The sequence below is a fragment of the Pristiophorus japonicus genome, chromosome 12 (assembly GCF_044704955.1).
Source record: "Pristiophorus japonicus isolate sPriJap1 chromosome 12, sPriJap1.hap1, whole genome shotgun sequence".
Taxonomy (NCBI): domain Eukaryota; kingdom Metazoa; phylum Chordata; class Chondrichthyes; family Pristiophoridae; genus Pristiophorus; species Pristiophorus japonicus.
The window spans coordinates 151,914,425-151,986,513 of NC_091988.1; positions in this window are offsets into that span (position 1 = coordinate 151,914,425).

Consider the following 72,089-nt stretch of genomic DNA (forward strand, 5'->3'; position numbering starts at 1 on the left):
AGATTCTTGGTTATGTGATTAAAAGCTGAAATAAAACACAAAAAGAAATATGTTGCTGTTACTTGAAAAAAAAACATCAAAAGTTGTTGCATTTTATACGATAAACCACAAATGCTGGAAATCTGAAACACTTTGTTGCTTTTTGACAGTAATAATGGCAAAAGGTGTTTTATATAAGCCACACCTTTCTCTGAATCCTGAAGTAGACTGATGTAATTATTTTGATCATCATGGTCTGCTAACCCAATTTTTGAGTGTGCAGTGAGGTTACTGCCCCATTTGTGGCCAGCAGTAAGCAATTGTTGGCTGTTTGCCATTTCTAGCTCTGTATACATAAGGTTTAATGCTTCTGTGGACATTTCTTGTGAATCAGGAGTGGAACGGTGGTAATCAATTCTCCACAACAGCAGCTAGAGTCTTGTTCCCAGCAGGGTACACCTGACCTGCAAAAAGGGAATAAGACTTTGTGGCCCCATTTGACTGTGCTCAGTTAGCTGATCTTATCCAGGGCAACAATTGGCGTGCTACAATTGGCTTCAACCCTCCTATGCTAGGGAGAGGAATCATCGTCCAGGGTTCCCTGCTTGAGAAGTGGCTGTGGCATGAGGGCATTAGCACGCTTGGCTATGATGCCTTTCACAGCTGAATAGCCATCTGATACTCACTGTTGGAAATCATACATGAGGAATGGTCACTGAGGCGAGGTACCAAATTGATGCCCTGGCAGAAGTCAGCACCTTCAGCAATGAGAACTAAACTAGATAAATGAATGGTCAGGCAGGATGTGTGCAACCAACTTATCTCTCAGTGGGAACCATAATTTTAAGCATTTTTGAACCTCAAATCTTAGTTCCCAGCAGCATTGAAAATGCATCTATAATATATTAAATGTTTTGCCTAGTGCATGCTTCCAGTGATTGTCGCTTATACTTCCATTTGCGCTTCAGCATCAAAGTTCAGACATGAAACTTCAGTGTATCCGTTGACTTACCATGAGCAATGCACAGGAAAGCTGCTAATAAAGAAGTTAGTTACTTTTGTCTGTGAAAAATTCTACTACAAATCTTCTCTGCCAATCCTGTGGAGCAGCAGCAGTGACAAACATCCCACGTCACAGATACAGCCATGGAGCTGCAGCGTCCAGAAAGTGGTTGAAGGGATGACGCTTTCCTGGACACCCTGCACACAGGACAGCTGTTCAGACTGCATATGAGAAGCGGTGGAAAGGGTGAATGCTATATCCGACACCAAGAGATTCTTGGATCAAATGAGAAAGCAATAAAATAATGATAAGTTAACAGTATGCATCTCTTGGACTCCTTCCTAATGAACTTCCTTTTTTAACTAAGCGCAGTTTCTCAAAGGTTTATTTTATCTCCAGTGTTCATTCAGTGTTTGGCTGCTCCAGACGGGGGCTCCAGCACCTCCATGTTTCACAGTGCACTCTGTTCATAGGAACATTGAAACAGGAGTAGGCCATTCAGCCCCTCGAGCCTGCTCCGCCCTTCAATTAGATCATGACTGATCTGTATCTCAACTCCATTTACCAAGCTTTGCTCCATATCCATTGATGCCCTGTGCCAACAAAAATCTATTGAATTTATTCTTGGAAATTTCAAATGACCAGGCATCCACGGAATTTGGAGGAGATAGTTACAGAATTCCATTACCCTTTGAGTGCAAAAATGCAGGGCATTCTGGGGGGAGAGGGTGAACAGCCAGAGGTCGTGGTCCATATCGGGACCAATGACATAGGTAGAAAGAGGAATGAGATTCTGCAGGCAGAGTTTAGGGAGCTAGGAGAGTGATTAAAATGTAGAACCTAAAAGGTAGTCATCTCTGGATTACTCCCAGTGCCATGAGCTAGCTAGCGAGTACAGAAATAGCTGGATAGAGCAGATGAATACCTGGCTGGAGAGGTGGTGCAGGCGGGGGGGGCTTTAGTTTCCTGAGGCATTGGGACCACTTCTGGGGGAGGTGGGACTTGCACAACCCGGACGGGTTGCACCTCAACAGAGCTGGGACCAATATTCTCGTGGGGGGGGAGGGGGGGTGTTGCTAGTGCTGTTGGGGACAGTTTAAACAAACTTGGCGGGGGGATGGGAACCTGAAAATAGATTCAGTAGGGAAGGGAGTAAAGCTGGAATTAGAAAGCAAAAATAAAGAAAGTGAGTTTGAAGGAGAGAGGAAACAAGCAGGAAAAAAATGTAAAAAAACAAATTTGTCTAAATGCACGTAGCATTCGTAACAAAATAGATGAGTTGACGGCACAATAGATACAAATGGGTATGATCTGATAGCCATTACAGAGACGTGGTTGCAAGGTGACCAGGACTGGGAATTAAATATTCAGGGGTATTTGACAATCCAGAAGGACAGACAGAAAGGAAAAGGAGGTAGGGTAGCCCTATTGATAAAGGATGGAATCACTGCAATAGTGAGAAACGATATTGGCTCAAATGATCAGGATGTTGAAACAGTTTGGGTGGAGATAAGGAATAATAAGGGCAAAAAGTTACTGGTGGGCGTAGTCTATAGGTCCCCTAACAGTAGCAACTCTGTTGGTCGGAGTATAAACCAGGAAATGTGGGGGCTTGTAAAAAGGCAATAATCATGGGTGATTTTAACATGCTTAGTATTGTTGAATTTCAAATTCAGATGGAGGATTTGTATCTCAAACCAGCATACTAAGCTTAAATAAAGGAGACTGTGAAGGTATGAGGACAGAGTTGGCTAAAGTGGACTGGGAAAAGAGATTAAAGTGTAGGACAGTTGATGAACAGTGGTGTACATTTTAGGAGATATTTCACAAATCTCAAGAAAAATATATTCCAGTGAGGAGAAAAGGGTGTAAAAGAAAAGATAGCCATCCGTGGCTAACTAAAGAAATAAAGGATGGTATCCAATTAAAAACAAGGGCATACAAAGTGGCCAAAACTAGTGGGAGTTCAGAAGATTGGGAAGTTTTTAAAAGCCAGCAAAGAATGACTAAATAAAATGATTAAGAAAGGGATGATAGACTATGAAAGTAAACTAGCACGAAATATAAAAACAGATAGCAAGAGCTTCTCGGTATAAAAAAGGAAAAGAGTGGCTAAAGTAAATGTTGGTCCCTTAGAGAATGAGACTGGGGAATTAGTAATGGAGGACATGGAGATGACAGAAACTCTGAACTAACAATATCCCAACAGTGAATAGTCAAAGGGCTATAGGGGGGGAGGAACTTAACACAATCACAATCACTAAGAAGGTGGTACTCAGTAAGATAATGGGACTAAACCCCTTGGTCCTGATGGCTTGCATTCTAGGGTCTTAAGAGAAGTAACGGCAGGGATAGTGGATGCATTGGTTGTAATTTACCAAAAGTCCCTGGAGCCTGGGGAGGTCCCAGCAGATTGGAAAACTGCAAATTAAAGCCCCTATTTAAAAAAGGAGGCAGACAAAAAGCAGGAAATTATAGACCAGTTAGCCTAACATCTGTGGTTGGGAAAATGTTGGAGTCCATTATTAAAGAAGCAGTAGCAGGACATTTGGAAAAGCATAATTTGATCAGGCAGAGTCAGCATGGATTTATGAAGGGGAAGTCATGTTTGACAAATTTGCTAGAATTCTTTGAGGATGTAATGAACAGGGTGGATAAAGGGGAACCAGTGGATGTGGTGTTTTTGGACTTCCAGAAGGCATTTGACAAGTTGTTGCATAAAAGATAATTATCACATTGCTATTTGTGGGAGCTTGCTGTGCACACAATGGCTGCTGTATTTCCCTACCTTGTAACAGTGACTACACTTCAAAAGTACTTCATTGGCTGTAAAGCGCTTTGGGACATCCTGGGGTTGTGAAAGGCACTGTAGTAATGCAAGTCATCCTTTCAATGATGCCCAGGTGCTAGTCTGCCTGCTATCGATACCAATATAAAGTGAAGGGACAATGGGTGGTTGCTCACTCCACTGAAAGGGTTGCCTTTTATTGGGGATGATGAAATGACGCAGGGCCATCCCTCCTCCGGAATGCAGGAAGGTTGCTCCCCAATGGAGGGCTCTCTATGCGGGTGTCCTCCCTTTATCTATTGGGGACTTGGCCTGGAGTCCCATGCAATAAGTTTTTAAGTCAGTTCACGGACTCCCAGTCCACCTGCGTTTTCTGCAACCTGGAGGTCCATGTTTTATATTTTTATAGAGTTTGTGAGGTTGCAGCCCTTCTTCCATTATTTGAAGGGGCTGCTCCTCGATTTCTGGCTGCACTTCAGTCCTATGCTCCCAATCTTTGGGCATCTGGAGCAGAGGGGAGTGGGCGGGTCAGAAGGCCTCCTCGTGGGAGTACTTCCTGAGCCTGGCCAAGGTGGCCATTAACCGGTCCAGGCAGCGGGCAGTCGTTCTGCCCGATGGTCTGCCTCTTTTCTGCGGCTAAATTGGCGCCCAAGTGTTCCTGGAGATGGAGCAAGCGATGCCCCTGGAGATGGAGCACGCAGTGTGCACCGGTATGCTCGCGGCCTTCCACAACAGGTAGGCAATGGAGGGATTGGTGGGCGTCAACAAGTTTGGCAACCACATGGTGATTTGATTGGTTAGGTTTCCTGAACCATTTTTGGTCGGTTTGCAGTTTCCAGTGATTGTGGCCCTTTGACAAAGGGTCCCTTGGTTGAATTATAGAATTGAAGAGCTGCAGGAAGGTTGCTGAGAAGAGTTGCCTAGGGACCCGGTCACTAGGAGACGGGGGCGGGCAGGGTCACGTGACCGTGCCGAAGCGGGGGGTGGATGGGAAAGAGCGCGTGATGTGGCGGCGCTAACAGCCGAGCCCGGACCACGCGAAGTCTGATTGTCCCGGAGAGAGACAATCTCCTCTGTGCGGAGCCGTCTCCCGGTGGGTCTTTGCCGCTTCGTTACAGCGCGGCCTGGTCCCTGTGTCCCTCCCCAGCAGGCAGCTAGACCCCGGAGCCCTGTGTCCCTCTCTGAGCCCTGCCTCCCTCCCTCCTGCGGGGCCACACTCCCACTGCCATCCCTCTCTTTCCGGGACAATCAGACAGTCCCAGATAATCTGTTTTAGTGATGTTGGTTGAGGAAGAAATATTGACCAGGACACTGCTCTTCTTCAAAACACTGCCAGGGGACCTTTTACATGCACCTGAGAAGGCAAATGAGAACTTGATTTATCATCTCATTTGAAAGATTGTACTTCTGACAGTGCAGCACTTCCTCAGTACTGCACTGGAGTGTAAGCCTGGATTTTATGCTCAATTCTTTGGAGTAGGACTTGAGTTCACAACCTTCTGACTCGGAGGTGAGAGAGAGTTACTGAGCCAGGGCTGAGACCCAGACATTGTGTATTGCGGAACATGTCCGCAGGTCGGGGCTATAAAAATAGCTGAAGCATGCCACTGCAAGGCTTCAAGGTGGGCGACTAGGCGACTAGGTGACGTCATCAGAACCCAGGTCGTCGTTTGGAGCGTGGGCAGGAGCATCGGTGGAGGAGCAGGAAGGTCGTGGCGAACTTGCAACGAGTGATCGGGGCGGAGGAGTGATGAGGGGTCATGGCTGAGATTTGGTGGGTGATTATGATGGAGGTGCGGCAGGAGATCGTGGCGGAGGTGCGGCGAGTGTTTTTGTGGTGGAGGAGCGGTGAGGGATCGTGGCGGAGGTGCGATGAATGAGGGTACGGGGCCCAGAAGAGCCGAGGGCCCGGGGCAGCACGGGCCTGCCCACACTGCGATATGTGTGCACACTAGGTCCGTGCAGCAGAGCAGGTCTCCAGTCATCCTGGTTAATCCTTGCCACTGGATAAAGGCCTAGTTTTGTCCAGCCCATGTGGTAGCTGGTGTGCAACAGTAACCACACGTTAAAAAAATCCACACATAGGCATTTTCCACCCCCTGAATTGGAGTTCAGGACTGGAACATCAGGTCCTTCATTGAAACATCTGTGAACTCATGTTGAAGCAAGTCATCCTCGTTCGAGGGACCGCCTATGATGATGATGACATAAAAGGTTACTGCACAAGATAAAAGTTCACGGGGTTGGGGGTAATATATTAGCATGGATAAAGGATTGGCTAACAAACAGAAAACAGAGAGTCGGGATAAATAGTTCATTCTCGGGTTGGCAATCAGTAACTAGTGGGGTGCCGCAGGGATGAGTGCTGGGACCCCAACTATTTACAATCTATATTAACAACTTGGAAGAAAGGACCGAGTGTAACGTAGCCATGTTTGCTGACGATACAAAGATATGAGGAAAAGCAATGTGTGAGGAGGACACAAAAAAATCTCAAAGGGATATAGACAGGCTAAGTGAGTGGGCAAAAATTTGGCAGATGGAGTATAATGTTGGAAAGTGTGAGGTCATGCACTTTGGTAGAAAAAAAATCAAAGAGCAAGTTATTATTTAAATGGAGAAAAATTGCAAAGTGCTGCAGTACAGCGGGACCTGGGGGTACTTGTGCATGAAACACAAAAGGTACAGCAAGTGATCAGGAAGGCCAATGGAATTTTACCTAGAAACATAGAAATTTGGTGCAGGAGCAGGCCATTCGGCCCTCCGAGTCTGCACCGCCATTCAATAAGATCGTGGTTGATCATTCAACCTCAGTACCCCTTTCCTGCTTTCTCTCCATACCCCTTGATCCCTTTGGCCGTAAGGGCCATATCTAACTCCCTTTTGAATCTATCTAACTAAATGGCCTCAACAACTTTCTGCGGTAGAGAATTCTACAGGTTAATCACTCTCTGAGTGAAGAAGTTTCTCCTCATCTCGGTCCTAAATGGCATACCCCTTATTCTTAGACTGTGATCCCTGGTTCTGGAACTCCCCAGCAATGGGAACATTGTTTTTATGCGAAGTTTGGAGGGAGTCAAGAACACATTAAATATGCATCATGAAGCTTAATTTTTTCAAACTTAAAATGGTGAAAATGGAAGACTAATGCAATTCTTTAATTTTGAATTTTGTTCAAAGTGCCACGCCACCACTGAATGTCTCCTCACCCAGCTCGAAGGTCGTATCGTCAGCCGGCAGATTTGGTCTCTCGCTCAGACACAGGGGCTCTGGGCTTGGCTTCAAAAGAAGCCTGAGGGGGTGGAAGCAGAACTGAAGCCATGAGAACCCTTACACTATGCAGCAGCATCAAAAGAAGCCCGGGGGTTTGCCGAGCCCCTGTGTCCGGGCAAGGGAGTAATTCTGCCGGTCGACTCTCGAGCCCGGTGAGGAGACATTCGGTTGGTGGTGGTGTGGTACTTTGAAAAAAAAATAAACTTAAAGAATTGCATTATAATTCATTGCCCCAAATGTTGTCATTTGAATGCCTAGCTTCCCATTCTAAGCAAACCTATTGCGCATGAGCAGACCTGGGTGTGGTCCATACTAGGACGTCGACCTAGGGGTGAGAGAGAACAAAGAAGCTTTAACTCCTTGTCCTGCTGTTTTGAGCTTTTTGCAAAGGTACAATTTAATTATGGGGCCAATATTGACAATGCCATACCTCATGCAAGCCTTCTGCATGATGGTGATGTGAAGGAGACAATTGATTCGACGTCATCGCATGAGGAACTTCAGAGCACATAGAATGATCGGCAGGAGGTCTTATCCACATAAGGTATATGGAGACAGGCATTCATACCTGCACCTGATTGATGCAGACTGTGTGAGAAGGCTGCGTTTCCGCAAAGAAGTTGTAACCGAGATCTGTGAGTTAATAAAAGCAGACCTACAACCTAGAAGCATCAGGAGGACTGCTTTGTCAGTTGAAGTGAAGGTTACAGCTGCACTTTCATTCTATGCATCTGGATCATTCCAGGCCACAACTGAGGATGTGTGTGTCATTTCTCAACATGCAACACATCTACGAATGACTACATAAAGTTTCCCATGATGGCCCAGGCAATGCGTGAAAGGGCTATGGGCTTTTCCAGGATTGCTGGCTTCCCAAAGGTACAGGGCTGCATTGATTGTGCCCACATCGCCTTGTGAACAGCTTTGGAGGATTCTGAGATGTACAGGAACAGAAAAGGCTTCCATTCCATTAATGTGCAGCTCGTGTATGATGACATGCATCGCATCATGTCCGTTGATGTGAGATACCCTGGGAGCACCCATGATGCGTTCATCCTACGCGAGAGAGCTATATCTGCTATGTTTCAGCAGCAGCCAGAAGGGCAGAGCTGGCTGCTGGGAGACAAAGGTTTCGGCCTGGCCACCTTGCTCATGATGTCCCGATACGTAACCTGGATGAAAGCTGACCAGGAATACAACATGTCGCACATTGCGACACGCAGCATAATAGGGAGGCCCATTGGAATCTTGAAGCAGCGTTTCCAATGCCTAGACCATTCCAGAGGCTACTTGCAATACTCCCTGAGCTTGTCGGTCAGTTCACTGTTGTGTGCTGCATGCTGCATAACTTAGCCATCATGAGGCAGCAGCAACTGATAGTAGACGACCCACTTGAGGTGATAGTGGCTGATGATTAGGAGGAAGATGGGGATGATGAGGAGGAGGAGGAGGAAGCCATGCAACCACCTGAACCCGGAGCACAATGGCGGAGGAGGACGGGCCGTCGTGCCCCTTTAACGATTGCTCGAGCCTTGCACCAGCAGCTCATCCGTGAATGCTTTGCTGCCTGAAGGCTCAGCGGCAACTATTCTACATGGACCACGTTTACTTTTTGAACCTGTTCCATAATGTTGTGTTGTGTTAATGAACAAATAATGGAAATGATTCTTCTTTACTTCAAAAAGTTGTGTTAATAATGGAACAAATAATGGAAATGATTCAGTTATAACTTAAAATATATTTTATTCAAAAGTTTAACAAATACTTGTTTGTACTTAACTTAACTTTAATAAAAAATTGTCTTGTATCAAACTTTGAAGTTTTCAGTTAAGATCACTTACAAACTTTAAGATCACTTACACACTTTACAATCACTTAAAAACTTTAAGATCACTTACAAACTTTTAAATATGTAAATTTACAACACTTACAAAAAACTTTTAATTTGAGAACAGTTACAACAGTAGCAACAACAATAATAACAACAACAACAGCAGCAGCAGCAAAGAAAGGTTGCACCCATCTCTCCTCCACCTTATTCTAAGACCGCCCGCTGCATTTGGTCTTGGTGACTCCACCCCTGCCCGCAGGTCATGATGCAGCATTTCTCTGCATGGTACCAAGCTTATTCTTTTGAACATCTCGGGTAATGCACATTTCTTGATGCGGGGGACAGGGGGGGGGGTGGGGATGTAGGCGGTAATGTGGAAGGCCCGGATCGGGCCTCTTCAGAGGTTGGTCTGGGAAATGGACTGGGAGTGGCAGTTGATTCTGTCAATGGGCACGGGGTCTGGGCGTGTTCCATTATTGCAGCAGCTAACTCCGACATTCCCTCCCTCATGTGCCCTGACAGTGTCTCACCTATCTGCGACATTCCCTCCCTCATTTTCACCAGCAGTGTATCAACTATCTGCAGCATTCCCTCCCTTATGTTCACTGACAGTGTATCAGCTACTTGCGACATTCCCTCCCTCATGTGCCCGGACAGTGTTCCCATTTCTCATGAGAGTGTTGTTACTTCTCCCGACAGTCCCGATATCTCATCACCTGATGGTGTCGAGAAATGATCATGTAAGGCAATGCTCTCCACACTCGTTGCCATTATCTGAACCACATCTGCTAGATCCTGCACCTCAGGAAAGCGCTGTCGAGCTCTACTTTCCCTCCTCACCCTGGGTGTGGCTCGCTGCATCCCACTCGGACCTGCAGCCTCGAATGGTGGGGCACTGGCTGTGCCTCCCTGCATCCCACTGGGACCTGTAGCCTCAGACGGTGGAGCCCTGGGTGTGCTTCGCTGCACCCTACTGGAATCCCCAGCCTCAGACTGTGAGAAACCATGGAATGTCCCAACATTCATACCACTCTGGAAAGGGCTTGGCCCCTCAATGTGCGGTACCTGCACCTCCTCCAAAATGAGTATAACAGATGGCTTCATCCATCACCTCCCACTGCCCCGCCCCCTCATCCCAGATGCTCTTGGTCTGAAAGGTGGGATTGGAAGATATTCTCCTCTTCAGGCTGGTCCACTTCTGAATATTCTTTGCACCGAATTCAGCCTCATCAGGGTTAGCCTCAATTGTGCAAAATACAACAGAACATCGTTAGCATCAGAGGAGGGGGTAGGGTAGGATGGCATGAGTAGGCTCACACAGTGCAGGCAGCAGGCTGATTTGAAGGACCATGATGAATGATAGCACATTGCATCATCCGAAGCGTAGCTGACGGAGACATCCCCATGAACCAAAGCATGGCTAGCCCGCGCAGTACTTAACATTTAGCAAAGCCAGGACTTAATCTCTCCCTCGAGTGTGGGCCTAGCTTGTGCAGTGATCTTTGCTTTTCTCCAGGCAGGACCCATCAAAGCAGCAACCCTCTCTTCCAAGGGTGTCAGTGGGAGCAGATTTGCCAGGTCTCCACCTGTTCGAGTTCTTTCCCTTTTGTTGTTTGCCACCTTCCTCTGCAAAGATGACAATATAACTTTTTAGAGAGGGTGTCTTTCTGCTGGGTGGAACATATACAGATAGAATCTCATTGGGACAATGCTAATTGAATAGTCAGTTCTTTTTTAGCAATCCAGCTGAGTTCACTAAAATCCATTATATTAATTACAATTGCAATTCCATTGAATAAGTGAAAATATTACTTACACTAACTACTTGACCAATGTCCTGCCACTTCTTCTTACACTGGCCTCCAGACCTCGGGGTGGTCAGCATTGCGCAGTAATCTTCTACAAGTTGGTTCCAGCGTTTCTTCATTTTTTTTGGTGAAACTTTTATGTGACCTCTGCTGGGGTCCAGCTCATGCCATCTGGCCTCAATTACAGTAACCATTGCCTCCACTTCATCCTGTAAGAAATTCTTGGTCCTTGAGATGCGTTGTATCTTGTATTGCACTCCGATTTTTTCCATTGAGAATTAAAGTTCTTACACACAACTGGCTCTTTAAAAATAGCCAAATACAGACCGGGAGCTGTACTGGGCATGCGCGCCCATAGCAGTCACGTCAAAAACATCCTTTATTTTCCTGCGCATGCGCAAAAGGGGGAGGCATCGTTTTTTTCAGCGCAGACATTAGGCTGCACCCCCCGAAGTTAAAGGACAGGCTGCGTGGTGCCAATTTCAAAAAATAGAACGGGGAAACTTGTTAATTAGATTTTTGGAGTAGTCGGGGCCAAGAAAAATGGGTTTAACTCTTGCAATATGCCAAAAAACGGCATTGGGGAAAATTGAGCCCAAGAATTGCTGAATTGGGAACTGAATTAGACCTCTTGTATCCTTTGAAGCTGAAATTTCCATGACATAAAGATTGTCTTCCATACTTGAAGTAAGTTTATCAAATTTACACAATTGTTTCCTGAACTGCCCCAAATACAAGACTCCAGCTCATTTGTTCATGTTACCAAACAATTTACCTTAATTTGATAGATTTCAGAACCAAACAAGATGTTTATATATGGTGATGTCTACCTGCTTTGCAAGCAAAACATATTTACATAGGAATAATGCTATCAAAGTGGCATTTTGCAAACCACACAGTAAAGTGTATCCTCTCTAACCTGGGGAATGCAAGCTAACAGTTACCAAGTTTAAAGTAACCAGTCACATCTTGTAGATAGATGCTAATATATATGTAAACTGTTTGATGCTTTGAATTGTGGCAGGTTGCCTATTTGAAACAAATTTTCTCTTCTTCTTTAAAGAATGTCTAATCACGACCCAAATCTTTGTCCTTCTGAAACATCGCTCTTTTGAATCCCTTCAGTTTGTTTTCTGACCTGCATGATCCTGTTTTGCTGCTCACTGACTCACTGCATGGTTATGAGATGGAACCCATTTCATCCATTGCATTCTGTGTAGAGGTTTGGAAGGCCACATGGCTGCCATCAATAATGCTGTGGACTTTGGGGGGTCCAAAAATGTGGACGGATTGCAATGTTTTCTCATTCTGCTGCCACTTTTCGATAGGAAAACTGATAACGTTGTTTGCCTTGGTGACCAATTCATCAGCAGCCTGTTTGATGTATCTGTGCACTGCAGATTGACTGATGGTTGTCTCTGTTCACTCTGGTAACTTGGAAGAGCCATGAGGCACAACCGTTCAGGACTGTGGTCACCTTCAGTGCCACTGTCATTGCTGTCCCTGTGAACAACATTATCTAGATGTCAGGTTTCAGCAGATGTCATGATTCAGTCAGTGTCTCCTTAAGGTGATGGGCAGTGACTAGTGGGGTACCACAGGGATCAGTGCTTGGGTCCCAGCTATTCACAATATATATAAATGATTTGGATGAGGGAACCAAATATAATATTTAAAGTTTGCTGACGACACAAAACTAGGTGGGATTGTGAGTTGTGAGGAGGATGCAAAGATGCTGCAAGGCGATTTAGATAGGTTGAGTGAGTGGGCAAACATATGGCAGATGCAGTATAATTGGATAAATGAGGAAAAACATAAGGACAAAGTATTATTTAAATGGTGATGGCTTGGGAAGTGTCAATTTACAGAGGGACCTGGATGTCCATGTACACCAGACATTGAAAGAAAACATGCAGGTGCAGCAAGCAGTTAGGAAGTCAAATAGTATATTGGCCTTCATTGCAAGAGGATTTGAATTATATAGGACCTTAGTGAGACCGCACCTGGAGTATTGTGTGCAGTTTTGGTCTCCTTACTTAAGAAAGGATATACTTGCCATAAAGGGAGTGCAGCGAAGGTTCACCAGACTGATTCCTGGGTTGGCAGGACTGTCGTATGAGGAGAGATTGAGTCGACTAGGCCTGTATTCACTCGGGTTTAGAAGAATGAGAGGGGATCTCATTGAAACGTATAAAATTCTGACTGGGTTGGATAGAATGGATGTGGGGAAGATGTTTCCCCTGACTGGGAAGTCTAGAACAAGGGGTCACAGTCTCAGGATACAGGATAGGAAATTTAGGACCGAGATGAGGAGAAATTTTTTCACTCAGAGGGTGGTGAACCTGTGGAATTCTCCACCACAGAAGGCTGTGAAGGCCAAGTCAATGAATATATTTAAGAGGGAGATAGATAGATTTCTAGAAACAAAAGACATCAAGGGGAAAAAGCGGGAATATGGTGTTGAGATAGAGGATCAGCCATGATCATATTGAATGACGGTGCAGACTCAAAGGGCTGAATGGCCTACTACTGCTCCTATTTTCTATGTTTCTATGTTAGAGAAACAGATCCTCCAAATTGTCCTCAGACATTCCCAGATTGATATACTTGGGCCTGTAACACTGCTCTCTTGATAAGCCTGGTGGCTGGCATTCTGCCTCTGGTGCCCACCAACTTGCTGCCATTAAAACCCTTATCCCTCTATCAAAAAACTCAATACAATGGCCACTTTTTGAATTTAGGTTGCAGCAATCAAAAAAACAGCGGTTCAACTATGGGTAATCACTTCTTGAAAGACTTTACAGGTTGATGCCATGCAGACCAGGAAATTTCACAAGGAAACATTGCCATATCATTTACAACAATTCAATATTCGACTTCGGCTAGTCTCATAGACTGGCCGAAAAATTGCACACAACATGAGTCGAGCAGGAATTGGGGAAAACGAATCACTGCCCAATTTCCTGGTCCTTGCATGTTCCTGGTAGGAACACTGGCAGTAACGGTACTGCAGACAGTATATTAACTAGGATAACACATGATAGGGTGTGTTTCAAGGACATAACACATTTCACCATTGGCATTATATTGATAGATACTCAAGCTTTGATCTGTGATGTCATCTCAATCTCATTATGATTTACTGCCTTTTACTACATTCCCGTCTCTCGGTCACCCCATACCCTATATAATAAATCTTCTGGAATCAACTGCAAAACGTAAGCTTTTAATATTCTTCCAGCCATCATGTAAAGTAAGCCTTCAGTGTTTACATTATAAAGGGTTGTAATAACTTTTTATCTGACACAAATTTGAACAGCAGTAAGACAACAGTGCAAATGTGTTAGGAAGCCAAAAAAAATTTGTAAGTGAATTTTTATAAATATTACAAATTTGTATCAAATAATTTTTTTTTAAACTTCAGACAGCTGTTGTTATTGGAATGAAGAAAATATTCAGGAGCGTTTTCCATTTTACTCACATAGGTCCGGAATTTCCTGTGTATTTGCCCCAGAGATATATGCAATTTGAACGCAAATCAAATACATGGCCTAAAAGATTATGGAAAATTGGGGGGAGGTGAGCTGCTCCTAAGTACGACTTGAAGCCCTAGTCCACATGGAGCAAAGCTTGAACTGCAGAAATGTAGGTTACCGTGGCCCTCAACTTTTCCAGGTCTGAATGCTTCCAGGCATCCATGAGGGATTAGTCAAAGAGCAATGGGGGCCTGCATTCGGCAACTGATGTCCACTTCTGTAGGTTTGAGGAGTTCAAAGTTTCTCAGCACATGAGGGCGGGAGTTCGGAGGTCGGGAGTTCGAGAGGTCAGGAGTTTGAGAGGTCCGAGAGGTCGGGAATTCGGAGGTCTGAGAGGTCAGGAGTTCGAGAGGTCCGAGAGGTCGGGAGTTCAAGAGGTCGGGAGTTCGGAGGTCCAATAGGTCCGAAAGGTCGGTGAGTTCGGGAGGCCACAGAGGTCGGTGAGTTCGGGAGGCCATAGAGGTCGATGAGTTCGGGAGGCCACAGAGGTCGGCAAGTTGGTAAGTATCTCTCTTTTCTCTATTTCTTTTTAATTAGATTTTGAGCTAGATAAGTCTAACTAGAGGGATGGCAGGGCAGCTCAGTCCCGTGGAGTTGCACAACCTGCGGCATGTGAGAAGTCCTGGACGCTTCGCACGGTCTAGACAACCATGTGTGCAGCTTCTCCAGCTTCAACTGCTCGAGCTGAGCATTTCGAAGCTTGAGCGGCGGCTGGTGTCAATACGGTGCATCCGCGAGGCTGAGAGCTACGTGGATAGCACATTTCAGGAGGTGGTCACCTCACAGCTTAAAAGCAAGCAGGCAGAGGGGAAGTGGGTGAACACCAGACGAAGTAAGAACGCTAGGCAGGTAGTGCAGGAGTCCCCCCATGAGTCCATCTCACTTTCAAACCGATATTCACTTCTGAGTATCGGTAAGGGCGATGGTGTCTCTGGGGAGTGCAGCCAGAGCCAATTTCAAGGTGGCTCAGCTGCACAGGGGGGAGGGATGAAGAATAAAAGAGCTCTAGTGATTGGGGATTCTATAGTTAGGGGAACAGACAGGCGTTTCTGTGGCTGGGTAGACGTGACTCCCGAATGGTATGGTGCCTCCCTGGTGCCACGTTCAAGGATGTCACAGAGTGGACGCAGGGCATTCTGAGGGGAGAAGGTAAACAGCTAGAGATCGTGGTCCATATCAGGACCAATGATATAGGTAAAAAGAGGGATGAGGTCCTACAGGCAGAATTCAGGGAGCTCGGAAGAAAATTAAAGGGTAGGACCTCTAAGAGTAATCTCCGGGTTATTACCGATGCCACGTGCTAATGAGTACAAGAATAGAAAGATAGAGAGGATGAACACATGGCTGGAGAGTTGGTGTAGGAGGAAGGGCTTTAAATTCTTGAGGCATTGGGACCGCTTCGGGGGGAGATGGGACCTGTACAAACTGAATGGGTTGCACCTCAACAGCGCCAGGACCAATATCCTCGCGGGGAGTTTTGTTCGTGCTGTTGGGAGAGTTTAAGCTAGCTTGGCAGGGGGATGGGAACCTGAAAACAAACTCAATAGGGAAGGAAGTAAAGCAGAAATTGGATAGCAAGAATTTAGAAAGTGAATCTGTAAATCAGAGGAAACAAGGCTTAGTAAGTAGTAATCAAGGAGGTCTTCCTGTGCTAAATGGTATATACTTTAATGCAAGGAGTATAGTGAATAAGGCAGATGAGCTAAGAGCACAGGTAGATACTTGGTAGTATGACATTATAGCCAAATACAGAAACATGGCTTAAAGAGGGGCAGGTTTGGAAGATCAATATTCCTGGATACAGGATTTTTAGACAAGACAGAGAGGGGGTTAAAAAAGGGAGCAAGGTACGTCAGGATACTGATTAAAGAAACTATTACAGCTGTGAGGAAGGATGATCTATTAGAGGGATCATCAAATGAACCATATGGGTGGAATTGAAATATAAAAAAGGAGCGATCACACAGCTGGGCGTGTATTATAGACCTCCAAACAGTGGGAGGGAGGTAGAGGAGCAAATATGTAGGCAAATTGCTGTGAAGTCCAAAAACCATAGGCTAGTAATAGTAGGGGATTTTAACTATCCAAATATTGATTGGGACAAATATAGTGTGAAGGGTATAGAGGGTGCGGAATTTTAAAAATGCATTCAAGAGAACTTTTTTAGTCAGTATGTAGCAAGCCCAACAGGAGAGAGGGCGGTCTTGGATTTAGTTTTGGGGAATGAAGCTGGGAAGGTTGAAGGGGTATTAGTGGGAGAGCACTTGGGTGCCAGTGACCATAATTCAGTCAGATTCAAGTTAGTTATGGATAAGGATAGGCCTGGAGTAAAAGTCTCAAATTGGGGAAAAGCTAATTTTGCTAAGTTAAAGAGTGATTTGGCCACAGTGGACTGGAAACAGCTACTTGTGGGTAAATCAATGTCAGAACAGTGGGAGGCATTAAAGGAGGAGATCCAGAAGGCTCAGGCCAAACATGTGCCCTTAAAGAAAAAGGGTGGGAACAATAATTCTAGAGCCCCCTGGATATCTAGGGACTTACAGGGGAGGATAAAGAAAAAAAGGGAAGCTTTTGTCATATACCAACAGCTAAATACTATAGAATCTTTCGAGGAGTATAGAGGCAAAATTAAAAAGGATATCAGGAATGCTAAGAGAGAGCACGAGAAATTCTTGGCCAGTAAAATTAAAGAAAACTGAAAGATGTTCTATAAATATATTAAGAGTAAGAGGGTAACTAAAGAAAGGGTAGGGCCTATTAGAGACCATGAGGGTAATCTTTGTGTGGAGGCGGAAGATGTTGGTAAGGTTCTTAATGAGTACTTTGAACCTGTTTTCACAAAGGAAAGGGGCAATGCAGATACTGCTATCGAGGAGGAGTGTGACATTCTGGATGAAATAAACATAGTGAGAGAGGAAGTATTAAGGGGTTTAGCAGCTTTGAAAGTAGATAAGTCCCCAGGCTCAGATGAAGTGCATCCCAGGCTGTTGAGCGAAGTAAAAGAGGAAATACCAGAAGCCTTGACCATCATTTTCCAGTCCTCTTTGGATTTGGGCATGGTGCCGGAGGATTGGAGGACTGCTCATGTAGTACCCTTGTTTAAGAAGGGACAAAGGGATTGGCCAATAATTACAAGTCTGTCAGCCTAACCACAGTGGTGGGAAAATTATTGGAAAAATTCCTGAAAGACAGGATAAATCTACATTTGGAAAGGCAAGGATTAATTAGAGACAGTCCAGCATGGATTTGTTAAGGGAAGATTGTGTTTGACTAACCTGATTGAATTTTTTGAAAAGGTAACCAAGAGGGTCGATGAGGGTAGTGCATACGATATAGTGTATATGGATTTTAGCAACGTTTTTGAAAAGGTCCCACATGGTAGACTGGTCATGAAGGTTAAAGCCCATGAGATCCAGGGCAAAGTGGCAAGTGGATCCAAAGTTGGCATAGAGGTAGGAAGCAAAGGTAGGAAGTAATGGTTGATGGATGTTTCTGTGATTGGAAGGATGTTTCCAGTGGGGTTCGCAGGGCTCAGTACTGGGTCCCTTGCTTTTTGTGGTATATATCAATGATTTAGATTTGATTAAGAAGTTTGCAGACGACACTAACATTGGCTGTGCAGTTGATAATGAAGAGGAAAGTCATGGGTTGCAGGAGGATATCAATCTACTGGTCAGGTGGGCAGAGCAGTGACAAATGGAATTTAATTCAGAGAAGTGTGAAATGTGAGGTAATGCACTTTGGGAGAGCTAATAAGGAAAGTGTATACACATTAAGCAGTAGGCCACTTAATAGTGTAGATGAACAAAGGGACCTTGGAGTGCTTGTCCCTGAAAGTAGCAGGCCAGGTGGTTAAGAAAGCATACGGAACGCTTGCCTTTATTGGCCGAGGCATAGAATATAAGAGCAGGGAGGTTATGCTTAAATTGTATAATACTTTGGTTAGGCCACAGCTGGTGTACTGCGTGCAGTTCTGGTCGCCGTATTATAGGAAGGACATGATTGCACTAGAGAGGGTGCAGAGGAGATTTACTAAGATGCTGCCTGGAATGGAGACTCTTTGTTATGAGGACAGATTGGATAGGTTGGGTTTTTTCTCATTGGAACAGAGGAGGTTGAGAGGAGACCTCATTGAGGTGTACAAAATATTGAGGGGCCTGGACATAGTAAGGGCCTATTTCCATTGGTGGAGGGGTCTATTACGAGGGGGCATAATTTTAAGGTGGTTAGTGGAAGGTTTAGAGGGGATTTGAGGTGGGGGGGCTTCTTTACGCAGAGGGTTGTGGGGATCTGGAACTTGCTGCCTGGAAGAGCGGTGGATGCAGAAACCCTCACCACTTTTAAGAGATGGTTGGATGGGCACTTAAAGTGCTGTAACCTGCAGGGTTATGGACCTAGAGCTGCTAATTGGGATTAGACTGGATAACTTCTTGTTGGCTGGTGCAGATATGATGGTAAGTACTGCAGGGAATTGAATATAGCCAGGGTGATCTCCTGGACTAGTTTTGATCGCCTGGATGGATCGGAGAGAAATTTCCCGGATTTTTATTCCCTAAATTAGCTTGGGTTTTTATCTGGTTTTTGCCTCTTCCAGGAGATCACATGGCTCTGGTTGGAGTGGAGTGTGAAATGTTTCAGTGTAAGGGGTGTCGCAGTTGTGTGGGGCGGACTGGTTGGGCTGGGTGCTCGTTACCTTTCCGCTATTGTTCTTTGTTCATAGGTTTATATGTAACCTTCAAGGCTGCTGACTGAAGGCTCTTTGTCGGCTGGCGCAGGCACGATGGGCTGAAATGGCCTCCTTCTGCACTGTAAATTTCTATGTTTCATTAATTGTAACATATCTGTGGTGGAGCAAAGGCAGAGAGGATTATGTTTCTAAAGGATTACTGGATTCCCTGGCGTGCAGGTGGCGATCAATGGAACACAAGGCGCACTAAACGTTCCCCTGCATAACCCACAAACCTACATGGATAAAGGGTTATCACTCACTCAGCGCTCAGCTGGCCTGCGACATCTGGCACATGCTGTGTGTGAACATGCAGCACACAGGGACCTGTTATGATGCCTTCATTGTGCGAAATTCGTTCATCGCATGCATGCTCGGGGCTGGAGGTTCAGTGGAACGAGTGATAATCGGTGATAAGGTTTATCCCTTTCTGCCGAGCCTGATGAAGCTTTTTCACATCTCACAGACTGAAGCAGAGCAGCGATACAATCAGGTACATGAGTCCATCAGGCAGGTGGTTGAGGGGACCATTGGAGCACTGAAGAGTTGCTTCAGGAGCTTGGATAAAGAGCTGTGTGCTACTTATCTAGCACTCCCTAGCCTTACACTAAAAGAAAAATATTTTTCTCCCATTTTTATAGTCCCCCTCCCTAATCCCTTGAGGCGCTATTGGTTATGTTCCAGTAATGTTCAAACTGCATTGGTCATTTATGCTAATTCATCATTATTTTATATTCAAGCGTATGATAATGAGATTGCCAGGATTTTTATGTGTAATTTGACATCGGTAGAATGCCTGTAATTTTGGGTCTAACTTTAGAGTTGCAACCATGCAGGAAATTTCAGGCTTATAGCTAGAGGGTTTTCTAAACTCCAGTATTGGGCTAAAGTCAAGGATATATATTTATTATAAGGAGTGAGAGTAATGCAAGAATGTGGTACTATTAATATACAAATTACATTTTTGTTCCTATTTTTGGTGTGCACTCTTATTTTACATTTTAACTTTTAATGTGATAATATAATTGGAGTACAGCTTTGCTTTTTGAAGATTTGTATGGTAGAAGGTCTGAGCTTGTTAAAGGTAGTCAGAGGTGAGGCAGACAACTGTCAGCTTTCTCCAACTTTTGGAAAACCATTGCAGAAGTTGGCCAAAAGCTTCAAGAAACTCACGTTATTCAATTGTTGTGACTCCAGTAACAGGTCACGACACTTTCTTGAGTTATGCCATGTGATCACTGCAACATGCTGCTGTTTTTATTTTCCAAGTTTTGTGAAAGAAGTAAAAAAAAACTAACCTTCATTAAAAAAACAATTAGTTGTTGCTATATTATTTCTAAACAGTTCATAAGCTCCAATAATGGATTCCCATTCTGAAAATGTAGTCCTAGGCTTTAGGCCCATCCTTCCCTATAGTCTCTGCAACATGCTGATAGCATGTCAATCACATCAAACTACCAGCATTGTAACTGAATCATTAGAAGCCACTGCCATAATTCTTCCACAATGACACCCATCAGCTTAAGATAAGGAATAAAAAAAGAAAATGCTAGAAACAGTCAGTAGGTCAGGCAGCATCTGTGGAGTGAGAAACAGAGTTAACATTTCAGGTCGATGACCTTTCATCAGAGCTCACCATCAGCTTAAGATAGGATCTAATTTCTCTAATTTCTCTTTATTTGCAGAATTGTTTATTGTTATATCTTCAGAGAGCACACAACACATAACCTGTAGGAAGGCTGCAGGTTCCGGAAACTTCTGACCTGCTGGTCAGGTGACCTGCTCTTTATTAAACAGCACTAGCTGCAGTAACACAGGCATCCACAGTGTGGAGCTACAGACATTACACTTCTCCCTCCTTAATGAAGAAGTTATTATAAGAAACAATCCTCATACATAACTTGCATGGTTATACATAACAAAGGATATGCCATATTTTGCCATATTTACAAATCAAGCTTAACCACTTGTTTTCTGTTTCAAAGAGGATACCTTCACTCTCTAACAGAACCTTCCAAACATGGTGTCGAATTTAAACTCATTCGAGGCTGATCCTGAGGGAAAGTTTCATCCAAGGGATGCCCTTGATTTCCATTTGAACTCTCTCTAACTTCAGACTGTTTGTTTTCCCGACTCGGACTCGGGCTTAAATTCTAACTTTCTCTTGGATTTGTTTCCAGTACATTGGATGTAGGATTTGCTACTGGTGTATCAAAATTATTACCCACTCTCAACTACTTCCATGTTTGTGGGTAAAATATGATCAATGTGAACAAACCTAACCTGTCCATTATCAAACATCTTGACCAAATATGTATGAGGACCACTTATCTTCACCATTATTCCTGGTAACCACTTTGCCCATTTATGGTCATGGTTCTTCACTCTCACCTTCTGATTTAATTTCACTCTTTTCTCTTTTACTCTACCTCTATCATGATTCTCTTTCTGTCTTAATTGTGTCTCTTCTACGGACTGTGCCAAGATTGGTGTTAACAACGAGAATCTGGTTCGTGGCTGTCGTTTGAGAAAAGCTCTGCTGGTGTTCTATCAGTAGTTGTAGGAGTATTATGATATGTTATTAGAAAATTAGCCAATTTGTGGTCCAATGACAACTGTCGTTTCTTGGGATTTGGATCTAACATTTGTTTGAAGAGGGCACATTTTACAATTTGTACAGTGCGCTCTGCTGCACCATTCAAAGCAGGATGGTACGGTGGAACCTTGGTATGTATCACACCGTTTTTGCTTGTGAACTGTGCAAATTCTTCTGAATGAAATTGTGGTCCATTATTCAAAACAATTTCTTCTGGGAGACCAAATGAAAAAAATAATCTTCGCAAAATGTCTCATGTTTTACTTGTTGTTATTTTCCACATTGGAAACACCACGACCTAATTCGAATCCCTGTCAATCACAATGAACAATTGTTGTCCTTCTAGCTCAGCATAATCAATATGTAGCCTTTGCCACACCCTGGGAGACCATTTCCATGGCTATAATGGTACTGATGGAGGTTGCTTGCTTACCGATTGATATGTCGTACACTGACTTACGATGTACTCTATACCTTTATCAAGACCATGCCACCATAAGTAACTGCGTGCAAAATTCTTGGTCAAACACATGCCCATGCTGGTCATGGAGGTCTGCTAATAATTTGGACATGAATTTATTTGGTATAACCACTATTGCACCCTACATGATACAATCTTTATCGACTGATAATTCATTCCTACGAATGAAGAATGGATGAATATCTTTGTCTGTGACCTGGTTTGGCCATCCGTTTGCAATATAATCATACACCTTTGGCATAACTAGGTCACGTTTGGTTGCTCTACCAATCTCTTCAGCTGTGACTGGCAGTTCATCAATGTATGAAAAATAGAACAGCTCTTCCCTATCAGGTGTAACTTGTGATGGGGAAGGCAATCTATACATAGCATCAGCATTACTGTGAACAGCTGATCATCTCTATTCAATATCATATGTATGTGCTGACAAAATCAAAGCCTATCTGTGCATTTGGGCTGCAGCTAATGTTGGAACTGGGGACTTTGGATGGAGGATTGCTGTCAGGGGCTTATGGTCCATAATGAGAGTAAACTTATGACCACTCAAGTATTTGTGGAACTTCTTAACCCCAAAAATTAATGCTAAAGCTTCCCTTTCGATTTGCGCATAATTACGCTCACTGGCACTGAGAGTGCGTGAAGCAAAAGCAATTGGTCTCTCCTCCCCATTACGTAATACATGAGAGATTACTGCTCCAACTCCATATAGAGAGGCATCACATGCTAGCTTGATCTCCTGAGATACATCATAGTGAACTAGTATAGTATTAGGCAGTCCCTCGTATCGAGGATGACCTGCTTCCACATCAAAAAGGGATGAGTTCACAGGTGTTTCAATGAGGGACATGACATTCTAGGTCCCAAACTACATACTGAAGGGTGGAAGATGCCTGTGCATGGTTTCTTTTAATGTGGGGTGGCCGTTGCACACCAGCCACCACATGGGCTTGACAGAGCTAAGTCTTGATCCAGTAGCAAGGGTTAACAAAGACGACTGGAGATCAAGCTCTGTTGCCCGGACCTAGTGTGCACACATGCTCCTACTATCCACAGATCGCAGTGTGGGCTGGCCCGTGCTGCCCCTGGGCCCTCGGCGCTCCTGGGCCCGAACCCTTGCCGCTCCTCCGCCCCGATCAAATAGTGAACTAACATGGTGCTCTCTACCAATTTGCTTTTACACTCTTTGAATGCTGTATCACATTCTTTTGACCACTTCCAATGGACCTGTTTTTTCAATAGATCATTCAGTGGATGTAATACTGTAGCCAAATTTGGTAGGAACTTCCCATAATAGTTCAAAACACCCAAAAATGATCGAAGTTCAGTGATATTCTTGGGAGTGGGTGCATTTCTGATTGCATCCAGTTTTTCCTTGGTTGGATGTAAACCATCTTTGTCTACTCTGTACCCTAAGTATTCCACTGAGTTTTGAAATAACTCACACTTGTGAGCAGACACTCGTACTCTGTGCTTCTCTAGCCGTTTGAGGACTTCATTCAATATGTTATTATGAATTTGCCGATTTGGTGCCGAAATTAGTATGTCATCTAAACAACATACTACCCTTTCAATACCTTGCAAAATCTGGTTCATTACCCCTTGGAATATGGCAGCGGCGGAAGACACTGCAAATGGTAGCCTATTAAATTGATATAGGCCTAGATGGGTATTTATAGTCAAGCATGACTTGGACTGCTCATCTAGTTCAAGCTGTAGGTAGGCATTCGTAAGATCCAACTTTGAGAAAATCTGACCCCCTGTCAGTGTTGTGAAAACATTTTCTATATTTGGCAATGTATTGGGGACATTACCCTCCAGAACCTCATTTACGGTTACTTTATAATTACCACACAATCTTACCTTACCTTGGACTTAGCCCAATTGCATCGATCTATCTTAGAAATAATGTTCTTTGTCTCTAGTCTTGAGTTCTTGCTCAACTTTCTCCTTGAGTGCATATGGTACGGAATGTGGCTTGCAGTAAACCGATCTAGCATTCTTCTGTACCCTGACACTCGCCTTGATGCCTTGGATCGGACTGCCCGTTTCGCAGAACACATTCAGATAATTCTTGATGACATCATCCTTTGACGCAAATCTCATTTCAACACGAAACATCGCACTCCAATCCAGCTTCAGTGATCCCAACCAATTTCTTCCTAGTAAGGCAGGCTTGTCTCCTGCCACTACTATTAGCGGCAAGCTCTGAACTTGATCCTTGTATTTCACCGGTACGGTGATATGACCTACCACCGGAATGATCTCTCCCGAGTAGCCTCACAGCTCTATCTTGGCTTTCTCCAATGGTAAATCCCGCAATTTGTCGAGATATAGCGACTCCGATACTATACTCACGGATGCACTAGTGTTGATTTCCATGGATATCTTGAATCCTGTAACATCTATGTGGATTATGATACTTTTCGAATCTCTGTCCATTAACCTCGTGCTCCTGATGACGTTTAACTCCAACATCTCCTCGTCCTGTTGTTATTTTTCCATGCTATGTAGTCTCTGGGGATTTCTACTCATAGCTTTGAAAGCTGGTTTACCCTTCAGTTGGCATGCCGTCGCAAGATGCCCAGTTTTCCTGCAGAAGAAACACTCTGCCTTCACATATGGACAACTTTGAGCAATGTGTTGGCCCAGGCGCCGATAGCAGGATGTCAATGCTCTGTTCCCATTTCCAGTTTCTGAGACTTTGGGGCCCCACCGCCTTTTACTTTGAAGCTGCAGGTGATTCACCTCGGTTGTCTGATGGCTGAAATTAGTATGAAATTCTTGGGAATATTGGTCGGCCATACTCATCGACCTAGCTGTGTGACAAGCTAAATCAAAAGTCAGGCTAGGCGTCGTCAATAACTTTCTTCTGATCGCATCTTTTTTTATCCCACAAACAAAGCGGTCTCGTAATGCTCGGTTCTGAAAATCTCTGAAATTTCAGTGAATAGATAGCATTTTTAATGCTACAATATACTCACTGATAATTTCTTCGGCCTTCTAATTTCGTATCCCGAAACGATAACTTTCAGCAATTTCTAATGGAACGGGGCTGTAATGTTGTTCTAACTTAGGTAGAATCTGTTTCAGCATTATATCCTTTGGCTTGTCAGGCACAAGCAAATTTATCAGCGTTTCATACAATTTGGGCCCAGCCTCAGTTAAGAATATAGCTCTTTTTTGTTGCTTTATGTGGAGCTCCTTCGTGGTAAACGAGCCAAAGAAGGACAGCGGAAACATTATAAGGACACCCTCAAAGCCTCCCTGGTAAAGTGCGACATCACCACTGACACCTGGGAGACCCTGACCAAAGGTGGAGAAAGTGCATCCGGGAGAGCATTGAGCTCTTCGAATCTCAATGCAAAGAGCGTGAAGAGGCCAAGCGCAGGCAGCGGAAGGAGCACGCGGGAAACCAGCCCCACTGATCCCCTCCCTCGACGAATGTCTGTCCCACCTGTAACAGGGTCTGTGGCTCTGTTCAGCCATCAAAGAACTCACTTTGGGAGTGGAAGCAAGTCTTCCTCGATTCTGAGGGACTGCCTATGATGATGATGATGATGATTTTTGTTCCAACTCCACCCAGTTATTGTCTTCATTACCGGGGATTTCGATAATATTATTTGCAGTGAAAAACATTTCTAGCCGATCCATATGCGCTCTGAAACTTTCATGGTCACGTTGAAATGCCTCCAGATGCCCTATAACTCCCATAAGAGCAGCTATTTTGACTGGCAGTTTAAGCAAGTGTGCTCGTAATTTACCTCGGATTTGTAGCTGTTTCCAAAAACAGAGAAGCTCTCAAAGTTTCTCTGTCAGCTGGCTGAATCCTTCACCAACAAAAATTTCAGCTTTGTATTATCCAATTACATCCCATTCTCGTTGCCAAATGTCATATCTTCAGAGAGCACATAACACACAACCTGTAAGATGGCTGCAGGTTCCGGAAATTTCTGACCTGTTGGTCAGGTGACCTGCTCTTTATTAAACAGCACTAGCTGCAGTAACACAGGCGACCACAGTGTAGAGCTACAGACGTTACATTTCTAAAAATTAAAATGCACTAAAATTTGTATAATTATAACACTGCAGATATCCGCTGTGATTTCACTTGATTTTGCCGTGAATTCCGCCCTGCCTTGATATGCGGTTTCATTCCAGGATCCAACAAGTATCCTATGTTTACTTATGGCAGAAGGGACTGCATCCTGCTGTATTACAAAGATAGTGAATTAAGTCACGTAATAATGCGTTGCACATCTAAGCTTTTGTAGCATATTAAAAATGAAAATTGTTGATCAAACTCTGCCCTAGCTAATATTTTCCCCCACTTTTGGTCAGCTAAGCAAAATATAATTTCACCATTGACTTAATGCAAATTCAGCTAGGAAGATTTTGGTACAGTTAATAAAAAAATTTTTTTAGACACGTCGGCATCTGGATGGCAGCATAAAATGTAATTTAGATCCCTGTGAACTTTTGACTGCTCCATTGCTGAGCTAACATCATCAGTGGAGTATGTCAGAAGAGAAAATGTGTTGCTGCCCTGCAGGCTACAAAAGAAAATCATCACTCAAAGGAATAATGACACAAGAGATGGATATTAATAATCTGTAAAAGTGCTGCCCATGTACAACATCAGTCAGCAACCACCACCAACTTCTCTCAAATACTGATTCCACGGCATGAGGTAGATCAGGTAACATGTTCTGTCGATTTATCTCTCCCGTTGACCACATGAAAAAGCTTTTTAGCATACAAAAAAGGAGACAGAGGCCATTTTAAATGGTGTGGTGTCTGTGAGCTAACAAATGATAGGTGAACTAGCCACTAATAACTGCCACTTCCCACTGTTCATTCCTCACAGCTGGAATTGCCGTCCGCACTCTCCCTGATGGAGTCAGGCCCAGGAGTTGTATCATTCAGTGGCTCATTAGTTTGATAAACCGTTCTCACAGAGTACCCGCAGCAGCCACTGCCAGCACTGCAGTACTTATGTGACTTCAGGGACTCCTGAAAACTAAACCATCATGAGAGGACAGAACACAGGCAGGATCCATGCAGCTGTTTTAAAGCTGCATTGTCCTATTAACACTGTGTGGCAGCAGAATTAAAGTATGGAACTGACTGAAAAGTCAAGCTTGCTTTTGTGTTTGAGGCATAAAAATGTTATCTTTTCCAACTTGAGTGCGAAATGCATTTTGTGTGGCTGTGTTTGCAAATCTGATTGGTGCCGATCTTGCAGTATCACTCCCCGGCTCTGTGATTTCAAGGGGTCAGCATTGCAAGATTGATGCTATTCAGGTCTGCGCACAAAGGCACCCGAAAAAAATCGCATCCCAGATGAAAGACAAAATTACAACGCAAAACGCATGATAAACACGACTCGGGGCTGGATAAAATAATTGAATTCAAATTTATCATTGGGTATAATTATGCTTAAGTAAAAAATGTAGCTTCAAACAAGATATATATATATGTGCATTTAAACTGGGAACAACCGAAGAATGTGACAGCAGCATCTGAATTTTTATTCACGGAGATTTAATCTTAACATTTGGATGTTGTGCCTTTAAAAAAACAAGGCAGAGAGCTAAAATGTCTCCCTATGCTTATATCATTTTGTTTGTCAACTAAAAGGTTTGCCTCTATTATACTCGATGCTGGTGACTGGGAATCATGTGTTGATTTTTATCTTCCCTGATGGTTTTGTGAGCTTGTGCTGGTTTACTAGGCATGTTTTTTTTTGTTTTATGGATTTATATCTATTAACTGTGTGGTCATGCAGCTTGGGGGCAAATTTCCTCTTATAATGAAAGGTAAGCATTTGCCTGGCTTCCTCTGCAATAACCAACCCACTAATGAAATGGTATTCTCAGAAATCCTGGCCTGGGAACTCGATTGCACTTGAAAACAGGCACGCAGGGGGTGGGACGCACCAGTTTACATGGTGGTGGGAACCACATAAAATTACTGCCGCCAACTGATTATGATGAGGCAGGCATGCAGCCAGCGCTAACCATAGTGTTTATTGGCCACTTTAAGGCAGCCAGTGCCTCTTAAAGGGTGCTCTCTGGGTGCAGACAGCAGGGAAACATTGTGAAAGGGCTAACGTGGCTGGAAGAGGGCACCCAGGTTCTCAGCTGCAGAACTGGTGGCCCTGATCCAGGTGGAGGACAGGAGGAGGGAGATGTTGTTCCCCCAGGTGGTAGAAAGCTCTACAATTGCCACTTCTGTCACCAGTGGAAGAGTCTCAGAGAAAGACAATGTCAGGAGCTTTGCGCCCAGGCACTTGGCTGCAATGCAGAAAAGAGTTTCATAACCTCACCAGAGCTGTCATGGTAAGATAATGGTTGTGGGTATGGTACAAAGCACATTGGGTTCTGTCCAACATGGGGCAAGTGGTCAGCATTGTGAGCATGACAGTGGCAGCCACCACGATGGAGCTTCTGCTGAGGGATCAGTGCTGGAGCCTCAACTATTTACAATCTATATTAATGACTTGGATGAAGGGACTGAGTGTAATGTAGCCAAGTTTGCTGATGATACAAAGATGGGCAGGAAAGCAAATTGTGAGGACACAAGAAATTTACAAAAGGATATAGACAGGCTAAGTGAGTGGGCAAAAATTTGGCAGATGGAGTATAATGTGGGAAAATGTGAGGTTATCCACTTTAGCAAAAAAAATAGAAAAGCAAGTTATAATTTAAATGGCGAAAAATTGCAAAGTGCTGCAATACAGAGGGATCTGGGGGCTCCTTGTGCATGAAACAGAAAAAGTTAGTATGTAGGTACAGCACGTAATCAGGAAGGCAAATGGAATATTGGCCTTTATTGCAAGGAAGATGGAGTATAAAAGAAGAGAAGTCCTGCTACAACTGTATAGGGTATTGGTGAGGCCACACCTAGAGTACGACGTACAGTTTTGGTCTCCGTATTTAAGGAATTATATAATTGCATTGGAGGCTGTTCAGATAAGGTTCACAAGGTTGATTCTGGAGATGAGAGGGATAACTTATGAAGTTAGGTTGAGTAGGTTGGGCCTATACTCATTGTAATTCAAGTGAATGAGGGGTGATCTTATCAAAACATATAAGATAATGAGGGAGCTCGACAAGATGAATGCAGAGATGATATTTCCACTCATAGGGGAAAGTAAAACTAAGGGGCATAGTCTCAGAATAAGGGGACGCCCATTTAAAACTGAGATGAGAAGAATTTCTTCTCTCAGAGGGTTGTAAATCTGTGGAATTCTCTGCCCCAGAGAGCTGTGGATGCTGGGTCATTGAATATATTTAAGGCGGAGATAGACAGATTTTTGAGCAATAAGGGAATGGAGAGCGGGCAGGGAAGCAGAGCTGAGTCCATGATCAGATCAGCTATGATCTTATTAAATGGCGGAGCAGGCTCGAGGGGCCAAATGGCCTACTCCTGCTCCTATTTCTTATGTTCTTAAGTTCTGACAGCTCCCATGGCAGTTCACACAGCTGGCATGAAAGGCAAACAGCTGCTGTTTTGACTTTCAGGGACAGTATTGACAGGGGCTTCAAGAGTGTCACATCACTGCCACACTCTGTTCTCGTGCAGAATGTTGCATTCATACACTATTTATTTGTTACAGTTCACTAGACGGGCATTAGGACCCTGCGGGAGCTATTCAGAGTTGCTGCACTCATGCTGGTTCATACCGGTTTTGGGATTCCTTTTTGGGTTGTATAAAAGCACAGTTAAGTTAAGTTACATTTCTCCTGGCTCAGTTTGTCAGTTATTTACACGTACACAACATAATTTGGCGATGAGGATGACTCAAATTAACCTTCCTACCCCCCGTGCTCCCCCCCCTATCCCCGCCTTTTCTTTCCACACCTGGCCACCATCCAATTCTATGGCCGAGATGGATAAAATGTTTTTCTACATAAATCAAGGCGAGTGAGTTAGACGGCAACAACGTAACACCAGCTCGCCGCCGTGCAATACTTATCCACTGTCTCGGCACCGAAGGCCAATGCATCTTTGACTAAATTGAAGACACAGAGTCCTAAAATGATAAGTGCCTGAGAGAAAAGTATTGTGATGGAGAGATACCAATTTCCTAAAAGGGGACCAGGGAATGATGAATCAATCAAAGAGTACATCATTTCATTAACTGAACTGGCCGCTACATGTAACTTTGGAGCACTTACAGAGGAAATGATCAGGGATCAAATGATTGAGAAAACAACGATCCCCCGCATTCAGGAACGCTTGCTAAAGGAGGATGATAAATTGACATTGGACAAAGCAACTAATTTGGCCATCCAAATCTAATTGGCGCTTTCCGATTCAAAAGTGATCAGATCCCCTGCTCCCCCTATGCAGCAGACTGCAGCTACAGCCCATGTGCAAGGCGTTCGTCCACAGCGGAAATCACAGAAGAGACCCAGGGCTAGTAATAAGCCACCCATTATAGATTACGGGCCTAACTTCCACTGCTTTAACTGTGAGGACAAATCACATTGAGCAGAGAATCCTAACTGTCCTGCACGTGGGACGAAATGCTCTGCATGTGGTAAAATGAATTATTTTGCTCGTGTTTGTCACTCATCGCAGCATATTCGACATGTGGACAACCCCGATAGCGATAAACCCAGTATGGTTTACACCATTAGTGACATTTCGCACATCGGTTCGGGGAAATTGAAGGAGTGTGAGGTAAACATTGACAGCACACCCTGCTGCCTCCTCATTGACCTTGGAGTCAAAGACTCCATATTGAGTGAGGCTGTGAACAAAACCCACTTCACGCACTGCCAACTGCAGCCCACAACTTCCACTCTACGGCCCACCTCAGAGCTGGGCGCCTGTTTCTCGCGCCGAAAACGGCGCCTGAAAAAAAATGCGGTATACAAGGAGCTCGATGTCTGCTTGGCGCGGCGCACAGGGGGCGGAGCCTACCACTTGTGCTGATTTTGTAAGTAGGAGGGGGCGGGTACAATTTAAATGAGGCTTCTTTGTGCCGGCAACCCTGCGCGTGCGCGTTGGAGCGTTCGCGCACGCGCAGTCTGAAGTAAACATTGGCACTCGGCCATTTTTAAAAGTGCTGCAGAAAAAGTGAAGATTTGTTTCTTGGACCCCTGCAAAGGCTTGTATTTTAATTTTCTTGATATTTCTGTGTGTGAGGGAGTGCTTTTAGCAGCTGAATAAATCACCTGCTGAAATCAGTGAGTTCAGCTTTTCACTGCTAAACTTGCAGAACCGGTGCCTGCAAATTAAGGACTGTGTGTTTGGAGAAATAAAAGTGCCAATTCAACTTTGCAATGGATCAACTTTCACCAAGAACAAAGAATTTCTTGCATGAGGAAGCAAACCATTGCATAATATGTGGTGCACCCATTCTGCAAATTTAAATATAAAGATGTCGATGTGGCTGCCTCTCCCTGTCCAAATGGCCTCAGTCAGTCCCCCTCACAGCTCGAAGGCTGCTGCTGCTCCCGACCAGCCACTGACACCGCTGCAATCCCATGGCCGAATGGCCTCAAGTCCGTCCGGGTGCTGCATCTTCGCGGGGAATGAAGGCCTGCCTCAAGCACTGCAGCTCAGCTCGAAGGCTGCTTGCTGCCGCGGCCGTCGAGACACTAACGCCACACCGCTGCCTGAAAGGCCTGCCTGAAGCACTTTCACACAGGTAGGAACATGGTTTATTTAATCTTTTCTTTGCTTATAAATTTTTATTCAGGTTGGATTTATTTGTATAATATTTGTATAAGTATAACTAAGGATTGATTGTAGAATTTAATGACTTCCCTTCCCCCCCCTCCCCCCCACCTCGTTCCCTACGCCTAATTTGTAATCTGCGCCTGATTTTTTAAAGTGTAGACAAGGTTTTTTCAAACGTACAAAAATCTTCACTTGCTCCATTCTAAGTTAGTTTGGAGTACGTTTTCACTGTGGAAACTTTCAAATCAGGCGTCAGTGGCCGGACACGCCCCCTTTTGAAAAAAAAATTCTGTTCCAAAGTGAAACTGTTCTACCTGACTAGAACTGCAGAAAACTAAATGTGGAGAATTCCGATTTCTAAGATACTCCATTCTACACCAGTTGCTCCTAAAAATCAGGAGCAAATCATGTGGAAACTTGGGGCCTACATGTGTACTCTGACTCCAAAATCGAGGTACTTGGGATCATATCTGTCCCAATATACTACAAGGACATAACATTGGAAAACTTTTCCTTTTATGTCACGAAGGGATGAAGCCTCAGGGGTGTTGACCTTTTTGACAAGCTTGAGTTTAAAATTTATGACCCAACGGGCACACCTGTGTACACGGTGGACTTTGACAAGCAGTATCCCTCAATCTTCACAGGGTTTGGAGTGACAACAAAATCTGCCATCGGCCCCCCCATCAAACCGATTATGCAGTGACTTCGTTGTCTTCCATTTGCAATTCGCGACCAAGTATCCACAGAATTAACGCAACTCTAATCTCAGAGAATCATTGATCTTCGCCCTGGATCTTGAACTTAGTCATTACTTGGCGAAAAAAAGGAGAGATCTGTCTATGCATCGACCTGAAAGAGGTCAACAAAGCCATCATCTCTGACAAGTACCCTCTTCTTACCATTGATGAACTGGCTTCAGAATTCCACAGCTCAATAGTTTTTATGAAACTTGACATGCACCACAGTTACCTGCAAATACCCCTAGCGGAGGACAGCAAACCGCTCATAACATTCACAACACATGATGGTCTATATTAGTATCGACACATGCCCTCCAGACTATCTTCTGTAACAAGTGCACTTCAGAAGATTGTCACTACTATGCTAGCAAGCATAGAGGGAGCCCTCAATCTGCTTGATGATATCGTCATCCATGGTAAGAGAATGGAAGAACATGACCAGCGATTTCACGCAGTTATGGCTAGACTTGCTTCACAAAACATTTCACTTAATGCCGGTAAGTGTACAATCGCTGCTGGAGAAATAAACTTTCTGGGCTACGGAGTCACAGCACAAGGTTTCAAGCCGATGCTTGACAACATTGATGCGATCCAGTGAATGCAGGAGGCTACAAACGTCAAAGAACTTTCATCATTCCTTGGCACTTACAACTTCTACCTGAAGTTTGTCCCGCACTACGCGCTCATTGCCGAACCACTTCACAAGTTGATGTGCAAAGAGGTCCCTTGGGAATGGACAGATTCCCAGGCTCAGGCATTCACCATACTTAAGGAGAAAATCACATCCCCTCCTATCCTCACGCACTTTGATCCGAATGCCACTACGTATGTCACCATGGATGCATCAGGCACCGACTTGGGTGCTGTGCTCTTGCAATGGATTGACGGCCTGGAACGCCCAGTCGCCTTCGCCTCTCCACGCTCTCGTCTGTAGAACATAAATACTCTACAGGGAACGTGAAGCACTGGCTTGCATCTACGCATGTAAACGCTGGCACATCTCCCTCAATAGCAAGAAATGTACCCTCCGTACGGATCACCAAGCGCTAACTACGCTACTCGCTTCAACTGGATCTGGGCACAAGCCACTACGAATCAGCCGATGGTCAAATCGTCTTCATCAGTATAACTTTGATGTACAGTACATCGCTGGAAGTCGCAACCACGAAGCTGACATGCTCAGCTGCTCGACATGTTTTGGACTCTGGTGCTGACTTGTTCACAGATGACGACACATATGTCATGTCGATCATCACTCTGTCCTTCAGAAACCTTGTCTCCTGCGACGATCTCAAAACCGAATCACAGAGTGATGCTACGCTCCAGCACATGTACCACTTCCCCCAGGTGGAGTGGCTAAGCAAATTCTGTATGAGCTGAAAACATTCCATAGACTTTGTGATTAATTTTCCATTTAGAACGATGGCTGCCGCGCTCGTGGTGATAGAGCAGTAATTCCCAAGTCGCTTCAGCAGCATGTTCTCTCATTGGAGTGCAGTCTAGTGACGGTATGCATCTGGTTCCTGGTGCACCAGTAGACTCTTTTCAGCTTTAGTGGATTCAGCCATAATATTATACCAGTGCAGACTTTCAGCCAGTTTCTTTACTGGACCACGTTATCTAAATGACTAAATCATTGAAAATAGATTTTAAAAGCCTTATGTTCAAGCTTAAGCAGAGCATAAAACTCAATATAAGAATGAAATTTAAATTACAACTGATAACTTATTTCCTCAGGAAAACCAGAGATGAAAAACGTTATTTTAGCAATAAAATATCCATTTGCAAATAAAATGTAAGACAGTTCGAAGCTGCTAATGGTCTACTTCCCTGGCACTTGCTAGTCCAGGCCCATATTTTACTGGAGTAGATCAATACACTTGATAGCCGTCCTGCATAAATGTAATCAGCTGGTCACAGAGGCCCTTGTACTGGGGCCACTCAGCCCTCTAATTATCTGAGAATACACATTTATCTAATAATAAATACGCAATAATTAGAGAGTTTGGAATAAGTTACAAGGCAACCTACAGCCAGGACATTCCTGCAAAATCATAAACTGCAGCACAACGTGAGGGGTTTTGGAAATGTTACCGAAACCCTAGACACTTTTGTGATATTGGCCTAGAATTTGCCTTCCAATCGCCTAATTACCGCCCAGTTAACATCCAGTTACCACCCGTATCTTGAAGTAGCGTCTTGTACCACCCGTTTCACATCCCAGCGGTAATTTCAGCCTACCATTACCACTGGCGATGCGGCAAAGCGCCCGCCCACATTGGACGCCCAGAAATCGCGGAAAATCCCCTGCCAGCACTAATTTCAACTAAAAAGTTTTTTTTAAGGCCCGCTACCGTCCGTTATCACTGTGATCAGAACCACCCATTTCTGAAGTACTTACCTGACTTGAGTCCAGCGTTATACCTCCCTCCATTTTCTTTTCAGCTTTACAGAAGATCGATGTTAATGAAGAAAACTTTTGTTGGGGTATAATATAACAAGCACAGAATGCCCACTGGTACATCACCCCAATGTCGATTTTTATTTGGTGTTCCTGATGTGTAAATTAGTTGCATTGCAATTTGTGAAAAGGTTTTCCAGTAAACCTTCTCTTTGAGTGCTCAGATGCCAATACATTAGGGCCAGAACTTTAGTCCAGTTAATATAAGCAGGCTTTTCAATTGGAGTGACATCTTGGCCATGCTTGATCCTATCGTTGCTCAACAAAATCATGAGTCAGAACCTTTACTGCTGATTTACTGCACCGCACTCCCCGCCGAGCCCCCCCCGCATCCCCCCACCCCCCCGCACCCCAGCCAAGGAGTGCTAATGTAGTGTTCACACTGGCACCGGAGTCAGGAGTCAGAACCTTGGCTGATTTACTGCACCTTACCCCAGCCCCCCACCCCAACACCACCTCCCCTCCCTCGCCATGTCTTGATAGCTGCCATTAATTCAGAGACACACTGAACTCAGACGCTCCCAATTGAAATATTATTAAAAAAATAAACCCAATTGGATTGTAGATGTTTCACGTCTGTTTGAATGGAGTAAATGACCAGTACCTGTGTAACATGCCAAGGGGCTGATTTTGTGGGCGGTAGGTAATACATTTTGTAAAATATCCAACACCACTCAGGAAGAAGCCATTGGAGTCATGTCCACTGAGCTACTAATTGCTGAACATGAATTATTTCTCGGAAATTTTCATCCCCCCTCCCCTTTACTGATGCTGGCTGTAGCAGAGTTGCGGAGGGGGAGGTGTTGTGTTCACGCAATGGGGCCTCATACAAGTTACTGTGTGTACAGAATGACCTGAGGGGGATGGAGGAGAGGAGGGAGAAGTGAGTCAGTCACTGGATGTACAAGGAGACCTGAGGGTGGGGGTTGGGGGGAAAATAGTCACTCACTAGATGTACATCCAAGTAACAATCCTTCACGTGGCTTGACAGTGTGGTCATGGGGCTATTCAACTGTAGCAGGCATCGCAACTATAATGTTTGCACCTGTGAGAATGCTCACAGGTTGGTAGAGCTGTTGCATTGTGAGTGGATAACCCAGTTACATGATGTTCACAAGACTCAAGTAAACCTCAGTCAGTTGGGTCTAGGTCATTCAAGATAAGGCATGAGTTTACAAGGGACACCGTCAATCACACATTTAAAGTTGTGTTTCCTAAAAGTTGTCAAATGGGATATATTTTCCACTTTCCAGAAGTGTGAGACACAGTAGAAGAATGGTTTAGTTGAATAAAACTTGATATAAAAATTGTAATTTGTATTAAACTTGAACAATGTAATTAAATAACATAAATTTTATGAATACAAATTTTCACAACAAAAAACATTATGAACAAGAAACAGCAACAACAACAACATCAACAAGAGTATAAACAGCACTGAAAAGATGCTGCATCTACGCACAATTCTGCCTGAGGCCACCTTTCCAAACATCTTTCCTCCCCAAACCCCCCCGATCCTTGGCCCTGACCCATCCTCCTCCTCCCACGCACAATACACCTGGCCCTGCCCATGTCGGGACCAGTATGTCATACACTAGCAGAGCACCTCGAGCGTGATGACTGAGGGGGGGTGGCGAGAATTGCTACGAAACGAATTTAAGGAGCTAGTAGCTAAATTAAATAGTAGGACCTCAAAAGTAGTAATCTCGGGATTGCTACCAGTACCACGTGCTAGTCAGAGTAGGAATCGCAGGATAGCGCAGATGAATAAATGGCTTGAGCAGTGGTGCAGCAGGGAGGGATTCAAATTCCTGGGGCATTGGAGCCGGTTCTGAGGGAGGTGGGACCAGTACAAACCGGACGGTCTGCACCTGGACAGGACCGGAACCAATGTCCTTGGGGGAGTGTTTGCTAGTGCTGTTGGGGAGGAGTTAAACTAATATGGCAGGGGAATGGGAACCAATGGAGGGAGACAGAGGGAAACAAAAAGGAGACTAAAGCAAAAAACAGAAAGTAGATGAGAAAAAGTGGAGGGCAGAGAAACCCAAGGCAAAGAACAAAAAGGGCCACTGTACAACAAAATTCTAAAAGGACAAAGGGTGTTAAAAAAACAAGCCTGAAGGCTTTGTGTCTTAATGCAAGGAGTATTCGTAATAAGGTGGATGAATTAACTGTGCAAATAGATGTTAACAAATGTGATGTGATTGGGATTACGGAGACGTGGCTCCAGGATGATCAGGGCTGGGAACTCAACATCCAGGGGTATTCAACATTCAGGAAGGATAGAATAAAAGGAAAAGGAGGTGGGGTAACATTGCTGGTTAAAGAGGAGATTAATACAATAGTTAGGAATGACATTAGCTTGAATGATGTGGAATCTATATGGGTAGAGCTGCAGAACACCAAAGGGCAAAAAACGTTAGTGGGACTTGTGTACAGACCTCCAAACAATAGTAGTGATGTTGGGGAGGGCATCAAACAAGAAATTATGGGTGCATGCAATAAGGGTGCAGCAGTTATAATGGGTGACTTTAACATGCACATAGATTGGGCTAACCAAACTGGAAGCAATACGGTGGAGGAGGATTTCCTGGAGTGCATAAGGGATGGTTTTCTAGACCAATATGTCGAGGAAGCAACTAGGGGAGAGGCCATCTTAGACTGGGTGTTGTGTAATGAGAGAGGATTAATTAGCAATCTCGTTGTGCGAGGCCCCTTGGGGAAGAGTGACCATAATATGGTGGAATTCTGCATTAGGATATAGAATGAAACAGTTAATTCAGAGACCATGGAGTACGAGAAGAAGCTTGCAGGGAACATTAAGACGGATTGCAAACGTTTCTATAGATATGTAAAGAGAAAAAGGTTAGTAAAGACAAATGTAGGTCCCCTGCTGTCAGAATCAGGGGAAGTCATAACGGGGAACAAAGAAATGGCGGACCAATTGAACAAGTACTTTGGTTCGGTATTCACTAAGGAGGACACTAACAACATTCCGGATATAAGAAGGGTCAGAGGGTCTAGTAAGGAGGAGGAACTGAGGGAAATCCTTATTAGTCGGGGAATTGTGTTGGGGAAATTGATGGGATTAAAGGCCGATAAATCTCCAGGGCCTGATGGACTGCATCCCAGAGTACTTAAGGAGGTGGCCTTGGAAATAGCGGATGCATTGACAGTCATTTTACAACATTCCATTGACTCTGGATCAGTTCCTATCGAGTGGAGGGTAGCCAATGTAACCCCACTTTTTAAAAAAGGAGGGAGAGAGAAAGCAGGGAATTATAGACCAGTCAGCCTGACATCGGTAGTGGGTAAGGTAATGGAATCAATTATTAAGGATGTCATAGCAGCGCATTTGGAAAGAGGTGACATGATAGGTCCAAGTCAGCATGGATTTGTGAAAGGGAAATCATGCTTGACAAATCTTCTGGAATTTTTTGAGGATGTTTCCAGTAGAGTGGACAAGAGAGAACCAGTTGATGTGGTATATTTGGACTTTCAGAAGGCTTTCGACAAGGTTCCACACAAGAGATTAATGTGCAAAGTTAAAGCACATAGGATTGGGGGTAGTGTGCTGACATGGATTGAGAAATGGTTGTCAGACAGAAAGCAAAGAGTAGGAGTATATGGGTACTTTTCAGAATGGCAGGCGGTGAGTAGTGAGGTACCGCAAGGTTCTGTGCTGGGGCCCCAGCTGTTTACACTGTATATTAATGATTTAGACGAGGGGATTAAATGTAGTATCTCCAAATTTGCGGATGACACTAAGTTAGGTGGCAGTGTGAGCTGCGAGGAGGATGCTATGAGGCTGCAGAGCGACTTGGATAGGTTAGGTGAGTGGGCAAATGCATGGCAGATGAAGTATAATGTGGATAAATGTGAGGTTGTCCACTTTGGTGGTAAAAACAGAGAGACAGACTATTATCTGAATGGTGACAGATTAGGAAAAGGGGAGGTGCAACGAGACCTGGGTGTCATGGTACATCAGTCATTGAAGGTTGGCATGCAGGTACAGCAGGCGGTTAAGAAAGCAAATGGCATGTTGGCCTTCATAGCGAGGGGATTTGAGTACAGGGGCAGGGAGGTGTTGCTACAGTTGTACAGGGGCTTGGTGAGGCCACACCTGGAGTATTGTGTACAGTTTTGGTCTCCTAACCGGAGGAAGGACATTCTTGTTATTGAGGGAGTGCAGCGAAGGTTCACCAGACTGATTCCCGGGATGGCGGGACTGACCTATCAAGAAAGACTGGATCAACTGGGCTTGTATTCACTGGAGTTCAGAAGAATGAGAGGGGACCTCATAGAAACGTTTAAAATTCTGACGGGGTTAGACAGGTTAGATGCAGGAAGAATGTTCACAATGTTGGGGAAGTCCAGAACCAGGGGTCACAGTCTAAGGATAAGGGGTAAGCCATTTAGGACCGAGATGAGGAGAAACTTCTTCACCCAGAGAGTGGTGAACCTGTGGAAATCTCTAGCACAGAAAGTTGTTGAGGCCAATTCACTAAATATATTCAAAAAGGAGTTAGATGTAGTCCTTACTACTAGGGGGATCAAGGGGTATGGCAAGAAAGCAGGAATGGGGTACTGAAGTTGCATGTTCAGCCATGAACTCATTGAATGGCGGTGCAGGCTAGAAGGGCCGAATGGCCTACTCCTGCACCTATTTTCTATGTTTTTTCTATGTTTTCTATGCTATGTGTGGGGGTTCTGGAGAAGATGGAGGTGCTGAGGACCTATCTTCAAAGTCGGAAGAAACTGGTTCCTCCCAACGATCAGATGCTGTCACCATTGGTGGTACGGCACTTTGGGTTGCAATGCCATATCCCATAACCATCGATTGCTGCATTGCATTGCATTGGGGGTCTGAGTGTTCTCCCTCACCGCGGCAATCAGCTCTGCCATGCCCTGTGATTGGCGGGCTGCTAAAGCTGAGTTGTTGGCGGACAACCCAGCAATGGACTGGAGGAGCTCTCAAATCAAGTCGATGCTCATCCTGGACAGTCCCACCATGTCCAGGCTAGCATCTGCCTGTCGCGCAGCATTCCCACTTTGGCAGATTAGCTGCCGCGGGTTCACCATGGGGGTTGGTGTGTGCTGTTGCAGTCCGTTTGGTCCTGCTTCCTCGGGCTGGAATCCAAGAAAGTTGGATTCTGACAAGAAACTGGTGGCCGCAAGTAGAAACGACATTTGAAGTCGCGCCTTCTCATGCAACACTAGCATTACAATTGCTTTTCGGAGTATTCTCCTGCAGCACCATCTCCTCTGTCTCTGCCACCACTATCTCCTGCAGCTCCTCCAGCACCATCTCCTCTGTCTCTTCCACTATCATCTCTTCATTTCATCTCCCATGCAATGACTCCTCTCTGGGAGTGGCAGGCGACTCCACCTCTGCAACTGCAAAAACATAACATTAATGGTTGGCGACAGGGGAGGTGAGGGAGCAGAGGTAACATCAGAGCAATTCACATTGCGCAGGCTTATGTGGAGAACAAACATTTTTTACTGAGAATCATTACATGAAAGTATCATAAGCAAAGTAAAGAGAAAGAACCTGACATAACAAAACTTCAGTCCCAAACAGTTTGGTTTCCAAGTGGCACAATGTGATTAACCAAAAACTCATGTCACAAATAACAACATATCTTTCTCCCAGCATTAAATTAAATTATACGTTATATTGCCATAAGATTGAATAACATGACCACAATACAGTCCAGGGATTATGCAGACTTACCCTGTAGGACAACTGGTTCGGCACCAACACACGTGGCGGTGTGATCATACGCCTCCGTGAGGGCTGCAGCATGTTCCTCGAGGTCTGTGAGATGAGTAGTGTTGGGCGGACCACTGCCCGTTTTGTGTAGCTCCGCCCTATTGGCGGCTAGATTTTTCTGCAAAGGTGACAAAAAATATCTGTGAACTAATTTGACAGCAACTAATACTGAACACAATCACACAAATACACACACACATATATATATATAGGTACACATCCCCAATTAACTGTCCCCCAGTCTTTTTGTCAATGACTGCACAATTTAAGTTTTGTTAGCAAGCAAATGTTGCATGATGAACACATGCTAATACAGAGGACTAACACAATGAGATCGATGATGGGAAATAAAAATGACACCAAGCTTTACAACATAATAAAAACTGGCACTACTTAAGAGTAAATCGTCAATGCATGATAAAAGTTAGTACTTACTCTCGCAGATCCAACGATATCATTCCACCGTTTGCAGCACTGGTTCGGGCCCCGCATCACGGGTGCGGTGGAGGATACCGCCTCAGCGATCTCTCGCCGTAACCGCCGATACACGAACGGTGACAGTTTCCCTCACCCACCCCGTGTTAACTGATTTGAACGGGCTTCCACTTCGTCCACCAATGACTACTGGGCTTCCTCCGAGAAACAAGTGACCCTTTTCCTCCCACCTAATGCCCTCTCGACTTCCATGGCTTGATTTTCCATTTTGTTGATATTTTTTTAGATATATATTTGAATTCCATTCATTAATTTATTATTATTATTAGTAGTATTATTTTTTTTAAGATTTTAAGATCTATTATTATAATTATTACTAGTTATATTATGATATTATTTTATATTATGTTAATTGTAAATATACTGAATGTAATCAATGTAATCCTGAAAACACCTCACAAATCCTCTCACAAATCCACTCTCACTGACCTCAACCAACCTGTGCAGCTTCAAGATGTCCAGTGTTGTCCTACTCATCTCTGCGCAAGTGCAGGTTCACCCTTGACCCCGAAATTGCGGGAGAATGACCACACACAGACAGAGAAGATTTTCCAGACGTTTTCTGCAGTGGTTCTGCTTCCCTTACTAAAGATAAGGAGATCGCTGACTTTTCTCCCGTTCTCGCCGCCCGCTGCAGTCCGCCATCGCTAGGCTTCGCCACCACCAACATTGAGGACCCAAAAACCGCGGCAACGCGCACCAGCGATATTCCAGTGGTTAAAAAGACGCGACCGCCGGAATACCGCTAAGGATCTGGCGCCAGCAATTGGAGGGGAAATTCTAGCCCATTGTAACTTACTCTGGGTCCTACCTATTTAGTTAAGGATATAATGGCCTAAATTGCTTCCCCGTGGGGCATATATTGCAGCTGTGAGGGTGATGTATTTCCACGCTCCCACCTCTTTTAGGCTAGCTATTAAAAGGTCCATGAGGCCTGTCCCATGTATTTTCTTTCATTAAACGTGCAGGCCCGATATTAATGGGGAGGTGGGCAGGGTACGGCGGAGCACGATAGTGGGCAAAGAATCCGAGAAGAGCATGGCGCAGAGACCCAGTCAATCCTAACGCCAGGGCCGCATTTGAATCCCTTTGGTCCGACTCATGCCCAATAACTGGCAACATCGACTACCTGGCCGAAACACAAAAAGTTAGTATGCCGGTACAGCAAGTAATTAGGAAGGCAAATGGAATGTTGGCATTTATTGTAAGGGGGATGGAGTATAAAATTAGAGAAGTATTGCTACAATTGTACAGGGCGTTGGTGAGACCACACCTGGAGTACTGCATACAGTTTTGGTCTCCATATTTAAGGAGGGATATACTTGCATTGGAGGCAGTTCAGAGAAGGTTCACAGGGTTGATTTCTGAGATAACAGGGTTGTCTTATGAAGAAAGGTTCAGCAGGTTGGGCCTGTACTCATTGGAGTTTAGAAGAATGAGAGGTGATCTTATTGAAGTGGTGTATTTAGATTTCCAAAAGGCATTCGATAAGGTGCCACACAAAAGGTTACTGCAGAAGATAAAGGTACGCGGAGTCAGAGGAAATATATTAGCATGGATAGAGAATTGGCTGGCTAACAGAAAGCAGAGAGTTGGGATAAATGGGTCCTTTTCGGGTTGAAAATCGGTGGTTAGTGGTGTGCCACAGGGATCGGTGCTGGGACCACAACTGTTTACAATATATATAGATGACCTGGAAGAGGGGACGGAGTGTAGTGTAACAAAATTTGCAGATGATGACCTGGAAGAGGGGACGGAGTGTAGTGTAACAAAATTTGCAGATGACACAAAGATTAGTGGGAAAGCGGGTTGTGTAGAGGACACAGAGAGGCTGCAAAGAGATTTAGATAGGTTAAGCGAATGGGCTAAGGTTTGGCAGATGGAATACAATGTTGGAAAGTGTGAGGTCATCCACCTTGGAAAAAAAAACAGTAAGAGGGAATATTGTTTGAATGGGGAGAAATTACAACATGCTGCGGTACAGAGGGACCTGGGGGTCCTTGTGCATGAATCCCAAAAATTTAGTTTGCAGGTGCAGCAGGTAATCAGGAAGGCGAATGGAATGTTGGCCTTCATTGCGAGAGGGATGGAGTACAAAAGCAGGGAGGTCCTGCTGCAACTGTATAGGATATTGGTGAGGCCGCACCTGGAATACTGTGTGCAGTTACTTAAGGAAGGGTATACTAGCTTTGGAGGGGGTACAGAGACGATTCACTAGGCTGATTCTGGAGATGAGGGGGTTACCTTATGATGATAGATTGAGTAGACTGGGTCTTTACTCATTGGAGTTCAGAAGGATGAGGGGTGATCTTATAGAAACATTTAAAATAATGAAAGGGATAGACAAGATAGAGGCAGAGAGGTTGTTTCCACTGGTCGGGGAAACTAGAACTAGGGGGCACAGCCTCAAAATACGGGGGAGCCAATTTAAAACCGAGTTGAGAAGGAATTTCTTCTCTGAGAGGGTTGTGAATCTGTGGAATTCTCTGCCCAAGGAAGCAGTTGAGGCTAGCTCATTGAATGTATTCAAATCACAGATAGATAGATTTTTAACCAATAAGGGAATTAAGGGTTACGGGGAGCGGGCGGGTAAGTGGAGTTGAGTCCACAGCCAGATCAGCCATGATCTTGTTGAATGGTGGAGCAGGCTCGAGGGGCTAGATGGCCTACTCCTGTTCCTAATTCTTATGTTCTTATGTTCTTGTGAAACATATAAGATTCTGAGGGGGCTTGACAGGGAAATGCAGAGAAGATGTTCCCCCTCATAGGGCAATCTAAAACTAGGGGGCATAGTTTCAGAATAAGGGGTCACCCATTTAAAACAGAGTTGAGGAGAAATTAACTCTGTTTTTCTCGCCACAGATGCTGCCCGACCTGCTGAGTATTTCCAGCATTTTCTGTTCTTATTTCAGATTTCCAACATCCGCAGTGTAACAATATTAATATTTTATTTTTAAGGATCTGTGAATTACTAAAGTAGGCCAGAGGAAAACTTTAACAGCCGGGGTTTATTTAGATTGTGCTGTCCAGGGCCGACTTTGGGCAGATCAAAAATGGGGGCTCGGGAGGCTGCTCACCCGATCCAAGGTGTATCATGAAGGGGAGTGGGGTGGAATCTGGGTCACTTCAGGGGTGGGCTGGGGGGGAGCCCTGGGCTGGGGGAAGCCCAGAGTAGCAGAGGCCCAGACATTCGTTGTGGAGCCTGGAAAGGCACTCCTGCTCCTCACGACCCCACTTCTGAACGTTTTAGACTTAACTTTGAAAAGCCTCTTCTTCTTCCTCACCAGGTGTTGCTGAGCAAGGCACCAGCAGCGAGCAACCTGCTCAGTAGGCCGATAAAATGCCAGTGGGGTGCTATGGGCATCATTGGACCCCAATTAACGTTTATTATTAGGATCCTGCCGAAACTTCGGCTGCCTAAAAAAAGGGCCCAGTTAAAATGGCAGCAGGCAGGAATCAAACAGGAACAGGGCAGTAATCTTGGCTCAGCTCCTTCGACTGCATGCCCACCCTAGTTCCATTTTGTGGGGTGGGTTAAAAGTGTCCCAAAAGTCTCTTGAAGTTGCAACCTCATGTTCAACATGTGTTGCCCAACAACTGAGACAGCTTATAAGATTATTCGCTCTTATTCTCTACTTCTAGGCACCACACTTTGATTCTGAGGATGACACTGGTTTTAACTCTCCCTTGGTGGTCATTGTGGGCAAGGGATGACACTCAATCCTGTAGCTCCATTGAGATCACTATTGGCTTACTGTATAGAATAATATCATCCTTAGTGACAGATAGCTCATGGAGAACCAGCTATAACTGCTGGTAGTCTGCTTTCAACTTGTGCTATTGATTTGTGCATAAACATTGTATGACTGCTCGCAGTGAAAGATGCTTCTGCGTATTTGGCTTGATATCAGCCAGAGTGATTTCTTTGGGTGTAGGCTGCTGATCATCAAAATGAATGAACTCCTCAGCTCTCTCCAAATAATGACATGTAGCAACATCTGGATGTCCAGCCATATTGTGAGCAGAATTATCAATTCCACGCTGATAGTTAATGCTCCTGTCGTTCGAATGGACATTCAGAAACCAGCACTGAATCGTAGAAGGCCGTGGCTTAGAGAATATGGGGGATCACATTCCATTAATTATTGACCATATATGTATAGGTGGAATCATTTCACAGCCCAGATACTTGCCAACATTTCACACTCAAAGTGGTTGTGGCATAGCTTTGTAGAATTGAGTGAATAATTTACATAAATGATGGCTCGTGATGTTCCAAGATTACATTTTTACATGAAAAGGGCTCCCAAGCCCACTGGACTGGCATCAACATCTGTTGAGCTATTGGTATAAATATAAGCCATCACTGTGTGACTAGGTAGTAAATGTTTGATCTGAAGCAGGGTGTGATCATGTTTATCTTCCCACTTGAAGATGCTACCTATAACTGTTAGTTCTCACATATGGCTCTTTAATTGTAACCAAATTTGGTTACAATTAAATAGAAACTGTAAATCAGCATAATGAGAAGACAGCGAACTTGTGACGTGTTACTTGGGGCTACAGCACTGTGGATTGGGCTGACCTTGGGATCTGGTGACATTTCCTGATTTATGAAGACTTGGGACTAGGCCCAAGTACTCTTGGTATTCCTTAACTAATTTGCACTTCTTGAATGGAGTGTAAGGCCATTTTCCTGTTGTCTGTGGAGAATGCTGTGAAGGCATGTATCATGTTCTTCTTGGTTGGATGCACGTATCAGAACACCATCACTTACATTCAAAATGCCTGAAATTTCTTCTATAACTTGTCGGATGGTACATTGAAATATCTCTGCTGCTGAAGATATACTGAATGTTAATGTATTGTATTGCTTCAGACCTGTATGTGTTGCAAATGTTGGAATGTAACAGCTCTAGCTAGTGATAACCAGATTTCAAGTCTAGCTTTTGAGAAAACATATGGGCCAAGAGTTGTCACTTTGTGCACAATCAGCGATCTGGGCTGAATGTTATTGTTTTAAGAAGTGTATTTTTTGCTCAAGTTTCCGCTCACACTGATTTGCATACAGCCAAGCTTAAAATCTTCCATGAACCAACGCAATCGGGCAGTGTTGTAGAACGTAATAAAAATATATATATATTTGCATTAATAAATATTCCTAGATATATTTAAGTAGTAACGTGGTGCAGTTTTATTAATACTGCTGAAAATTAGTTTAATAAGCATTTTTAGTCAGGATGTCTAGTCCACCACCTGTGTCCCTCCAGGCAAAATCGCCAATGGAAATGGGAGCAGATAGCCATAGCCCCGAGGATCTGGCTGCAGTGCAGGAAGACGTTTAATGACTTCTCATGAGTGGTCAAAGTCAGTGACTTCATCTACAAATACCATATCCCACAATCCGCAGCACTAGCCTCACATACTGCCCAATGCACCACACCCCCATCACTCACCTACCAATAATCTATACCAAACATGACTCATACCTCACATTCAGTTTCATAAGAGCCACACACACTTGCTACTGCTGCGAGCCTCCAACCCACATCTCACTGTTTGCACACCGTCATGCACGCACTTGTGTTCAGCCCAAGTATAAAAGGCAAGCCAGTTTGTATATTAAGCACTTCGGGCCTTAATAAAGCAGAACCAAGGTTATACCTCTTAGAGTTAAACAGTACTCAGTCTAACAGTTATTGCATACACAATATTTGGCGACAAGGCAACAAGAACCTTTGCATGCAAAAATGAGCACAATTGGATTGTTGGAGTGATTTGTGGAAGGAGAAGATTGGGCGGACTTTGTGAGCCATTTAAGCCAGTTCTTTGTGGCCAACAAAATGGAGGAGGTCGGCGACGCAGATCGGCGCCGCGTGGTGTTCCTCACGGTTTGCGGTACAAAAATTTATGGTTTGACAAAGAGTCTACTCCTGCCTGTGAGTCCAACAGAGAAGACATATGAAAAATTGTGTACACTGGTACAGGATCATCTTAAGCCAGACGAAGGCATCATCATCTCGAGATACAGATTTTATACGCACGTTCGCTCAGAGGGCCAGAATGCGGCAGAATTCGTTGCCGACCTGAGTCATTTAGCGGAACTGGAACGACATCAAGGCGTTGTTGTCGGAGGAAGGTACATGTGCCCAAGTACTGAGCAAGATCCTCTCTCTGTTCGAATCAGGCATCGGTAACTTCACGGGAGCCAAGGTGCAGATCCACGAAGACTCGGATGCAAGACCCGTCCATCATAAAACTCGGCAGTTCCGTATATGATGAGGGAGGTCGAAATCGAACTGGACAGAGTCCAGCGTGAAGGGATCATATCACCGGTTGAATTTAATGAATGGGCCAGCCCCATTGTTCCTGTGCTGAAAAGTGATGGCACAGTCAGAATCTGTGGATACGATCAACAGAGTTTCGAAACAGGATTAGTACCCGTTACCGAAGGCTGATGGCTTGTTTGCAATGCTAGCCAGGGAGAAGTCGTTCACCAAACGGGACGACATCAGCCTACATGACACAGGAGCTGGTCGAGACGTCGAAGAGACTTATATGCATTAACACGCATAAAGGATTGTTTATTTATCACAGGTAACCTTTTGGAATTCGCTCGGCTGTAGCAGTATTTCACAGGAACATGGAGAGTTTACTGAAGTCCGTTCCCAGAACCGTCATGTTCCAAGATGACATCCTGATCACAGGTTGTGACTCTGAGGAACATCTGAACAACCTGGAAGAGGTTCTACATCGTCTGGACAAAGTGGGACTCAGACTGAAACGCTCGAAGTGCATCTTCATGGCACCAGAGGTCGAATTCCTGGGGAGGAAAATTGCTGTTGACGGCATCAGGCCCACAAATGCGAAAACCAAGGCCATAAAGAATGCACCCAAGCCACATAACGTGATGGAGCTGCATTCGTTCCTGGGTCTACTCAACTACTTCGGTAACTTCCTACCTAAATTGAGCACCTTATTAGAACCACTGCACATGCTGCTAAGAAAAGGCGACAACTGGGTGTGGGGTGCGTCTCAAGACAGAGCTTTTGAGAAAGCCACTAATCTGCTTTGCTCTACAAGCTGTTGGTACATTATGACCCATGTAAACGTTTAGTATTGGCCTGTGATGCTTCGTCATATGGAATTGGTTGCATACACCAACAAGCTAATGGGTCGGGTAAACTACAACCAGTCGCGTATGCTTCAAAAAGTTTGTCTAAAGTGGAAAGAGCCTACAGCATGGTAGAGAAAGAAGCACTAGCCTGTGTGTATGAGGTTAAAAAGATGCATCAGTACCTGTTCGGTCTTCGGTTTGAACTGCAGACAGATCACAAGCCGCTCATTTCACTGTTCTCTGAAAACAAAGGTATCAATACCAATGCTTCATCCCACATCCAGAGGTGGGCATTGACATTATCCGTTTATGATTATGTCATTCGCCATAGACCTGACACCGAGAATTGTGCCGATGCTTTGAACCGTCTGCCGTTGCCCACACCGGAGGTGGAAACGCCACAACCGGCGGATCTATTGTTAGTTATGAATGTTTTTGAGAGTGAAGGAACCCCTGTCACGGCTCAACAAGTTAAGACCTGGACCAGCCAGGACCCGATTTTATTGGTGACGATGAGTTGCATCCTCAAAGGTGATTGGTCTGCCATACCCAAGTAAATGTGTGAGGAGACCAAACCTTACATTCATCGCAAGGACAAACTATCTATTCAATCGGATTGTATACTGTGGGGCAATTGTGTTGTTATGCCCAAGAAAGGGAGAGAGAAATTTATATGTGAACTACATAGCACACATCTCGGCATTGTAATGATGAAAGCCATCGCCAGGTTTCATGTATGGATGCCGGGAATTGACTCTGAGCTGGAATCATGTGTGCATCAGTGCAACACTTGCATGCAGCTCAGCAAAGCACCAACATGATCGCCACTGAGTCTGTCTGTGGTCGTGGCCGTCCAAACCATGGTCCAGGATCCACATAGACTTTGCAGGTCCCTTCCTGGGGAAGATGTTTTTAGTTGTGGTGGATGCACATTCGAAGTGAATAGAATGTATAATCATGTCATCCAGCACATCCACAGCTACCATTGAGAATCTCAGTGTCATGTTCGTGCCACATGGTCTGCTTGACATCATTGTTAGCGACAATGGATCGTGCTTCACCAGTCAGGAGTTTCAAGAGTTCATGAAACTCAATGGTAGCAAACATGTAAGGTTAGCACTGTTCAAACCTGCATCCAATGGGCAAGCAGAACATGCTATCCAAATCATAAAGCAGAGTATGAAGCGAGTAACCCAAGGATCACTGCAGACCCACCTGTCATGCATACTGCTTAGTTACAGGACAAGACCACACATGCTTATCGGGGTCTCACCTGCTGAACTAATGATGAAGAAAGGTCTTAAGCTATCTCTTGTACACCTTGACTTGAGTAATCATGTTGAATACAGAAGACAAAGTCAGCAAGGGTATCATGATCGCGCAGCTATGTCACGCGATATTTCTGTAAATTATCCTGTATATGTTCTGAATTATGGTCATGGTCCCAAGTGGATCGCTGGTACTGTCAGGGCCAAGGAGGGCAACAGAATGTTTATCGTCAAGTTCAAGAATGGGAAAACATGCAAGAAACATATGGATCAGACAAAGCCGTGGCACACAGACGAACTGGAACATTCGGAGGAAGAGACAATCGACGACCAACCAACCTATCCCCAGTCATCAGAGGACTCAGTGGTCATCAGTGAATCGGGACTTTCAATCACTGACATGTTGATTGAAAATGGATTTTCAATTCCTGACATGGTCATTGCCACTCCCACCAGGTCAGCCACCCAGCCACCAGTCACAACAAACTCTGAACACTCACCCAAGGCTGGAGTTGAACTGAGATGGTCAACCTGGAAGCATAAAACAGCAGATCGTCTCAATTTGTGAAAGACTGTGTTAATATCTCAGAGAGGGGTATTGTCATGTATGTACTTTTGGGATCACTAGCCACTAGATGGCGTCACTGTTGGAGGCCATTGGGCTGCATGCACGTGTGTGCAGCCCAAGTATAAAAGGCCAGCCATTTTGTATATTAGGCACTTTGGGCCTTAATAAAGCAGAGCCAAAGTCATACCTCTTAGTGTTAATCAGTACTCGGTCTAACAGTTATTGCATATACAACACACACTGCCAGCTATTCAACCATGACAGGCACAGCATCCAAACATATTACCGTACATTCACTGATACATTTCCCTTTCTCTTGCAGAACAATGTGGCTCACAATCAGAGCCAGTTGGGGCTTTGTGAAGGGGAACAGGTACGCCTGCATAATCTTACCCTCATGGAGGAGACGGTGCTGGCCATTCTTGGCCGGGGCATCGCTGAGCCAGTGGCCAGTGGCCGGGCTGAAAGAATGCAAGATGTCGGTATCCTCATACATAATCCTCCTTCTCAAATCCCACTTCCTCCTCCTCCCACAATCTCTTACAAGCTGCACATGGTGTAAGCACGCACCTCTTGCTCTCTCCGCCCTCTACCCCCCACCCCCCCATTCACTGACCACAACCCTACGCTTGTGCCTTTCTCATTTCAGAGACACAAGAAATCCAGCCAATGGTGCAAGAAGAGGGAGAGGGGAGTGATGATGAAGAAAGAACACCATCACTCGATCTGACACTCGCAGCCACTAGCTCAGATACTGGTACTGCACGAACATTAGAGTGTAGCTTAGAGGTGGCTCTCCACGTGGTGAGTCAGTGGGCACCAGATGGCTGCAGGCAGGGCAGGGCAGGGCGAAAGGTAGCACAGGTGCCTGGAGGGTAATTTCGCACATGAGTTTTGCTGCAGAGAACTCAGATGAGGAAATTAATGGGGCGACTTACAGAAGGGTTTGCACAATGAAATGCTTGCTGCATTGGCAGGCCTGCCAGAAAGCCTGAGTGCAATGTCAAGGAGCATGGAGTAATCCGACACCAACCTTGTACAGGGCCTACAGCATGGAAGGGGTGGGCAGATCCATTAGCACACGTGCACCCAACCATGATGCAGAGTCTGATGGCCGATGTCTCAGCTTCCATTGTAGCACAAACAGAAGCTACCCAACGTCTGGGTGCTGAAGTGGAAGCTCAGGCTGAAGTCATGCAAGCTTGGACTGCTCTCATCATGGCTGTGTTTACCAGTGTGGAGAAGGGCTTGCAGGGTGTCACAGCAGTCCATCAATCTGTCCTCCACCAGATGGCTAGGAATGCTGAGGTGCCACATTGGGGGAGTGAAAGCCGCTCCATAGAGCAAGAACCTGCTGTCCTGTCTCAGGATGACAGTATTCGTCCTCCCACCACTGCCACTCCACCAGTGTCCTTGCCATTGCCTGCCAGCCAGCCCAGATTGCTGCCACCCATACCGAGGTGGTGCAGTCCCCAGAGAGGCCTTCTAGGCCTAGAGATGCTCGAGGTTGCCCTGCAAGCCCATCTGCAGTCTCCCCAACTGAAAGTCAGCAGCCTTCCACCAGCCATGCTGCAGCCACTGGGATAGCATTTCATAGGAACACTAGGACAGGCAAAGGCACATTGAAGATGGGCACGAAGGGAATGCACAAGGGGGATTAGTTGACTTTGCTGTGTAACATTGGATGGATTGATGGATAAAGTTGGTTTGGAATGTTTCTTTTGTGGTGGTTTTTATTTCAGCATTGTGGCCAAGAGGGAAAGCAAGGTGTGGGACTGATATGAAATGGGGAATTGGGGTTGTGTTCATTCATACCTGTAGTGTTCAGAATCAATCCTCAAGACTGTATTGTAAGCTCAAACTGTTGTGACCTTGGTCTCTTTATTCAGACTCCAGAGTGCTGTCTGCAGCATGGTGAATCACCTTTTATATCTGCTTGCCCCAGGGTGCACAGATGACCCTTAGGTTTCCCACAGGTGTGCCCCCTAGTGGCAAGTCTTAAATATTGGTGAGGTTTACATACATACATAACATCACTCCCCCCAAAGTCTTGTGTACAAGTTATTTGCAAGTTGAGGTGATCTGGCGCCCTGTGTCCCCGGGTCGATCGCCTGAGTTGAAGTCCTGACATGGTGGTTTCATCCTCGTGGTTGACGGCGAGGTCGATTGTGTTAGTGCGTTGCTGGGGGCCAGGTCCTTTCACAGTGGTTCCTGATTATCTGTAGTTCGCAGTTTGATCTGGTCCAAATGCTTTCTGCATTTGCCCAGTACATGGTTTCACAATCAAATGCTACATTTTCATCACACACAATCCATTCCCCCACTTTGGCTAATACAGTGCTAGCGGCCCATCTAGGGCCTTGAACATGGACTACATAATTTATGCTGATGTCACGTGGAGGAGTCTTGCGATCATGGTACATTCTCTGCTGATAGCATATGGAAGGCTTGGTTCTGAGTGATTCTGTCTGGTGACTGCGTAGCACCCGGGATAGCCGGGTCTGTAGGGAGTCTACCGTGACACGTGTGGTGCTAGGTTTAGTGATTTGGGCTGCCTGCTCCAGACTATTGTCACTGACCCTAAGGTCTGGCAAGCCCAGGATGGCCGATATGGCCTTGAGACTTCCAGTAGTGGCGGGAGGCCTCGTGGTCCCCGTGGATCCTGGGCCATGGTATGGAGGCCCCGGACCGCCGACTGGGTATAGCCTCCCTGCCTTTCTTTGCATCGTTGCAGGGTTGCCCCATGGGGGGCAATCTGATGGGATGAACCTTTTGTCTTTGCGACGGATAAGCTGCAACATCCCGTCTAGTGGTTCACCGTTGGCAGACGGTAACGTGGGATCCTGGCTGGTCCAGGTCCTAAACTGGGGGGCCGTTACGGTTGACCGCTCGCTTTCTCGCACTTCCACGACAACGAGTAGGTCTGCAGGTTGTGCCATTTCCACCACGGTGGTGGGCAACGGTAGTCAACTGAACACAAGAGCGCCGTTCTCAGTGCCTGGCCCATGGCAGATCATGTTACAGTGCACAGACAGTGTTAGATATACTCAAAACAACGCATCGATAATGGTGCCTCTGCTCTCCCAAAACTGTGGTATGGGCAGCTTGTCTGACTCGAGCAAAATTTGGCCCCCTCTTTGGTACATCTCTTTTGTCCCTTGAACCTAAGCTACTGCCTTGGTTAACTTATTGGATACATGTACAACCGGTTGGGGCTCGCCCACTACTTTGGCTTACTGGAAACACGCCCAACCCCATGTGGTAATACATCACTTGCTACGAACACTTTGTTAGATTTTTTTACAATTGGTTGGAGTTCGCCCACTACTTTGGCTTGCTGTACAACACGCCCAACCCCATGTGATAACACATCAATTGTTACAAGTACTTTGTCAGATACATATACGACCGGTTGGTGTTCGCCCGATACTTTGGCTTGTTGTAAGGTACCTCCGACCCTATATGATAATACATCATTGACTGCGAAAGAACGCTCACATGGGTTACATAGTGCAAACAACTTATTGGAACGTAGTGGGTTCCTGGCCTTCACAGCGGCCGCCCCTTTACCTTTGCCCTAAACACAGTTGTTTTCCTTGCTGGGCAACACCTGCCTCTGTTCCGTTGCGGCGACATCCCGTAGTCTGGACGCTCTCTCATCCCATGGTTTGGAGGCACTTTTGTCCCGTGGTCTGGACGCACTTTTGTCCCGTGGTCTGGACGCACTCTTGTCCCGTGGTCTGGATGCACTTTCGTCCATGTCCGTGATGCCAACTGCGGTGATCTTCCTCCCCAGGGATTTTGCCTCTGGCGTCGGGAAGATGCATTTGGATCATTTCGGCCACAGTCCCACTCTGCATGGTTGACCTGGAGCCTTTTCCATCATCGCGAAGGGATCGTTGGCGTTGGGTGGTGGGTACCGCGCCTGTATCACTGCTCGGTTGATCTTCACCTCCTCGTGGTCATGTTGAACGGCCTGTGCCTTGGGGATCTGCACTTCGATGCCTGGTTCAGCTGAAGGTGGGGCTTTGCTCAGCTTTTGAGCATGGGAGACATCGTTCACCGGAGAAGATACGCAGAGGTCACCCAGTTCCTTGATGTAGGTGCGCAGCTTTGCCTGAATCAGGATCAGCTTGATTCATTGTGATTTGTTGCCCCACAGCCTCTCGAATGCATTCTGGCTCATAACTGATTGACTCACCCCGTGTCTAATTCCATGGAGACTTTTAACATTATCGGAGGGCTTTTGGTGGTGAAGGTGTGTATCCCATATACTTTCTCTTCACCTCTTCATCTTCAGGTTAAGTTGCCTCTCCTGCTCATTCAGCGTGATCCTCGCTGGATTGGTCGTCCTCTCCTGACTCTGCCACATGGTGATTCACATTTGCTGGAGGTGCCCTATTGTTCCACAGCCTTTGCACACATAAGACTTGAATCGACATTGATGAGCTCTATGACTGCCCCCGCAGCACCAACATGGTGCTGATGGATACGCATTCACGCCCCACGGCGGACCCTGAGTCACTCTAGGCTTAGGTCTGGTCTCCGCGGTTGTGTGGACCCTGCCCTGTACAGTTCTGCCTGCTGAAAACATTATTTTATGCACAGTACTTGCCGGTGAGCTTCGATGCTGTGAAGATATCTGTTTCGTGTTATCGCTCGTGGATATGAAGGCTTGGGCTATCATGATGGCCATGCTCAGATCTAGGGATTCGGCAGACAGCAGTTTGCGAAGAATGACCTCATGGCCTATTCCAAGCACGAAAATGTCCCGTTACATTTCCCCCAAGGATCCTGCAAATTCGCACTGCCCGCTAATGCCGGTCCCCGTACCTATCCCAGGCCGAATCGTCTCCTCCCTCCTGGTCCCTGCTCCTATCCCTAGCCAAATGGCCTCCCGGTCCCGGTCCCCGCACCTATCCCAGGCCAAATTGCCTGCTCCCTCCTGGTCCCCGCTCCTATCCCTGGCCGAATCGCCTCCTCCCTCCCGGTCCCCGCTCCTATCCCTGGCCGAATCGCCTCCTCCCTCCCGGTCCCCCCTCCTATCCCTGGCCGAATGGCCTCCCGGTCCCGGTCCCCGCACCTATCCCAGGCCGAATTGCCTCCTCCCTCCCGGTCCCCCCTCCTATCCCTGGCCGAATGGCTTCCCGATGCCAGTCCCCGCACCTATCCCGAGCTGAATGGCCTCCCGATCCCTCTTCCTGCACCTATCCCAGGCCGAATTGCCTCCTCCCTCCCGGTCCCTGCACCTAACTATGCCCAAAAGGCTTCCCTCCCCCATCTCTCCCATTCTGTCTCACTTCTCTGCTGCTGTTGTCTGGGCATCTGCTGCACTGATTTAATTACCTGCGCCGATTTTCTTAACTTACCAGAAGGTTTTTCCACATAGGCTACATACGCTGTCCGAAGAAGAATTGGAGTAAATCAGAGCTGGCCAAATTTGCTTAACTGGCCAGAATTGGTGGCAGGTTATGCCCCATGACACATAAAAACTAACCTAAAAAAATCGTAATTAACTGAGTTACGCTGGCGCACATTGATTGGGGGAACTTGTATCTTTTAACTTAGGCCAAAAAAAGCAGCACAAATCACTGTGGAAAATTGAGCCCAAGGTGTGTATGACTGACCTATTCTCTGGCTAAACTTGCTGGGTGATTGGTGGAGAAGCAATATCTATTCTTAATCGTCCTGATGTTTGCCCATTCAACAAATTTAGCTTATTCCCAAATTATAATTCCTCCTCCTTTCACCTCCACGAATGACAATGATAGTCAGAGGTGGTCCAGTGCAAAATAGGATGAGGCACATTAAGAAAGCACGGGCAGTTTACGTTTCTCTTACATGAATAAAAAAACAGCTGGAAATCCTATTTCTGTGGGCCCAAGCTCCTTTTTACTTTTAAATATTTCATTGAAATATTCTTCCCCCTTCACAGCGGTGATGGGTACATTTTAAATCAATTAGGAGGAATGATGCATTCATTTCCAGTGAGTACTGATGACTGTTTTGAATGAATGGATGTACACTGAGCCAATCTGTTTAAATTTAGCCTTTGCGATACTCTCTGCACTGCCCATTTTGTAAATCAGCATTTCGAGGCTACTTATAGCTGATTACCTCCCTCTTTTGCCCTTGCACTTGTTTGTTGGTACCCAAATTGAATTTTTAAAACCTTTTCTTCTCACAGCAGCCTCCATGGTCATGAGATATAACTGTTTTTTTTGTCTGATTGCTATTGTTTTGCAAAAGTAAACGGCTAGCCTTATAGCGAAAGAAGCATAGCTTGCCTGATATTTGTTTTGCGATGTAAGTGAATGCAAGATGCCATGCAAGCAAGTAAACCATACAAATCATGGGGCTGGTATCTGAAGTACGAGAGATTAAAACTGAAATTAACCTGTAATACACTGGAGACAGTGTGCTTTGAATGACAGGAACTGATATTTTACATTTATATGACCAAAGTTAGGCCACTATTTCAATCAATGTATTGTTATTTTAAATGAAAGGTTTCCTTTTTGAGAAGAATTTAATTTCTAACAATGAAACAAAAGGGAGAAATGGCACAGCTTTTTCTAACTGGTTTGAAATCAGCATCATCTGAGTTCACTGGCTGCCATATTAGAATATAATTTACATAATTAGGTTCACTGGCTGCCATATTAGAATATCATTTACATAATTAGGTTGTACGACTCTGCACCATAAAGTGAAAATATTTAAATGGGATTTGATCAGCTGAGCACACATATAGCCTGAAATGACATTTTTTCCATTAACTCACACCAAAATAAATACAACATGCAAAATGTTTTATTTTAAGTATCAGCTTCATAGTTTTATCTAAATTGAAACAAATTTAAACTGGATCCGTTGAAGGATTTTTGAATTTACTCAGTTTGCATCGATTCAGACATTGGGTGTCATCACTGGCCATTACTAGCAACTGTAGCTTTAATATTTGTTCAAACGGTGTTGCACTTTTTGTTTTTAAAGTGCGACAACGCACAAATCCTGAACAAATGGCAATTCAGAGGTTGACATGAGAAAAGTAGAGCTTCAAATACAAATTTAGGCTTGAATTTTTGCCACCATTCTGCGCCGTTTTTTTGGCCTACGCTGTTTTTTTTGGAGCCGACTAAAATCTGCAAGTTTTGCCAAAGTTTCTGTGCCATTGTAAAGTAGGAAGTTCTGATTTTTTTTTAGTTCCCGACTTTTTGACATCACTGGGGGGCAGAACCTGCCGGATGCGCCATTTCTGGCCATTTAAGGGAGTCGGCCAAGTACAATTTTTTCAAAAACGGTGCACTGCACCCTTCTGAAAAACCTTCCATACATTTAAGAAAATCGGCACAGAGAAGACGCCATTGTGTTAGCAGAGCTGTAGACTTAGCACCGAGTGCGGGGGGCCTTTCGGCCTGGGATTGCAGCGGCAGCGGTTGTGGGGGTGGGGGGTCCCTTTGGCCCGGGATTGCAGCGACACCAGCACTGTAGAGGTGAAAAAAATCTATAAATGCTAAAAAGGAATATATTGTTTCATATATTGAGATTTCAGTCTGTTGTCCCAAGTCTCACTTAGCGATCTATTTTACAAAGGGGAAATGCTTTATTTGTGCCTCAGCCCTGGCAATCTCAATTTTTCGGCACAGACCTTAAGCTCCAACCACAGAGCTTAAGGACAATCTGCGCCGCTTCAAAATGAAAGGTTATGCTGGAGAAACTTGGAACTTTTTTTTTGGCGCAGTCGGGCCACTAAAAAATCAGACGTACCTCTACAACTGCAGCAAAAAAAGTCCATGTGGAATTTTGGGCCCTTAATTTCCACAAACCATCATCAACTCTGTTGTGCTTTGCAGCAAGATGGTGAATGATTCACTATTTGCCACATCAGAAAGACAAAATGTTTCCTCTGAATGGCATTAGCATTTTTCCCAGTACAACTTGGATTGAAAAGCAAAAATTATACTTTCATTTTTGACATTTGTCATCAGTTTTAAATTGAAAATGACATAAATTCATGAATTTTGACAGATTTTGAGTTTAGCACAAACTGGAGGGTGGCTTACATATTGTATACACAGGTAAATACCCCTTTCACTACATTTTTGAATTAATCGTTTCTCCATCACTTTGTTTTTCTCCTCCACAGCCTGATATGTACATTTTACTTTTATTTCAAAGTTTAAAGGATTGAAATTCCTCTGAGCACTATTTGTTAATCCATTTAAAGTAAACAGGTTAATGACTGGCTAAAGTAATCCTAGTTCATACAAACTCACTCATGTGTCTGTTACAAATATCACTGAGAATTTAACCCTTCATGTTCTTGTGCTGGTCCCATTATGAATGACACTGAATTCCCAATGTATTGTACAATGGACAAAATAGGATATCGGTTTGTTTTCTACATATGACAAGTTACAGGTCTGAGCCATGTTGCTATCGAGAACCAGTGAGGGCAGGTCAGGTGCCTCTCCATATGGAGGAATGGGTCATCAATGCTTGCGCAACTGGGGGCTACTCTATCAGATATGCAGGTAACTGATCATAGATTGCCATTGGGTGAACCTTCCTTCCAATGAGGAAAAGTGTGGTTTATGGAGAGATCAAGGGGAAAGAAGAAGGAAATGATCAAATAATCAACAAAAAAACGAAAAGAAAGACAAATTAATTTGCACATATTTACATTGAATTTAGAATTCTTCGACTTGAATGTGTACCAAAATCATAACTGTACTTGTGAATATTTTTTTTGCTTCGTGTTTCGAGTGAAATGTAATCACATTCTGAAATAATACACTTAGGGCCCGAAATTAGTCGACATACTGCCCCCTACCACCCACGTACTGCCCAAAAATTCGATTTTGGTCAAAAAACACCTACATACCACCGACATACTGCTCGGCAGAATATTCATCAATGACATACCGCCGAGCGGTATGCACACTGTCTGCCGTGCAGGACCACCCTCCTACTGCCCAAAAAGTCCGATTTTGATCACATACCGCCAACATACCACTGGAGCTGCATACTGTCTTGGAAAAGGTGGTTTTACGCGATCATAAGCGGGCGGGAATGGGTGAAGTGCACCGATCCACCATTTTGGAAATCAGGAACTGTCAAGCTAAAGCAGCAACTCTGTATTTCTGAGGTAAACAGTGATTTTACAGTGCAATTTAGAGTGGGAAATATTATGTTCCTTACACAGATGAGGCTGCACACAGGGAGGTTAAAGTAACAGTGACCTCAGTCTTTAATAAGACACTCCAGAGTGAGGAACAGGCCTGAGGGGCCGGCTTATATACAGTACTCCCAAGGGATGCTGGGATCGCTTTGGACGTCAGGGGATGAGCTCCCTGGTGGCGGAACATGGGAGTGCATGCTTTACGGATACACAACATCACTCCTCCCCAAAGTCAAAGTGAAAACTATTTACAAGTTGAGGTGGTCGGGAGCCTTTCTTTCCCTGGTGGACCAAATGTCTGTTCTGGTGTGTTGGCTGTGCCCTCGCTGGGCTGGCGTGTTGTTGGCCCTGCAGGGCCGCTGGGTGAGCCTGGCCTTGCTGGGCTGTTGGGCGTGATGGGTTCGATTTCCTGGTCCGGCGTGGTGTCGTTGATCCTTTGGGTGTGTGTTGTGGGCTCGAAAAAGGTGGTGTCTGCTGTGGGTTGTTCAGGGCAGTCTGTGAACCGCAGCCTCATTTGGTCGAGGTGCTTTCAGCAAATTTGTCCATTGTCTAGTTTGACTACAAACACCCTATTCCCTTCTTTAGCTATCACCGTGCCTGCGATCCACTTGGGACCATGTCCATAGTTTAGCACATACACAGGGTCAGTCAGATCAATTTCCCATGGCGCAGTGGCGCGGCCATCGTTTACATTTTGTTGCTGCCTCCTGCTCTCTACCTGATCATGGAGGTTAGACTGAACCAGCGAGAGCCTGGTTTTCAGTGTCCTTTTCATGAGTAGCTCAGCGGGGGCATCCCTGTGAGCGAGTGGGGTCTCGTGCGGCAACTGAGCAGTACTCGGGACAGGCGGGTTTGGAGTAAGCCTTCTGTGATTCGTTTAAGGCTCTGTTTGATGGCCCGGTCTGCCTGCCCATTGGAGGCTGGTTTAAACTGGGCCGAGATGACATGTTTGATCCCATTGCGGGTCATGAATTCTTTAAATTCGGCACTGGTGAAACATGGCCCGTTGTCACTGACCAGTATGTCAGGCAGACCGTGGGTGGCAAACATGGCCCTCAGGCTTTCAATGGTGGCAGTGACGGTGCTTCCCAACATTATTTCACATTCAATCCATTTTGAAAAAGCATCCACCACCACCAGGAACATTTTACCCAGAAACGGGCCCGCATAGTTGACATGGATCCTCGACCATTGTCTGGACCATCATCAAACTTAATGGTGCCTCTCTGGGCACGTTGCTCAGCTGAGCACATACGCTGCATTGCCGTACACAGGACTCTAAGTCAGAGTCGATACCGGGCCACCACACTTGGGATCTGGCTATTGCTTTTATCATTACGATACTCGAGTGTGTGGTGTGGAGATCCGAGATGAACGTCTCCCTGCCCTTTTTTGGTAGCACTACGCAGGTACCCCACAAGAGGCAGTCTGCCTGAATGGACAGCTCGTCCTTTCGCCACTGGAACAGCTTGATTTTCTCTTGCATTTCAATGGGGATGTTGGCCCAGCTCCCATGCAGTACACAGTTTTTTACTAGGGACAGCAGAGGATCTTGGCTGGTCCAAATCCTAATCTGGTGGACTGTGACAGGTGATTTATCATTTTCAAATGCTTCCATGACCATCAACAAGTCTGCGGGCTGTGCTACCATCAACAAGTTTGTAGGCTGCGCCAGTTCCACCCCCGTGGTGGACAATGGTAGCCAACTGACAGCATCCGCACAGTTCTCGGTGCCTGGCCTGTGGCGGATGGTATAGTTATATGCTGATAGCGTGAGTGTCCATCTTTGTATGTGGGCTGAGGCATTAGTATTTATCCCCTTGTTTTCAGTGAACAGGGATTATGAGGGGCTGGTGATCGGTATCCAGCTCAAATTTGAGGCCAAACAGGTACTGATGCATTTTCTTTACCCGGAACACACACTCGAATGCCTCTTTCTCAATCATGCTGTAGGCCCTCTCAGCCTTAGACAAGCTCCTGGAAGCATAGGCGACAGGTTACAACTTCCCCGCAACGTTAGCTTGTTGTAATACACACCCGACTCTGTACAATGACGCGTCATATGCTAGCCCAAGTCTTTTACTTGGGTTATACAATACAAGCAGCTTGTTACATAGAAACATAGAAACATAGAAAATACGTGCAGGAGTAGGCCATTCGGCCCTTCTAGCCTGCACCGCCATTCAATGAGTTCATGGCTGAACATGCCACTTCAGTACCCCATTCCTGCTTTCTCGCCATACCCCTTGATCCCCCTCATAGTAAGGACTTCATCTAACTCCTTCTTGAATATATTTAGTGAATTGGCCTCAACAACTTTCTGTGGTAGAGAATTCCACAGGTTCACCACTCTCTGGGTGAAGAAGTTTCTCCTCATCTCGGTCCTCAATGACTTATTCCTTATCCTTAGACTGTGTCCCCTGGTTCTGGACTTCCCCAACATTGGGAACATTCTTCCTGCATCTAACCTGTCTAACCCCGTCAGAATTTTAAACGTTTCTATGAGGTCCCCGCTCATTCTTCTGAACTCCAGTGAATACAAGCCCAGTTGATCCAGTCTTTCTTGATAGGTCAGTCCCGCCATCCCAGGAATCAGTCTGGTGAACCTTCGCTGCACTCCCTCGATAGCAAGAATGTCCTTCCTCAGGTTAGGAGACCAAAACTGTACACAATACTCCAGGTGTGGCCTCACCAAGGCCCTGTACAACTGTAGCAACACCTCCCTGCCCCTGTACTCAAATCCCCTCGCTATGAAGGCCAACATGCCATTTGCTTTCTTAACCGCCTGCTGTACCTGCACGCCAACCTTCAATGACTGATGTACCATGACACCCTTGTCTCGTTGCACCTCCCCTTTTCCTAATCTGTCACCATTCATATAATAGTCTGTCTCTCTGTTTTTACCACCAAAATGGATAACCTCACATTTATCCACATTATACTTCATCTGCCATGCATTTGCCCACTCACCTAACCTATCCAAGTCATTCTGCAGCCTCATAGCATCTTCCTCGCAGCTCACACTGCCACCCAACTTAGTGTCATCCGCAAATTTGGAGATACTACATTTAATCCCCTCGTCCAAATCATTAATGTACAGTGTAAACAGCTGGGGCTCCAGCACAGAACCTTGCGGTACCCCACTAGTCACTGCCTGCCATTCTAAAAAGTCCCCATTTACTCCTACTCTTTGCTTCCTGTCTGACAACCATTTCTCAATCCATGTCAGCACACTACCCCCAATCCCATGTGCTTTAACTTTGCACATTAATCTCTTGTGTGGGACATTGTCGAAAGCCTTCTGAAAGTCCAAATATACCACATCAACTGGTTCTCCCTTGTCCACTCCACCGGAAACATCCTCAAAAAATTCCAGAAGATTTGTCAAGCATGATTTCCCTTTCACAAATCCATGCTGACTTGGACCTATCATGTCACCTCTTTCCAAATGCACTGCGATGACATCCTTAATAATTGATTCCATCATTTTACCCACTACCGATGTCAGGCTATAATTCCCTGTTTTCTCTCTCCCTCCTTTTTTAAAAAGTGGGGTTACATTTGCTACCCTCCACTCCATAGGAACTGATCCAGAGTCAATGGAATGTTGGAAAATGACTGTCAATGCATCCGTTATTTCCAAGGCCACCTCCTTAAGTACTCTGGGATGCAGTCCATCAGGCCCTGGGGATTTATCGGCCTTCAATCCCATCAATTTCCCCAACACAATTTCCTGACTAATAAGGATTTCCATCAGTTCCTCCTTCTTACTAGACCCTCTGACCCCTTTTATATCCGGAAGGTTGTTTGTGTCCTCCTTAGTGAATACCGAACCAAAGTACTTGTTCAATTGGTCCGCCATTTCTTTGTTCCCCGTTATGACTTCCCCTGATTCTGACTGCAGGGGACCTACGTTTGTCTTTACTAACCTTTCTCTCTTTACATATCTATAGAAACTTTTGCAATCCGTCTTAATGTTCCCTGCAAGCTTCTTCTCGTACTCCATTTTCCCTGCCCTAATCAAACCCTTTGTCCTCCTCTGCTGAGTTCTAAATTTCTCCCAGTCCCCGGGTTCACTGCTATTTCTGGCCAATTTGTATGCCACTTCCTTGGCTTTAATACTATCCCTGATTTCCCTTGATAGCCACGGTTGAGCCACCTTCCCTTTTTTATTTTTACGCCAGACAGGAATGTACAATTGTTGTAGTTCATCCATGCGGTCTCTAAATGTCTGCCATTGCCCATCCACAGTCAACCCCTTAAGTATCATTCGCCAATCTATCCTAGCCAGTTCCCGCCTCATACCTTCAAAGTTAGCCTTCTTTAAGTTCTGGACCATGGTCTCTGAATAACTGTTTGATTCTCCATCCTAATGCAGAATTCCACCATATTATGGTCACTCTTCCCCAAGGGGCCTCGCACAACGAGATTGCTAATTAATCCTCTCTCATTACACAACACCCAGTCTAAGATGGCCTCCCCCCTAGTTGGTTCCTCGACATATTGGTCTAGAAAACCATCCCTTATGCACTCCAGGAAATCCTCCTCCACCGTATTGCTTCCAGTTTGGTTAGCCCAATCTATGTGCATATTAAAGTCACCCATTATAACTGCTGCACCTTTATTGCATGCACCCCCAATTTCCTGTTTGATGCTCTCCCCAACATCACTTCTATTATTTGGAGGTCTGTACACAACTCCCACTAATGTTTTTTGCCCTTTGGTGTTCTGCAGCTCTACCCATATAGATTCCACATCATCCAAGCTAATGTCCTTCCTAACTATTGCATTAATCTCCTCCTTAACCAGCAATGCTACCCCACCTCCTTTTCCTTTTATTCTATCCTTCCTGAATGTTGAATACCCCTGGATGTTGAGTTCCCAGCCCTGATCATCCTGGAGCTACGTCTTTGTAATCCCAATCACATCATATTTGTTAACATCTATTTGCACAGTTAATTCATCCACCTTATTACGGATACTCCTTGCATTAAGACACAAAGCCTTCAGGCTTGTTTTTTTAACACCCTTTGTTCTTTTAGAATTTTGCTGTACAGTGGCCCTTTTTGTTCTTTGCCTTGGGTTTCTCTGCCCTCCACTTTGCCTCATCTCCTTTCTGTCTTTTGCTTTAGTCTCCTTTTTGTTTCCCTCTGTCTCCCTGCATTGGTTCCCATCCCCCTGCCATATTAGTTTAACTCCTCCCCAACAGCACTAGCAAACACTCCCCCTAGGACATTGGTTCTGGTCCTGCCCAGGTGCAGACCGTCCGGTTTGTACTGGTCCCACCTCCCCCAGAACCGGTTCCAATGCCATAAAGCCATAAAATGTTTCTGGCTGTCTCAAAAGCAATTACTTGTTTTTTTCCCCATACCCAGTTCTCACCTTTGCGCAATAACACATGTAAGGGCTCTAATAGGATGTTTAACCCTGGTAGGAAGTTACCAAAACAATTGAGGAGTCCTAGGGATGACCGCAGCTCCGTGACGTTCTGTGGCCTGGGCGAATTCCTGATAGCCTCTGTCTTGGCGTCTGTGGGCCGAATGGCATCCGCCGCGATCTTTCTCCCCAAAAACTCCACTTCTGTTACCATGAAGACGCATTTCGACCTCTTCAGCCGCAGCCCTACGCAATCCAGTCGCTGGAGGACCTCCTCCAGGTTTTGTAAGTGCTCGGCGGTGTCCCGACCCGTGACCAATATGTCATCCTGAAAGACCACCGTGTGTGGTACCGACTTGAGTAGGTTCTCCATGTTTCTCTGGAAGGTCCCTGCAGCTGACCAAATTCCAAACGGGCATCTGTTGTAGATGAACTCTCCCTCGTGCGTGTTGATGCAGGTGAGGCCCTTCGAAGACACCTCCAGCTCCTGCATCATGTAGGCTGAAGTCAGGTCGAGCTTGGTGAACGTCTTGCCTCCTGCCAGCGTCGCAAATAGGTCATCTGCCTTAGGTGGCAGGTATTGGTCCTGCAGCGAGAAACGATTCATAGTTACTATATAATCGCCGCAAATCCTGACCGTGCCATCACTTTTGAGTACTGGAACAATAGGGTTGGCCCACTCGCTGAATTCCACTGGGGAGATGATGCCCTCGCGTTGCAGCCTGTCCAGCTCGATTTCCACTCTCTCCCTCATCATGTGAGGTACCGCTCGCGCCTTGTGGTGAATGGGTCATGCCTCTGGGACCGCACCTTCACCCCGGAAAAGTTTCCAATGCCTGTCTCAAAAAGGGAAGGAAATTTGTTAAGAACCTGGCTACATGAGGCCTCATCGACATGTGATAGCGCTCGGATGTCATCCCAGTTTCAGCGGATTTTGCCCAGTCAGCTCCTTTCAAGCAGTATGGAGCCACTGCCCGGGACAATCCAGAGTGGCAGTTCATGCACCGTGCCCTCGTAGGTGACCTTGACCATGGCACGGCCCAGGACAGTGATAAGCTCTTTGGTGTACATTCTCAGTTTCGTGTGGATGGGGCTGAGGGCTTGTCTGAATGCCTTGTTGCACCACAGTCTCTCAAATATGTTTTTACTCATGGTGGATTGGCTAGCGCCAGTGTCCAGTTCCATGGCTGCAGGTAAGCCATTCAATTTTACTTTTCGCATTATAGGTGGACATTTCGTCGAAAATGTGTGCACCCCGTGTACTTCAAATCTGCCTCCTCTCTCTGAGGCTCGAAGTTGCTTTGATCCACCATGGACCGATCTTCCTCTGCCACGTGGTGGTTTGCAGGTTTTGCAGAGTTTGCAGCTCATTTTCAAGCTCGTTGGAGGTGCCCCATTGTTCCACAGCTCTTGCAAACATACACTTTGAAGCGGCATGAATAGGCTGAATAGAATCCTCCACAACGCCAACAAGGTGTGAATTGCCTTGCATTCATCCTTTGTTGCGGACTCTGAGTCATCTGGGTCACCTGAGGCCTGCTGGCAATTGCAGACTCGTGGTTTCTGCCCTGTACATTTCTGCTCGCAAACACAGTTCCAGTTAATTTATGAACATTGCTAGCACTTGTGTACTGAGAGATTTGTTTGGTGTTGTCACTGGTAGACATAAACGCCTGTGCTATCGCAATGGCCTTACTGAGGGTCCGTGTCGCTACAGTCAAAAGTTTTCATAGGATGGTCTCGTGGCCAATGCCCAATACAAAAAAGTCTCTAAGCATTTGCTCCAGGTAGCCATCAAACTCACATTGTCCTGCAAGTCGCCTTAGCTTGGCGACGTAGCTCGCCACTTCCTGACCTTCAGATCGCTGGCACGTGTAGAACCGATACCTCGCCATCAGCATGCTCTCCCTCAGGTTAATATGCTCCCGAACCAGTGTACACAGCTCCTCATATGACTTATCTGTGGCTTTCACCGGAGCCAGAAGATTCTTCATGAAGGTGTAGGTCGGTGCCCGGCAGACTGTGAGGAGGACCGCTTTCCTTTTTGCAGCGCTTCCTTCTCCGTCCAGCTCGTTGGCTACAAAGTACTGGTCTGGCGTTTGACATAGGCTTCCCAGTCCTCACCCTCCAAGAACTTCTCCAGGATGCCCACAGTTTGCTGCATCTTTGCGTTAGATTCGTATTCTCATCGACAGTTATTGTGTTCCTAACACAGATGAGGCTGCACACAGGGAGGTTAAAGTAACAGTGTCTTTAATAAGACACTCCAGAGTGAGGAACAGGCCTTAGGGGCCGGCTGAAATACAGTGCTCCCAAGGGATGCTGGTATCCCTTAGGACTTCAGGGGATGAGCTCCCTGGTGGCGGAACATGGGAGTGCATGCTTTACAGATACACAACAGAAAAGGTATTTTTATTGTTACTGAGTAACTTATTCAGATAGAAGGGATTTTAGTTATATTTTTTTCATCAAAAAATTTTGTGGAGATTTAAAAAGAATGGGGCCCGTACTATCTCAGAAAGGTTATCGGCAATACAGGCTAATGGAGGAACCAGATGTGAGAATGTTTATTGAGCAGAGTTATAAGGGTAATGGAGGAGGTCGCAGATCGATGAGGAGGAGGAGGCCTTACCATGATGACTGTTCCCCCAAAAGTTTGACACTGTACAAGAGTGCTTAAATTAAATTCAAACGTTTATGTAAAAATCTCAAAAATATACAATTTTAAAACTTTGTAAAACTTATAACTATAAAACAACTCTAACAACTTTAACAACTTCAATAACAACGTTAACAAAACTTTTACAACATTTAATAAACTTTTTACAAATCAAACTTATTCAATGAACAAGTACAACAAAAAGACTCTTTACTGGCCTCGGCCACGACCACGCCCCCTTCCTCGACCGCGTGCAACACCACCCTTGGGATAATTTCCCCCCTTTCTTACTCCCGCCCTTCCCTTTCCCACTGCCCTTGAGCCTGGACCTCCCTGTGGTGATAACAAGCCGACGTGCAGCACTGCATCCAGAGTGCCGTTGCTGTCGTTGGGGGTCAGACATTGCAGGCGCAATAAATGGGGCCTCAGGAGAAACTCACAATGTGGAAGGTGCGGCTTCAGAGCTGAAGTGTGATGCCAGCTCCCCACCCTCAGGTGCTGTCGACCTGACTAGTATGGCACGGAGGGGAGGTTCCGTGCCATGTCCCGATCCCGTCGATTGCCGTATGGCTTCGACGGCGTCGGCGATCTGCTCCATTGCGGTGATCATAGGCGATATATCCTCCGACTGCCGCTCTGATAGTGCCGCGATGTTTGCGGCTATCGTAGTCATGGTCTTGAGCAGCTCTCGACCTATGTCGATGCTGGCCTGTGACAGACACACCATGTCCTGGTACACGCTTACAGCAACTGAACTTTGCTGCACCAACCTCGGTCGCTGCGGCAAAGGCGCTGCAACACTGGGGGTGCCTTGCTGCCCATGGCTTGATCCCACAGAATCAGAGGAGCCATGGGGGAATCCCCTGAATATAGACTCCGTGGTGGAGGATGTTCCAGCTGTCCCACATGGAGCTGGTGTATCCTCCTCCATCTGCACCCCCAGCTCCACCTCCACTGGCTGCCGGATCAGCGACTGTTCCTCTTCCTCTTTGTCTTCCTCATCTTTGCCGGGAGAGGGCTGGGTGACGCCAGAGGTGGAGGCAGTGTGTCTGTCGTCTGTGGAGGTCTGGTCTGAATCATCCGAGTCTGGAAGTACAAAACAACATTTAAAAATACTTGGCACCAGGGGAGGGGTCAGGGTTACATGAGTACATAGTACAGTGACTTATCGCGGTCTTACTTAAATGTCCACCACTGCTGCAGTACTGCATTACATATCGCAGACAGACAATACATATATGCATTGCGTTACATGTCCCCAACATTCCAGTACATCACATGAGGCTAATATTACAGTACAATAAACTTACATTACATTACATCAGGCCAACATTACAGTTACAGTTACATTACATGACATGAGAGGATTGCAACACAGACTGCATTTTATTCAACTGACCATCCTGTGTGAGTGGGTCAGCTCTAATGCCGGTGGTGGCACGGTTGCTATCCCCGACCAGGGACAGGGCACGGATCGCGATGACAGTCAATGGCTCCTGGGTTGTGGGTCCTCCCCCGGTACGCTGATGATCGGCTGCTATTGCAGATGTCTTTTTTTGCAGAAAGTAAAGTAAATTAAAGTAAAATTCTTCAATCCATTTAACATTGCAGACACACAGGCTCTCATACACACACACGCACACATTAAAAAAAAACACTGTGTTGATCCTCTTGTCATTGCTTGAAAGCACGAATACATCGCCGTAACCTTAAGATAAATAACGTCATCCGTGCGACACTGAACCTACATTTACATGGTACATGGCACATGGGGGGTGCATAAATAAAATCATTACTTACTCTTGCTACCCTCATCAGGTCGTTCCACTTCTTACGGCACCTTTCCCCGGTGCGTACCATGGTACTTTTGGATGACACAGCCTCCCCGATCTCGTCCCATATCCTGTTGTACTCCTTTGGGGCGGTGGGGGGGGGCTTTCCATGACCACCCTTTGTTTGCTCGGAGTACCTCTCTGTTATATTCTCGAGAAGGGCCGGTAACTCCATTTCACCGAAGGCAGGCGCCCGCAACCTCCTCTCCTTTTCGATGTTCCTGCACTTTGATTTTTATTTTAACATTTCCATCATATTTCTGTTGTTATGATTTTTGCTTTGTAAAATATGTCTTATTCTTCAAACTATAGAATTATTAGTTGTTATGAATATTTTTTTATCTCTGCAATTTGTTTTTAAAGTAACTACTCGTCGACTAGCTTGCTGCTCGTTCTCACTCTCTCTTCCTCCTCTTCAACTCACTGCGCATGCGTGGGTCACCCCGACCCCCGAAATTGTGGGTAAAACACTTCTATAAAAGAAACGGAATAAAAGAAATCCCGCGTGCGCAGTTCAGTGCCGCACCATCCATCGAAGAGAAAATCGATCTGGATCGACGACTAGTATACATACAGCCCGCTGCAGACCGCTGGCACACCGCCGATATACTGCCAAAAACATTTTGACCAATTTTGTCCTCTTTGGTCTTGGCAGTATGCTGGCGGTTTGAAACAACGCACCGCCAGCATAGCACCAAGAAATAGGCGGACCTTATGACCTTATGCATCGACCAATTTCGGGCCCTGACAGTTTTACTAAATATACTGAAAGAGGAGAGCTCCATGGGGGCATTTACAATATCGCTACACATACACACAAGAGGAATTCTTACCTCCTGTTTTCAAAGTATTTTCAGTTACTTTCCACTTTCCAGCTCTGAAATGGATGATTTTAGACCAACACCGCCCCATTGACATTTACCTGCAGTGAGCACAGGAGGAGTGGCCAGCAGCTGTCCCACTTGGAACGAGGGTCGGAAAATTGGGGTTCAGGCATGAGCAGAGCAGTGGGCTTCACCACCCGATTTAGCCCTTTTTTCCAATTTTAGGCAGGGTAGCGGAGTAAAATCCAGCGCAAGCTGCCATTGCCCCACACATGCCTATGAGCTATGCACTGCCATGTTCTAATAGGTATGTGAAGCTCATGTGAGAATCATGCGTTAAAATTCAGATGACTTCTTTATCTCAGAGGTATACCGATTCTTTTGAGGAAGAATAAAATTGTTGCTTGCTGCAACACATGTACTGCTGCATTGTCTCCAGGCCCTATAATGTGGCTCATGTGGGGACATGAGAAACCCAGAAGACTTGTGGGTGCGTAAAATCTGCAATTTATATGCTTGTACTGCTCAGGGGATAGATGTACTATGTCTGAGAAAGAGTTGGCTAAATCATTGTGGTTTGCTGTATGATATCGCCCGTGGGAGAAGAATTACACTGGTATCGGATGAGAAATAGCTTCAGCAACAGAATGGTGAAAGAGGAGAAGGGTGTGTATGATCAAATAACAGCTCAACAGCCACTGCTGTATGAGAGAGAGGTGTCTCAGACATGCACTGACAACTTTTTTCGATGGAGACCAACACAGGACCTACCAGTGAGCAAGCATCAGATTGACTACGCTTCTGCAGAAATCTTGTCTTCACTTAGACAGTCACTACAGTGGGATTATTTCATGTGCAGGTGTTTTGAAGTACATAAACACAGTAAATAAAACATACTGGAATAAATCAGTGAAGTCATGTGTGTTTATTGTACTAATAGTGAATGTCTTTGGTGTATGCAATCTGATCCACTACTGTGACATTACTTTATGTGACTTGATGGCTTACCATATGTTCTGTGCCATAAACTACTTCAAAGTGTGGCTTCTAATAGGAGGCATAAGTGTGTAGGCCACGTGCAAGATCCTGTGTCTAGCTTCAGAGTTCCACTGACACCCAGTCTCTGTTTGTTTCTGGCTTTAAATGTCCAGCAGATGTGCCAGGAATGTACTGTGTAGTTCATGCACAGAAAATGCTGATTTCAGGAGTACACTCGTGCAGAGCGTGAGAGGAATCACTGAATCCCTGGCTGATAGGATAGATCTGAATGGAAGATTGCTCCACATTACTCAGAGTAGCTTCTAACATTTGGTTGATGAAGACAAGTGACTGGTTGATTTATTACTCTTCATGCAACATCTTCCTGTTAAACCAAAAGCAAAATACTGCCGATCATGGAACCTGAAATAAAAACAGAAAATGCTGGAAATACTCAGCAGGTCAGGAAGCATCTGTGGAGCGAAAAACAGAGTTAACGTTTCAGGTCGACGACCCTTCGTCAGGACTGGCGAATGTTCGAAAAGAACAGATTCTTAACAAGCACTGAAAGGGGGAGTGGAAGAAAGAACAAAAGGGAAGGTCTGTGATAGGGTGGAACACGAGTGGGGAAGCAGAAAGCAAAGAAGATGAACAAGGAAAAAGAGACAAACGGAAATCCCGTCTGAGGGAAGAGCAGAACTTCTTCAAGGTGGGCATACCTAGAAGAGAAGTGGCAGTGAATTAAACACTAATACAAAAGCAAAGTACTGCAGATGCTGGAACCTAAAATAAAAACAGAAAATACTGGAAAATTTAGCGGTTCTTCCCCTCCCCCTTTCAGTGCTCCTTAAGAATCTGTTCTTTTCGAACAGTCGTCAGGTCTGATGAAGGGTCATCGACCTAAAACGTTACCTCTGTTTTTCTCGCCACAGATGCTACCTGACCCGCTGAGATTTCCAGTATTTTCTGTTTTTACCTTCCTTTTAAAAGTGTGCCCAATGAGGTCCTAATCCCAAAGCTTTGTCACTCTGCCAATCACTATGCAAAGCCTCTACCCTATGATAGTTGCCCTTTCCTTGGCCTCCGACAGCTAC